Raw genomic sequence first — 72,089 nt, 5'->3', positions numbered from 1 at the left:
CTCTAAGTCAATTACGGACATGAGATCCTCCTGTCTAGTAGGTAACCTTCTCCTAGGATCTCCATGTCTCTCAATGCATGCCTCTGATCAATGCAGAATCAAAGAAAGACTATAGTGTAAGGGCATACATAGTTTCTTAACTACCTTAGCTTGCATGTGACGAAGACTGACTCACATTCCAATGGTCAGAAGTAGTTATTATCCCACTTAAATACAAAGGGTCATGGATTTATAGTCTATCATGGGTGCCCAGGGTAAAAATGTAATGGGTTTGGAGGACTCATTTATTTCTCAGAACGAATAAGTCCTGTTATAGAAAATCTGTGTGGATTAAAGATTGCCATAATTTTTTCCCACTCCTTCAATTGAGAGATGGAGATTACCTCCTATGTCTCTGCATCTACACTGCTCTTGAAGTTTATTTTGACTAATATTAGGTTGATGCAAAAGTAATTGCAGTTTCTAGCATTACTTTTACTGGCAAGACTACAGGTAATGGCAAAAACCACAATTACTTGTGAACCAACCTAATAGAATCTGAGAGAAGTATTCATGTGCTGCATATCCTTTAAGAGGTTGCAAGGATGCCCAGCCTAGTTTTCTAAAGAGGCCACATAAAGAACTCATGGAAAACGATATACTGTAAGAGTCAGAGAACACACAGAACCCCAGGCTATGGTCAACACCAAGGTCCCAAACACGTGAGAAGCAACCTGAATGCAACCTAGTTGGTGGCTTCAACTGACACTAGAGAGAATAGAAGAACTGACCAACCCACAGAATTATGGCAAATAATAATTGTTTTTAAGCCACAATTTGCTCTGCAGCAATAGGAAATGGAAACATCATTAAATATGAATTTCGCTTTTTCTCACACATATAGAATACATTCACCATTTCCCCAAGAGACACAAAGTCTTATCCAATCATTGCCTCCAGTTAAGTCCATGATCTCCAGATGATAGAGCACATTCTTTATTTGGTCTATATGTGGCTTTTTGTGGCCAAGTATTGTTGTCCAAGGCTCTGGATCTGCCATGAGTTTAGTAATTGTGTGTTCTATGTCATTTTCTATTCTACTCCATCATATTCTATTTAATTTTATTTTATTGAATTTGAAGGTCACATGACCCACTAAATTGATAATATGACCTGTTAATATTAAATCATAAACCACAGTTTGAGAAACACTGCGTTACGCTATACTGCCATTTATAAAACTGATTTGTTTTGTGTGCATTTGGGAAGGAGAAGTGGAGAGAAAGGTTACAGAATAATTTTAAGCAGGGAAATTACATAAACAGATTTTCCTTTTGAGCTAACCACTCTAATAGCACTTTGGACAATTGATTGGAAAGAAACAGGGCTATTGGAAGTTTACTCAGTAAAGAGGCAACAGAGATATTTTCGTAGTAATTTTCCTGAGGAAAAACACAGACATGGATGATTCCATAATTTTGAGGTCCTTTCTTAGATGTGTGGCATTCCTGGGCTGGGGTGGGAGAGGGCAGACTGTTCTTTCTATCTACCCTTACTGAGGTGACTGAGGGATTCTTAAAAAATAAAGCATGTTCCATTTAGATACATATTTTTGTAAGCAGACATGGGCTATTTATTTTACTTTCTGAAGCACCTATATAAGAAATGGAGACCTGTGATGAGGATTGATGAATGGTGATAAAAATATAAAATAAAAATAAGCAAAACTGATAAACTGTCAAGTATATTTTGAAGTTGTAAGCAACTTCATCAAATAAGAATATGTGTGTGTAATGTGAGTGTATATGTGTATGTAAAATCTGTGTATACCTATATAGGGATTTCAATAAGAAATTTGAACTAATCAAAAGCTCTGGTGAACTCTTTCCATTTTTCGGGATATTCTTTTAGGAGAAAAACAATCAAATAAAGCAACTTGCACTGATTTTAGGGGATTTGGGGAGACTTGGCACAGGCTATTTAATTCCACCAAAGTCTGCTATTCAGTAATAATTGATTTTCTTAATGGTGCCTTAAGGGCAGAAAACACATAGTCACCAATAAACAATGAAATATGTTCATCATACTATATTTTTTAAAGGCATGACAAGCAATTATATTTGTACAAAAAATGGCAAGGTTTTTTTTTTTCCTCTTTAAACCTCTTTTAATCAAATAATCATGCCTCTGAAATTTCATTTAATGAAGATTTTATAGCAGCATCGTAAGAAGAGTAGGATTTTATAAAGGGAAATGGCCTGGACAATAATAATATTTTGAATATAATGCATCATTTAAGGTGATATAGAATGGTGTGATTAATCCATTCAAACTCTCTGCATACCATGCTGAGTTACACCAGGACTTGCTGCATAAGATACTCTACATCATCACACTGCCTTGTTATTGCTATCATGATGATTTATATACTGGAAACAGCTAAGCTTAGCTTGCTATTTTTGCTTTTCAAAATAGATGTATGTTATGAATCATTTTAAATACTTGGAAGTATATTTTATTTAAAAAATAGTTGCCTTAACTTTTTCTCTATTAAGAGGAATGATGATAAAAATGTAATCTTTGTACAAAATTTTTAAGTAAGGTTGGATGAATGACATCAAGTGAGTTGGTGGGAATGGGTAGTGGAATACACATCTTCTCACAACCTACTTGATATGTATGGAAATTTAGTTTTGTTATGATTCCTCAAAGTGACTTTATCAGTTTTGACCCTTTATCTCACCAATATTCCTATATTTACAAGGGCCCCATAAAACAGGCTTTTATACAAAATCATTCTTAAGTAATTTAACTGAATAATTATTTCTATAACACATCAAATGCAATGCATACTTATTTAATTTTGAATAGTTTGATTTAATTCTTTTACAAATGTTATGACAGATGTAATCTGCAATACTTGGTCCTGAGCTTAATTTGATGATATATGATCAAAGCTTCAGTAACAATTTCCTCTAAATGTACTAAAAATAACCCTTCCTAATTATTTCAAAAGAGAAATTTGTTGTGATTTATAGTAAAATACAGTTAAAAACCTATTTCTAGGCTGGGCATGGTGGCACATGCCTGTAATCCCAGCACTTTTGGGAGGCCGAGGTAGGTGGATCACCTGAGGTCAGCACTTCACGACCAGCCTAACATGGTGAAATCCTGTCTCTTCTAAATACAAAAAAATTAGCCCCGCATGGTGGTGCATGCCTGTAATCTGAGCTACTTGGGAGGCTGAGACAGGAGAATCACTTGTACCTGAAAGGCGGAGGTTGCAGTGAGCCGAGATCGTGTCATTGCACTCCAGCATAGGCAATGACAGTGAAACTCTGTCTCAAACAAAACAAAATAAAAAACCTATTTCTTAATTTGGTTACTTTAGGGAGCACAGAGATTTCAGAAATGTCCTACTTACCATGGTCGTGTATCAGAAAACTGTGTTGAAGAGTTTCAGTAAACTGAAGTCGGAGTGTATAATACAAACCATCCACTTATTACTAGAAGAGCTGGATATGAAAGCATAAAGCCATGAAATTTCAGAGAGTCTACAGGTGTTAGTATTTATCTGGGTTGAAAGTAGGAGAGACTTAAAATAATGAATTGTGTAAAAACTGATTCCAAATCTAATTGGAAATGTTTGTGCTGCTAGAGTTATAGCTGATTTTCTGCAGGTGAGGTATATATGATATTTATTAAGAATAGTTATAAGAACCAACTTTTTTAAGCACTGATTTCTGGCAGTGTTGTAAGAGCTTTGGATATATTAATTTATTTAATCTTCACAAACAGTATCTGAGAAAGCAGCTCTATAACACCTATTTTACAAATGAGTAGATTAAGGAATGATCTGAGAAGGTATCCTGCAATCCCAGGTATAACAAAATGAAAATATCAGGACCAGGATACCAAACCAGGTATTCTGCCTCTACCCCAGTAGTTCTTCATAGTTCGTATTCATTTGGTATTTACTGGGTGTATAAGTCCCATGACTCCACAAATAACACAGAATGCATAGCCAAATATTATCTTCATTGGTTTATAATCTAGTTTTAAAGAAAAAGTTTAACTAATGTAGGAAAAAAAAATCATGGCTCATACTAATGTGTGAGTATGTGTAGGCATGTATGTGTACATATGAAGAGAAAAAGAGAATTAATTAGATTCCTCAAGCACAGGCTATTTAAAATTCCAAGGAAGATTGAATAGAGCAATGGGTAGTTTTCAAGCTAGGCTGAGTGAAAACCAAGATGCATGACTTTTTTTCCTATGTACAAAGGAAATCAATTTCCAGGACCTCAGTTTCCAGATTCTAAAAGGAATCTGCCTAAAATTAGGCCTGGAGTTGAAAACTCATGTTAATTCTTTTTTCCTGCTCTCTCCATTAAAATTCACCATCTCCCAATTGACATATGAACCAAATTTTACTCTTAGTACACTGCCTGAGATTGTAAAACTTCCCAAGCCCAAAACAAAAGGTCAATTTGAAGTACTGGTGTCTGTATAACTAAACGAAGCTATAAGACAAAAGAAAGAAAGTGAATGAGACTAAGAGCTGGTAATACATTCTTTTAAAAAGCAGGTTGCTTCAGATTTTTTTATTCAAGAAATGGGATGACCTAAAAGAGAGATCATATTTTTAAAATATATTTTTTAATATTTTTAAAAATTAAATGATGCCCATGTTGTGATCTTTGGCATTAAACTTAAAAGAAGTCCTACAAATTTATCGATAAAATGAAATTCTTTTCTTTTAAAGTATTTTCTTATGTGAATAAAAACATTTTCAAGTTTTACTCTACCAAAAATGTTTTAAAATAAATTTTAATAATTGTATAAAATTAACTTCTGTATTTTCAAACATGTAATAGTCAGATGTGTACATAAAATTATTGGGGAAAAGCCCCATTTATCTCATCTAAGTAGGCATTTATAATATCTTACTTGCTGCTATATTTTATAATTATTCATAGAGAATTATGTTTATGATACGTGGTTTTGATCAATTGTCCACTAGTACAATTTTAACACCTGCAGTCTTGTAGTCTAAAGAAATAAAAAAATAAACTCAACATATATGCATGATTTTACTGCAGATAAATGTTTGAGCTCATCTGGGGCAAATGTTTTGCAAGAAAACACTGATCATTCTCCAGATCTAATGCATTCTCCCTACACCATCACCCCACCACACACACACACAGATTATATCCTCCAAGGTCATAAGCAGAGACTGGTCTCATAAAAACTTTAGTAGTGAAACACAGTTCCTCCTCTGTAGGAAATAATATACAACTATAGATATTGTAGATTTAGCTATTAATAACTTTCAAGAACCAAGAGAACATTTTTGGGAAGCTAAGTGGTAACCAAACCTGTTGTTTGAAGTTACCACTGAGAGCTGCTGCCATAGAACTGGGCTTCCTACTATCTGTGAGGATAATCGTGTTGAGAGAGGACAGAAGGCAGCATTTCACTAACCAAGGAAAACTGGATGTAATTACTGAAATGGGAAGCAGTGCTGAACCAGCAGACTTGGTTCTCTAGTAATGCAGACTGGAGGTCAGACTCCCTGGTTAGAAAGAACAGGTTGGAAGAACGTAGAAAATGAAATGTGGGTTGCAGGTGGGGAGTAAATGCATAATAACCAGCATCTACTCATATTTTTTTAGATGAAGAAAATCAAACCCCAGACACAGGGCAAACGCAAATTTCTACTCATCACCATTTAGCTGTAGCATCTTGTCAATTCTTTTATGTACCATGTGAACATAAAACTGTTCTATTATCTGTCATTATTACTTTTCATAGAAAAAGTGTCAATTAAGCAAAATTATCAATCACAATTCCTACTTTGTCAACACATCACAAGTCTACATTGGATAATTTTGCTTTGCTTTTCCATCAAACATTCCATATTGTGCTCAAATTCTGCCAGCACCTACATTGGTTTTTAGTTTGATTTTTATAACCTGTAGAGATTATTAATTAATCATCTCCAAAAGAGCTGTTTCTGTCTTTATGGAGTTGTCATTTTTACTATGAGGATCAAATACGGTATATAAGTAGCATCCTTGTGAATCTCTGGAGTTCCGGGCACATTCCTCTTAGATCCTACTGTGAAGCAGCAATCTCTATAAATTTCATAATACTGTTAGGTAGGACAAATCCCCAACAGCTATAAAACCTGTGTCTTATCGATAAATGCATGGGATGAAACAGAAGGAAAGCATCAGTGCTTCTTTACAGCCCTGAGAACTGAAAAATGTTTGATTCAACAGGGATTTTCCTGAAATCTTTGCAAACCAATATGAGCAGCTGTAACTTACAGGCGAAGAGGCAAAACGAAAAAATGATACTCGAGTTAGAAACCCTGGGCTGCATGCATTATTTGCTTTGTTAGCAAAACTTCTTTTCAGAACAAAACTCTATTCTTGAAAGAATCTGCTAAGAGTTACAACAAAAATTAGCATTCTAAATATAGTCCAAGTTTCTCTTACATTTATTCCCAGATACCTTAAAAATTTTATTATAGTCAATATTATTATTTATTTTCATGAGATTTTTACATGCATCATATTACTTAAATGACAAAATACCCTTACGTACCTCTCTTATCTCCAGATTAATGATAATGCAGCTGAGGAATAAAGACCCAAGGTCATTGGCCCAAAATTAACCTATTATCAAGTGAGGGAGGCCAATTTTGAGTCTATATTTTATAACTCCAAAAATATGTTATTGATACTGTGTTTAACTTTTCTAAATCTATTTCCTCAAGTGCAAAGCAGGATTTTGGAGTTTTCGAAAAGACTAAATGACATCATGTACCTATAATAAGCTATTAAGTCAAACTAATAACAGTATGGAAATCATCTATCTTTCTGTTGGGTATGCACCAAGGAGACAGAATATCTAGCACTGGTATTTTCATTTTTAGTAGATACTGCCAAACAATTTCTTACAGTACTGTATAATGTACATCCCTATCCACAATGTAAGAGTATTCAAGTTGCTCTGCATTATCACAAACTCTTGATATATTCAGGTTTTTTTTGGGGGGGGGTTATAGTAGTGTATGTGGATGGTTTTAGTTTACATTTCCCTGATACATAATGACATTAAGCACCTTCCTTTTGTTCATTGTCCATTTGAGTATCTTCATTTTTTGACAGGCCTGTTTGCCCACTTTTTATAAAATTGGGTTTTTTGCCTTTTTTTCTATGATTTGTAGGAATTCTTTATACTCTGGATGAAAGTCTCTTGTCAGATATACAGTATTGTTATAGTCTCACCAATACACCACCATGTAGCAGTCTCTCATTGTGAGGTATCACTGGGAGTTCTTTGTCTCAGGACCAAGAGAATTAAGGAGCATGAACACAAAGGGTGAGGTTAGAGTGAAAGTTTAATAAGTAAAAGAAAAAAGCTCTCCATTGTGAATCTGGAAGAGGGTTGTAGTTTTTACAGTTGAATGCAAAGGCTTTTATAAGAAACCAATGAGAGTTGGGCATCTCATTTGCATAAGGCACAAATTTCTGGCGGCTCCACCCCATTCTTGCAGTGCACACATGGGCCCTTAGCTTGAGTTACTCCATATTGCATTGTTCCCCTTACTGCTCATGTATCAGGGAATGAAATTTTCCACTACATGTCTGGGCAAGTTACCTGTGTAGCCTTTCTGATCTGTGAGGCTGTGGCCATGTCTTAGGCAAGCCCCCTATGCAAATTCCCTTATCTGTGCCTACTGGCTGTTCTTTCTTGAAAAGATTCAGCCCAGGACCCACCCTAACGGCCTGCCTGATCCAGTTTTTTCTTTTCTCCTCTCTCACTGTGTAGGAGCCAAATTTACACATTCCCATTACCCCTGCAAAATTTGAATTGATGTAAGCAAGAAATAAACATTTGTTGTATTTTTATTGTGTTTATTTTGTTTAAAACATCAGTAAGTCTGAAACTGATTAATATTTTTTGGGCAGGTATGTCAGACAGATTGTCTATGTAATTGTTCCTCCAGTGCTCTTAGTATTTCCCAGATCACTGCTCTTGTATCCTTTTTGTTTATTTATTCATCTATATTTCTTAATATATGGATAGCCTCTGTAGGTATTCAATAAAGCCATCTACTTTGTTTTATGTTAGTTATCTCGGAGCTAATAGCTACTGTCTAAAAATTGGTCTGCTTAGTTAATTACATTCCTTGAAATTTGTGGCATATAAGGAGCATGCATCCTTAACTTTCTGTACGTTTTACTGCTTTTTTTTTTTTAATTTTTATGTATTTCACTATTAATTTAAATGGCATTCAGGAAAGGATAACATAGATATTACTGAGGCATCATTTTTGCCTGGCGAGGGGTCAGAGCATTGGCAATGGAAAGTGGTTGGCTCTTGGGGGGTAAAAAAGAATTTACTGACAATAGTACGGGTTTGAAAAAGACAACTGTATTAATAGAACATTGCAGAAGAGTGCAATGAGGCTCTACAGCAAGGAAAGGCTGAGCACGCCTCCATGGAATTTTCTTAGGGTTATTCAGAGAACTTAAAGCAGAAGCTGAAGGGTAATTTGGACCATATTAGTCACATAGGTCATGATAAATCATTACATTTGTAGGTATTTTGGTACCTTGATGTCAGCAAAGATTGCACAATGAGTTTCAGCATGCATTCATTCTGGAGATGTACAGAAATTCTAGTTACTTATGAATTTTTGGGAAGAAAGCCTGGTACCCAATGCAGGCTTTAGATAATAAGGAATTCTGATTACTTCTGAATCCCTCAGATAAGTTTTGCCTCTGGATGATCTGTTTGATGGCCATCAGGTGACCTTTGCTCTCCTCAATTTTGCCTACAAAGGCTTCTGATCCTCACCTTTTAATATCTTTTATTTTTCCATACACATTCGGTATTCAAAAATTTTGAATCATTTCTAGTTCCCATTGCTAAACAAACCTCAATTTACTCACACTGCATAATATGTTCTTACAATCAGATTCTTGCTTATCATGCCTTATAGTAATAAGGAAATATTTTGAAATTTCCTCCCATCCTGTGCTCTTTCCCATTTTCTTACTTTCACATGTCCTGTCTCCCTAGGGTGGAATGCCCTTTCCGTACTTTACTCAGTTGGCACATGACTGACAATTCAGCTTCCTAAGTGTCTCTCTGTTTGATAACATTTTGTGATCTTTCCATAAGGAGTAGCCAAGCCTTCCACTGTGCCTTCAGAGAATTTTGTTTTTAATTTTATTTTACTTTAAGTTCTGGGATACATGTGCAGAATGTGCAGGTTTGTTACATAGGTATACCTGTGCCATGGTGGTTTGCTGCACCTGTCAATCTGTCATCTGGGTTTTAAGCCCCACATGCATTAGGTATTTGTCCTAATGTTCTCCTCCCCTTTGCCCCTTACCCCCAGAGGATTTTATATATGCCTTTATTATGGAACATACTATGCCCAACAAATTTTTAATGAGTATATCAACCACCTAATCAATGGCTTTTAATAATACTACAATGTGCTTACTTTACATTCTTCTAACTACTTCACAAACTGAGCATTTTAACCATTTAAAAATATCAAAAGAAAAATCACTTTTGAAACATTACATTTTATCAGTATGAATATAATTCTTTACTATTTCAGTGGAGGCATAGTGCCGTGAAATATGTGAAATTGTAGAAGTCACTTTTCTAGAACCTCTATTCTTAAAAGGTGGACTAATTTTATATATTTTTAAAATATTTATATAAAGATGGTTAATTATTCTCTGCACTTACTCAAGTGATATATTTAACACTGGGATTTTATATTACCCATGTATGTAGATGCTAGCAAAGATATCTTGTTATAGCTGGTATGTAATGCATTTGTGGGGGTTAACATAGCTTCATTATCTTCCTAATCTTAGAAAAATAATTATTGTGGTTAGGATTATCCAGAGTCAATAAAAAGATTAAAATACATCTATTAATGAAAGGAGTGGGCTTTTCTGACCTACATTTTTTGTATTATGTTTTAGCTCACTGAAAATCTGCCAGAAGAGTTATTTTACTTTTATCTGCCAAATCCTGCTCTCACTTATTCCAAATAACTTTACAACTTTTATCTCTCCACTTTATTTATTGAACAACATGGTTCCACATTACCTGTTAAAAGATTAGAAAACATAGGTGGTTATAAATTAAGAACAACATCTTCTATCCAATTCTATTGGTTTCATAGTTTATATCAAAGGCAATCTCTGCATGAAACCAGAAAAAAAAAAAAAAAACAGTTTTACGAAAAAAACCGACAATTTTATAAATTAGAGTCCTAAAAACTGCACTGTTTACTTCAGATTCAATGGTCTTTTCAGCTATGATGGCTCCCTAAGGAATGCCAGTGTCTGCGAGTCCCTGACAGTGTTTTTGAAGGGGAAATGCCTCTTTTAGTGTGGTAGAAATATTATCAACACCTGAGCCAGCTCTGAACCACCTCTAAATAGTTTCTTCTCTGACTTTCATTCCATCTGGTTGAGGAACAGTTGTCAGTTCTGTGAGATAAGTGTGGTTGCACATATTATATTATTCATGGTGTGTTGTCAGTGACTCTGAGAGGTCCCATCATGTATTCATATTTTCCTCTTCACAGATGCATATTGTAAGTCATTTGATCATATGCTTAGTATGAACAGGTAAATGGTTGATTTAAGTAGTAATAGTTTGTTTAGGTAGCAAACCAAAAACACTTAGGGTTCACTTAGGTTACTTTTTCACCTTTGCCTAACCAAAAATTTAAAGGTTTCTTTTTTTTTTTAATTTCTAATGTACATTATATAATCATATATGAATTGATTACTTATTTGAATATATGTATTGAAATAATTTCTTGGTATATGTTTTTGAATTATGAGAAAATGTATATAATATTACCTTTCTGTTAATTTGTAACCCAACATGCCCTATGCTCTGTTTACCTTAACTATCTGGTAACCAGAAAAAGCCAAAGCACAATATAACACAACCCAACCAACACAATAAATGCCCTACTATTTAATACTGGGTTGCTGTCATTCTAGTGATTGACCTGAAAACTATAATAATAATATTAATAATTAATTTGTGAATTAAATTCAAACTTCAAGTTCTTTAAATCAGCATTGTCCCAGCCCTCACACATCCCTAATACGTTTTGAGTCCTATTTAACTCATATATATATAGCCTGCCTGTCATATTGGCTTACGCTCTTAGGCATTACCTAATTAAGCAATAACCCTGTAATGGAGGTAATATCAGTGATCCCAATTTAACAAACAAAAATGAAAAACTTTCAGAAGTTCAGAAAATTGTTCAAGATCATACATTTTGTAAGTGAAGATTCAGGATTAGAATTTAGAAGTCATATTTCTAACTTCTTCTCAATATTGCCCCAGTTTTGATAATAGAATTTTAGATGCCTGTTTGAATAAATTTTTGCTGGCTTTAAAATACAAACAGGAAAATGTGTTTTGTCACTGGAATTATTGTTTCCACTAAAAGCACAGGAAAAGTGTTTGGAATAAAAACAAAGTGAGAAAAGTTTGATGTTTTAAAATTTCACTTCCCTAGAATATTTTATTCATGAAAACTATGTTTTGTGCTCCAAGACAAGCCAAATAAATGCATTTTTAAATTTAGATTTCCTTATTCAGCATACCCCTTTGACATGCAATAATTTCCTTTATAATGCAATGAATGTTAATAATTACATACATAACAATCTGACCAGATGTTTACATTAGCTGCAAGGTAATAGAAAATAACAAAAATGTGGTAATAACACACTCATATGAAAATAACTTAAACTATGCTAGCTATTTTATGAATGAAAAAGATTTATTTATGAAGTTAAGAAAAGGGAGATTATCTTTCCCTACTAGTTTCTTAGAGGATGTAAATTTTGTAATCTAAATGACTTATAGAAATCCTGAAAAGAGCAAGGAATAAGTACTAAATGAATACTTAGCATGTGTATGTGTACCTATGTGTGTCTATGTATGTATGTGAATCTCCATAACACATTATTTTCCTTCAAAGCTATTGCTGGCATATGATTAAAAAAATTAAAAGAACCAACAACAAATAACAAAAATTAAAAAGCGATCTTAGGAAAGTCAAAAGGGCATAACAAGGGAATATACAAGTTTAAGAGCTCTACTTTTAGAAATACCTACCTGATTAAGCAGAGCACTTACATTAAAACTTCATTTTATAAGGAAATAGTACAATTTCCATTTTTGTACAGTCAGTATTTAATGATGTGAACCATGTGCCAGGTTCTATGCTTGATCTTGAAGAGAAAATGCTGAATAAAATATGACACCCTCCCTCAGAGAGCCCACAATAAAATGAGAGGCAGGTGTGAACAAATTATTGTAAATAAAATATGGTGAGTAGAGGTATAAACCAAGTACTATGAAAACACTGAGTGAGGATATTCACAGAAAGATTCAATGAGGAATAAGCATTTGAGCTGACTTTTGAATGTGAATAGGGGCTTATCATGTGGGTCAGGGAAGAGGGCAATTTCCAGGGAGAGAAAGCAGCATTGACTGAGGGAAACAGGAGGAAAAGAGTAAAAAATGACGAGCGGATTTCGTTAAGAAGAGCACATTGTGCTTAGAGGAGAAGAGGGTGGACACAGACAGATAAAACTAGACCAGGGGCAGAATAGGACTGGGAAGACCTTGAATATGAGCTTTACCTTTAGGCAATAAAAGGCCAATGAAGATTTTAAAACTGGAAGCAATATTACTATATTCGCTTAATTAGGAAGTATCTCTGGAAGCTGAAGTAAAATTTCTGCTTTTCTGCCTTCAAGGAAAAATTGCTTCTTAGCTCATACTTTGTATTTTTCACAGACACAGCTGGCTCAATTTCACCAATTCCAGATGTGCAAGTAGGAGGATACAATAGAGTTTGCAATGGGTAATGGGTGGAGACAATAATGCAGATAGAGAACTCCTCAGCCCCCACCCTCTGAAGACCTCTGTTCACTTCCACATCCTTCACAATCATGGAGGCTTGTAGGCACCTCCATCTCAGTTTTTCTCTCCATCCTTACGTAATTTCAGCATTCTGGCGTAATGTCAATATCCTCATGAATGACTATGTAGAAACATAGCCTAACAACTCTTGATGCATTAATAAAACTGGTTAGCAGTGGCGAAACAGTACAGGTCTGTAGCAGGTTGATTTTTGCCTCCTCCTCAAAGGAGAAAATCCATTTGAGGGCTATAAGAGTGAGAGACTGAGGCAAGTTTTTGAGAAGGAGTGAGAGTTTATTAAAAAGTTTTAGAGCAGGAATGAAAGGAAGTAAAGTACACTTGGGTCAGGCACGGTGGCTCACGCCTGTAATCCCAACATTTTGGGAGGCCAAGGAGGGCGGATCACCTAAGTTCAGGAGTTTGAGACCAACCTGACCAACATAGAGAAATCATATCTCTACTAAAAATGCAAAAAATTAGTCGGGCGTGGTGGTGCATGCCTGTAATCCCAACTACACGGGAGGCTGAGGAAGAAGAATCACTTGAACTCAGGATGCAGAGGTTGCAGTGGGCCGAGATCATGCCATTGCACCATAGCCTGGGCAACAAGAGTGAAACTCCATCTCAAACAAACAAACAAACAAAAAGTACACTTGGAAGAGGGCCAAGCAAGCAGGCAAACAGGCAACTTGAGAGATCCAAGTGGCTCATTCGACCCTTGACTTGGGGTTTTATACATTGGCGTAATTCCAGGGTCTGTGTTTCTTCTTCCCTGATTCTTCTTTGGGGTGGGCTGCAGCATGCACAGTGGACTGCCAGCACTTAGGAGGAACTGCACGCCTAGTGTGTTTACTGAAGTTGTGCATGTGCTCATTTGAGGCATTTTTTCCAGTTAACCTCCACCATTTTGCTTTTTAGTTTGCATTCTTCAGCCAACTTGCCCAACTCCTGAGATCTTATCTGGAAGCTGCTGATCACCAGGTTTAGGTGTTTTCTATCTATTGGGAGACTGTCTTTTCCTGGCCTTGGCTGCAACCAAATATTATTTTAGAAAGACAGTTCAACAACCACCTGACCATCACCTGATGGTTGCCTGACATTCCTGGGGACTGGGGCAGGGGGGACCCTCCCATGCCCTGCTCATGTCTGCCTAGATCCACCTACTCTAACAAAACCTTTGAAGGCCTTCCTCCATGCCCTTCTTCAGGCACCAATTCTATGACCATAATAGCCACCAATAGCTCAAGGATTGGAATTGCAGCAGTCCTCTCACGAATATGGAATTTCTTTTTCATACTTAAGGAATAATCTCGCCATCTCCACTGATAATCATCACTTTAATATTTGCAAGGACATTACCCTCAACAGGATTAGTCTCATTGTAGTATAGTTATTTAAACGATAATTATAATGCAATAAGAAATGCACATAATAGGATAATATGATATTGATGATAGACATACATTTTCCTTTAACATTAGGGAAGTCTTTTTTAAGAAAACAACTGCAGTTTTAGGGATGAACATATATTTGCCAGATTCACAATTAGATAGCGACTATACAACACTGTCTGCAACACGAAAGTAGCCACAAAAATATGTAATGTTTGAGTATAGCTGTTTCTAATAAAACTTCACTTACAGATATTAAAATTTGATTTTCAAATGAGTTTTATGCCATGAAGTATTTTTCTTTTTTTTTCCCCAAAACATTTGATTTCACCCATATAAAAGAGGTGAAAGCCTGGATTCAGGACACACTCTGCCAATGTCTGAAATAAAGGGTAGTTTAGCTACATACCAGATAGAGAAAATATAGAATGGAAATAATTCCATCTTCAAAACTTATTTTGGATTTTCTTTTTTTTTTTTTTTTTGGAGATGGAGTCTCTGGCTTGTTGCTCACGCTGGAGTGCAGGGGCACGATCTCAGCTCACTGCAACCTCCACCTCCTTGGCTTAAGTGATTCTCCTGCCTCAGTCTCCCAAGTAGCTGGAATTACAGGTGCCCGCCACCATGCTCGACTAACTTTTGTATTTTAGTAGAGATGGGGTTTCACCATGTTGGCCAGGCTAGTCTTGAACTTCTGACCTCAAGTTAGCCACCCTTCTCGGCCTCCTAAAGTGCTGAAACTACAGGCATGAGCCACTGCACCCAGCCTATTTTGGATTTTCACTGGTTAAAATTTTTTAAAAGACTAAATTTTTTCTTAGATTTTAGCTATCATCTTTTGTAGGAAAACAATAAATAGAAATGTTTAGGAAACAAAGACTTCTGAAAGATGAATAGAAATTGTTAGAAAACAAAGACTCTTGAAACCCTCGCCTGTTATGCTAACTGCATTTCTTTGTTAACATGATTATCTCCTCCCACTGCCTCTACCCACCTTGAAAATCATAATTCATATGCCATTTACACATCCATGTCTTCTCTTATGGTCATACCTATAAAGAACATTGCAATCTTTAAAAGCTTATTGAAGTTCAAATACTATGGACATATTCAGTATTTTAATATTTTCTAATTCTTTCATTTTATATTAATTTAATTCATGGGTTAAATTATTTCCCCCAATAACTTTCACAATGTATTTGAAGTTATAGTGTGCTTTAAAACAATACCTTTTAAAAATTTAGTCAATATAAGGAACAAAATTTGGAATCTCTGATCTTAGAACTTTTTAGAACTGGTCTAGTCTCCTTAGGTCACATAAAACTTTGCTATCCCAATATTTTTTTCACGACAAAACTGAAACTGAAAATAGTTTTTAAAGCTGTTTATATTATTATTTTTCAATCTAGAATGTAGCATAATTTAAGGTCAAACCAGTAAATGATAGATCTTTGTTTCACTAGCTTTCAGCTCTGACAAGGTGTGAGATTCTAAGTTTTTTTATTCTTAATGACTGTAATTAACATATTAAGATTCCTTGAAAATAAGATCTGAAGCCTTTTTTTTTCTTTTGTAGGAAAGCTTTAGACAGGAAGCCTTTGAAAGAGAACTTTTATCTTTGACTCTTCTCAGCAAATGAGTCCTGCCTTTCTTTCCAATTGTTTCTCCTCATTAGCACGAAACAAAATAAAACAGTTACCGGTGTTTCCGGAATGTGGGAGATTCTTGAGTGAATAAGTAGACATGCTTTTTTATTTTAAAAGAATGCATCTTAAAATCTCATCTATGCCATTCTTAATTGAATTTCAATTTAATTCTTATGTGAATTTTTAGATTTGCTTATATATTACTACTGATTTTATACTTTGCATAGCCGTGGTTTAAAATTGGTACAGGTGTTGGATGTCCAAGGAGTATAAATGGAAGCCTTGTCTATGATTTTCTATGGATATTTAGGGTTGATTTCACTTTTGAAATATTCTTTTATTATATAACAGGCTTTTAATCCTATAAGCTGTTCTACACAGTTCCTGGAAAAGACAAATACAAATTCTTTTGAGTGTAGTTTGTCACAGCAGAGTGAACCCTATCTTTGAGAACCCCAGTTCTTTCGCAGCTTTCTGCAGAAGCTGAGAACTGATCACCTTTCTACTGTGACTTATTTGGAGGCCTGGACTCAGTGAAACCTTTCAGAATGATAGAATTTGGACATCTCACTACGACTAAATGTTTGATGATCTTTCCCACATAATAGCACAGTAAATCAAAAAAGCCACTTAACAATTTTTAAAAAGTCTACAGAAGTATTCTAGGAATCTATTGTAACATATATATTAAAATGTATAATCATTTATCTCAAACTAGATTATAAAATATTATAGTTTGGATATATACAAAAATGCTAAAATGTAGATCAAATATTCAAGTTCTAGGTAGAAATTATCTTTGATTTCTCTTTAGTTTATCTCATCAAAATTTTATCTACTATGCCACAGAAAATATCATTATTCTTCATTTGTCTAACTGCTTTCAAGATTTTCCCTTGTCTTTGGTTTTCTGCAGTATGAATATGATAGGCCTGGGTGCATTTTTGTTTGTCTGTTTGTTTTAGTATTTAATGTTTATATTACTCAGTCCTCTTTGATCTTTCTGGATATGTACTTTGTCATCTGTCACTATTTTTGGAAAATTCTCAGCCATTGTCACTTCAAATATTTATTCTCTTTTGTTGTCTTTGTGTTTTTAGTATGTCAGTTACGGGTATGTTACGCCTTTTGAAATTGTACCACAATTCTTGGATGTTCTTTTCTCTATTTTTTTATTTGTACATCAATTTTGTACATTTCTATCGACATATACATATTTTCAAGTTCACTGATTTTTTTTTTTATCAGCTATGTCTAGCCTACTGATAATCAAAAGGATTATTCATTTTTGTTACTGTTTTTTTATTTCTACCATTTCCTTTTATTTTCAATCTCTACCTTTATTTTTGCATAGTTTTATTTCTATACTCTATAGAGAAAAAATGCATTTGAAATGAATCACTAGCCACATGTTCTGTGTAGCTAGTACATCAAAGTGACTTTCATCAGAAATAAATAAATTTTTATCATTAATTACATTAGCTGTGTTAAAACAGATATAGAGATGCCTAAAACACTCCATTTGAAATTTGGCTGGGCACAAAATATCACCTAGAAATACAAAGGATGTGAGTAGCATCCAGTGTATCTGTGAGTACTGCAGTTATTCAGAGGAAATTAAAAAGAAACTGAAAAAGTTTCATATCGTTTTATTTTCAAAGGCAAAATCTGCCAGTATAATAGCTGAAACATTATCTTTAGTCATCACTATATTCTATGTTTGTTGGCAGCATGTACAAAGAAGTAGTGTCTGCAATCTATGAAATAGAAGCATAATATGAACAATGTTTTTTTGTCAGAGGCATGTGAACCACAGCAACTTCATCTTGAATAGTAGTTGGGTAAAATGAGGCTAAAACCTACTGGGCAACATTTCCAGATGGTTAAGGCAATCTAAGTCACAATATGAGATACAAGGTCAGCACAAGATACAGGTCATAAAACAAGTTGCAGTAAAGACTGATCAAACAGGTTGCAGTAAAGAAGTCAGCTAAATCCCACCAAGACCAAAATGGCGATGAGAATAACCTCTGGCCATCCTCACTGCTACACTCTCACCAGTGCCATGACACTTTAGAAATGCCATGGCAATGTCAGGAAGTTACCCTATATGGTCTAAAATGGGGACGCATGAATAAAATACCCCTTGTTTAGCATATCATCAAGAAATAACCATAACAATAGGCAACCAGCAGCCCTTGGAGCTGCTCTGTCTATGGAGTAGCCATTCTTTTATTCCTTTACTTTCTTAATCAACTTGCTTTCACTTTACTCTATGGACTTGTTCTGAATCCTTTCTTGTGCAAGATCCAAGAACCTCTCCTGGGGTCTGGATCCGTACCCTTTCCTGTAACACTGTGAGAAAAATCTAAAGGGCTAAAACACTACTATTTCTCATTTTTGCAAGTTTGGTCAGATAAACCATAGAGAAGGTTTCTTTGAATATTATTAAGACTTAACTTTGGCTCATTTGGAAGACCAGAGTTTTCAAACAACCTTTGCAAAAATTGTATCAATGAAAAAATTATGACACTGAAAGAGATCTGACCTAACTCACCTCACATCTTGCCTTTCCCTTAATTATTCCTGGGCTTTTGGGCAGAGCTAACTTGAGAGACATTTAGGCTATAGTTTAAATGATGATAGGCCTCTCTCCAAACTCAACAGCTTGTGTAAAACTAATGGGAGACCATCAGGCTGGGGGACGGGGGCTGGGAAGAGGAGACTGAGTCCTGCCAAGGCTTAGACATAAACAATTATCAGGCATTATTCCAGAGGTTATAAGATAGGCAACTTCCCCAGTTATTCCTGCTGATAGTATCACTATTGGTGACTGGCATTTGGAGACATATTTTCAGGGTTTTTTTGCTTTTTTTTTTTTGGATGTCTGACATCCATGGCTCCACCTGGACCCACCTGGACCTGCCAACTCCACTTCTATGGCCCCATCCAGAAGCAATTCAGCATGCAGAACAGTTTCTACCCCCTATGATTTCATCTCTGCCCTAGCCAATCAGCAGCAAATCTAGTCACCCCCACACCTTCCCCAAACTGGCTTTTCAAAACCCCTACATAAACCATGAGCTTTGGACAAGATGATTTGAGTACTAACTCCATCTCCTCGGTGTGACTGGCCTTGTGTCTATTAAATTCTTTCTCTACTACAATGCTGTGGTCTTTTTTTTTTTTTTAATGCAGTAGGCAGAAAGAACTTGATTTGTTATGGTTTTGTTATGGTTTTCTTTGGGAATCAATAGTTTGGCAGACTTTATAATGAGTAGTTTTTGCTAGTAGAACTTTATGGTTCACTGTATTTTTCGTATTTCAACCTATATAATGTACTCCCTGAAAAGTGCATTGTTTTTAACTACAAATTAAACTAGAAAATGGATGAACAAAAATCAAGGACACTGTTCAATATAATATAGAAACTGTAGGCCAATAGTTCAAATGTATGTGGCCATTATGATATACAGGTATTTAAGATTCTTAATGAAATTTTTAAATAAATGTTCCTTAAAGGTTGAATATATTCTGATGTTGTAAATGTTTTCTTTAAATATATATGTTATGCAACCCAAATGCATAAAGAATATTTTTAAAGAGGTCTTTTACTGTAAAGGCTCACAGTGTAATGTCCAGGTTGATAAATAACAAAGGGTGGCTTAACTAGGTAGAATTTAAATAGCAAAAAAGGAAAAGAAAAAGGGTTAAATATGGCCGGGCGCGGTGGCTCAAGCCTGTAATCCCAGCACTTTGGGAGGCCGAGACGGGCGGATCACGAGGTCAGGAGATCGAGACCATCCTGGCTAACACGGTGAAACCCCGTCTCTACTAAAAAAATACGAAAAACTAGCCGGGCGAGGTGGCGGGCGCCTGTAGTCCCAGCTACTCGGGAGGCTGAGGCAGGAGAATGGCGTGAACCTGGGAGGCGGAGCTTGCAGTGAGCTGAGATCCGGCCACAGCACTCCAGCCTGGGCGACAGATCAAGACTCCGTCTCAAAAAAAAAAAAAAAAGGGTTAAATATTAGAGAAATAGTCTAGATGAAAACTGGAAAATGTAAAAAACCTATGTGGTTTATGCTCTATAAAATACATAATACATGAACAGGAAACAATTTATAACTTCATAATTAAGTTTATAGTCTTACCAGTGGCGAATCTGTATGGATCTGCAACAACCTCAGTTCTTGCCTCCTCAGAAGAAAGAGTTTAACGAGGGGCATACGGCAGAAGCAGAGACTGAGGCCAGTATTAAAGCAGGAGTGAAAGTTTATTAAAAAGTTTTTGAGCAGGAATGAAGGAAGTACAGTACGCTTGGAAGAGGGCCAAGTGGGTGACTTGAGAGATCAAGTGCGCAATTGACCCTTTGAATTGGGGTTTTTACTTGTTTGCATGCTTCTGGGGTCTTGCAGTCCTTCTCCCTCTAATTCTTCCCTTGGGACAGGCTGTCGGCACATTCAGTGCCCTGCCAGCACTTGGAAGGGGCCACATGTGCAGTGTGTTTACTGGAGCTGTATGCATGCTCATTTGAGGTTTTCTTCCCTTACCAGTCAAATGTCCCTACAAGGTCATATACCAGTTAAAGTCCACCATTTGCCTCTTAATGCACATGCTTGAGCCCACTCGCCCAATTCCTGAGATCCTGTCAGGAAGCTGCTGATCATCAGTTTCAGGTGTTTCTGGTTATTGGGAGACTGTCTTTCCCCGGTGCTGACTGTAACCCATCATTATTTTAGAAAGACAGTTAACAACCATCTGACCACCATCCGATGGTCGCCTAACATTCCTGGTGTGTTTGTGGGTGGAGGCAGGCTGCCTTGCCCTGCTCATGTCTGACTAGCTTACCTACTGCAACAATATGTGTGATTATCTAACAGAGTCTTTCTAAGAGAAATGCATCTTAAGTCAGATTTTGAAAGGAGCTGATCATAATACCAAAAACACAGTCCTAACCACCATAATCCGGAATGTTGAAATCCTAAAAGACTGAAATCCCTGCAGAAAAAGAGTATTTAAAAATATATACTTTTTTAAAAGGAGATTTGAGAAACATGTAAAACCATGACAAAACACTTTATAGGCCACTTTACACAATAAAATAGACAATGATAACATAGTTGCACAGGTATAACAATTACAAGCAGATGAACCATATTCATAAAAAGGTCAAAAATAGACACTCATAAACACATATAACTACAGTCAATGTTGATAATTGTGTGTACTCAGCTTTAGACCTGCAGTCATCAACACCGTGATGAACAATCTAAGTCTTTTGATGAGATTGATCAAAAACCATGATGGATTACCACCACATATATTGTAGCCCAAATAGCCAAGATCTTGAAAAATTTTATCTTTCACAAATGCAGATGTACAAAAAGGCCATCTCTTTATTTACTGAGAAAGTTTCAGTGCTTAAGCACACAGCCAGTGATTACACAGAGTCAACCTTGTAATAATGCACTTTTGTGGAGTTTAATTTGCAAAACGAATTGCATAAAATGAACTCGAACGCTCTCAAATTCTCTATAAAAAATTATTCCAGTATTGGAAATAATGTGAAGATGAAATATGTAACATAGCAAATTATAACAATAATGCCAACAATTTAAAATAGTAAAAAAAAGCAAATACAAAACTAAAAAAAAAAAAACCTAAGAAAACTAAAAAGAAAATTTGACATATAAAAAGTATATTACAGGGATAGAATATAGGCAATCCATAAAAGTTTACTGATTATCATGACTATTAACTATACTTTGAAATCTTGTAGCACAAGAAATAACTTTTATTTTTTTCTTTTTCTTTTAGGACATGGCTGACCTTGGAGAATACAGTCACATTTATTTTCTACATGGCACTGATCTTTTTGGAATTATTCTATAGGTTGATAGAGACCAACATGAGCATTCCCTGTTAAATGTTCCCATTGTCTATGCCATGCTCATATGTTGTTTTGGGTATGTGGAAATCCGTTCTGCATGCATTTATATACAAACTACAAACTTGGCAGAAACAGTATTGGTGATCAAACAGCAACACCATTTCATAAGCGTCTTCTTATCCTACTATGCCTCTAATCCTATAATTATTTTTGAATCAGTCAGTGACTTCCCTGGTTTCTTCATGTAAAGGTAGCTTTAGTTCTTTAAAAACTTTTGAAATTTTATTGGCTAGAAGGAATATCAATGCAGGTAAATAACACATTTTTAAAATAAAGTTTTGTCATTGCAATATCACATGTCCAATCCACTTACTTGAATGTTCTGCCAAATGTATTGGGCTGAATGGAAAAGCAAACTATGAGCAATACCTTAAAATTCACTTTTAGAAGCCTTGATTTCCTCTAATTCCAAATATGTCATTATGGTTTGGGGATTCATTTAGAGGTAAAGGATTTCAGACTTTAGAGATTTTGATCTTTTGGGATTCCAACATTTGGGATGATGGCATTTGGAATTGTGTCTTTTGAAATTATGATCTAAGCTCATTTGGAAGATACAATAATGACACTGAATTGGTAGATCTAGATACAGAAAGACTGGAAACAAAGTTGAGTAAAGGAGGAATTACTTGAGAATAGCCACAGAAAATTAGGATTGAGCAATTACATGTTGAAAAAGACTACTGAGCAACTCAAGTAGGATACAATATTATTAATAAAGAGAATTAATTTAGTGAGATTGGATTTACATGATAGAAAGGATGAATATTTAGATATTAGATGAGGTACTAAAAACAAAATTTTAACTATTAGAGAATAAAATACCATTACAAAGTGAGTTAAGAAAAAATTGGTGCCATCTTTAATTTTTATGTATAATCAAAATAAATAGTTTACAAAAGGAGTATTGAATATTTAATTCTAGTTAATTGTCTAATACCTTAGAATAAATATAATATGATTTTCAAATTCTAATTAATCTGTAACTCTTCAATACTATTGGAAAAAAAATATAGAGCTCAAAACATTCTCAAAGGAACACAGAAATTCAATATTGCAGTGCAATGGGAAAAGAATGAAAGAATGTATTATCAATCAGTAAGACTCTGTGGATGGACTACATTTTTTAAGTATGAATTTTGTTTTCTCATTCCTTTGACAAAAACAATTTCAGATGATTTATAAATTTACATATGGAAAGTAAAATAATCAAGTTTATAAGGTAACATGTAAGAATATCTTCATAATTTGGCAGAAGGCAGAGATTTCTTAAAAGATATTCAAAATAAGTACTGAAAGGAGAGATAATAAGTTTTACTAATGGTAAGAACATCTTTTTATCAAAAGTTATCAGTAAGAATGTGAAAAGGCAACCCATGTTGTGGGAGAAGACACTGGCAGCACATACAGCTGACAAAGATTTCTGATTATATAAAGAGCTCTTCTAAATAAATAATAAATAGCTCAACCAGGAAAATAGAAAAAAAAAAAAGAAGGAAAAGACTTTAAAAAGCACTTTACAACAGAAGTTATCCAAGTGACCAATAAATATTAGAAGGTGTGTACAACTTCATTAATCATCAGGGAAAAGCAAATTAAAAACCTAAAATTAACATCCTGACATACTCAGTAGAATACATAAGCTAAGAAAGACAAAAATGTCAAGTATTGGTAGGTATGTGGAGCAAATCAAATTCTCTTATTCTGTTTGTGAGAGATTAAATTGGTGTAGGCATTTTGGCACACTGTTTGACAGAATCTATTAACACCAAGTTACTACTTCCTTGACCCAGTAATTCTGTTCATGAGCTGATAACATATGGAAATGCATCTCTATGTTCACCAAATACAAGTATAAGATATTTACAAAACTATAAACATTAGCCAAATATTGTGAACAACACAAGTATTTCTCAATATCGGAGTGGGTAATTATGCTGTAGCTTATCCATTCAATGAATGAATAAACTATGAAGCAGAAACAATGAACATGCTACAATTACAAGCCACAATAGAGAGGAGTTTCTAAAATAAAATGCTGAGTGAACTAAGGTAGTCACAAAAGAGCGTTATTGTAATAGTTCTATTATCTAAAGTAAAAGAAAATCACACGTATTAATACCTATGGTGGTGGAAGTTAAACTGGTGGTTATCTTTGGTTGAGGATATAGTCTTGGGAGGGGCAGGGCATTTTGGTTGCTGCCAATGTTACATTTCTTTATCTAGGCCGTGCATTCATGATTGTATTCACAAGCCCAAATTCATCAAACTCTGTAGTTTCATTTTGTTCACTTTTCATTACTGATACTAACTTAAATACAAATTTTTATTAAAACAAAATTTTTTATTGGGCGATGCCACAAACATAAGTCCCCAGGATTGCCAATATAAACTCTTGTTAAAAAAGTTATAGAATCTATAATTTCTTTTCCAAAATTGAAATCAAAGACAAATTATAACTGGTACTTTATTTATAATAAAAGAGTTTGATGACATTTCTGTCCAAGAGAATAGTATAAAAAAGAGGTACAGGGGATGTAAAGTTTAGGGAATATTTTCAGGGTAGTGAGTTGACTGGTGTGATTAACTCATTAATTTCAGAAAGAATTGATGCAAGTGATGATGTGGTAAAAATGGAAAGAGTATTTGCATTCAAATGTTGAAAAGGGAGAGGTAATTTAGATTCCAGTAATTGAGGTATTTGCATGTTATTCTAAAGAATTTGAACAGTATTTTGTAGATAGTGAGACTCCTCAGATGGTTTTTGTAAAGAAAAATGATGGAATTTTCTGTTGTTATGAAGATAACTTGGATGGCAGTGTGAAGAACGGATTAAAAAGATTAGAGTCCAAACACCTGGAGTTGGATAGTTGGATAGATATTGCAACAAATAAAGCAGACTATGAAAACCCGAACCAGGATATTAACAAGAGGAAACTTTAGAAGGGAATGGCAGATAATTTTCAAGATGTAGTGGGAAGAGAATTGATAGAATTTAGCAGGTGATTAGATATGGAAAATGAGAAATAAATGCGTGGAGTAAAATGAACTTTAATATGTCTAACTTCTGAGATAAGCAAGTAAAGAGTTTCATTAACAGAAAAATAAAAAGAAAAGAAGCACCTTATAGAGAAATGAAGGAATTCATTTTAGAATATTGGAGTTTTGTATAATGGAGTTGGTATAAAGCCAGCATGAACTGGCAATCAAAAGCTGGAGTTTAGAAGGCAGGTTAAAATGGTAATGTATATTTCGTACTTTGCACACAAAGGTCCCCTTAGAAATCTTTGGAATGATTTCCTGGAATCTTCCTGTCAGATTTAATATTTATTATCATAACACCTCATTGTGTTGATGTGTAACCTTATGTGTATATTTCTAAATTCTCTCTGCTGAAGTAACATTTCATATTTTTTGTATATTGCCTCATAGGACCCAGCATAAGGCTTGCCATAAATCATTTACTACTGATTTTGTTGTAATTTGAGCTCTTGGGTATCTTGATAAATAGCCTCATATGCTTTAATATGCATTGTGAATTGTATAATTTGTTAATACTAAGACTATAAAATACATCACTCAACTTTGTGAAATATAGGTTAACAGAACAACTCACACTATTTATTTCATTATTATATCAAATGTGTTTCAACATTGGTTTTGAAAAAACATTCATTAGATCCTGTTGCAAAATAAAATTTGGCTACTATCAATACTAGCAATACTTAGAAAATATATGCCTTCAGGCCGGGCGCGGTGGCTCAAGCCTGTAATCCCAGCACTTTGGGAGGCCGAGACGGGCGGATCACAAGGTCAGGAGATCGAGACCATCCTGGCTAATATGGTGAAACCCCGTCTCTACTAAAAAATACAAAAAAAATTAGCCGGGCGTGGGAGCGGGCGCCTGTAGTCCCAGCTACTCGGGAGGCTGAGGCAGGAGAATGGCGGGAACCCGGGAGGCGGAGCTTGCAGTGAGCTGAGATCCGGCCACCGCACTCCAGCCTGGGCGACAGAGCGAGACTCCGTCTCAAAAAAAAAAAAAAAAAAAAAGAAAATATATGCCTTCATTAGTCCTCAGGTAGATTATTGTATTGCTTTCCAACTAGATATCCCTTTCTTTAATCTAATTCTTTTTTTTTTCTTTTTTTTTTTTTTTTTTTCTGCTTTTTGTTTTCTTTGTTTTTTTTTTGTTCTGAGACAGGGTCTCACTCTGTCGCCCAGGCTGGAGTGCAGTGGTGAGCTCTTGGCTCACTGCAGCCTTCACCTCCCAAGCTCAAGAGGTTCTCCCACCTCAGCCTCCAGAGTAGGTGGGACTACAGGTGCACACCACCACACCCAGCTCATTCTTTGTAGTTTTAGTGGAGACAGGGTTTTGCCATGCTGGCCAGGCTGGTCTCAAACTCCTGGGCTCAAGTGATTTGCCCACCTTGGCCTCCCAAAGTGCTAGGATTACGGACATGAGGCAACATGCCCGGCCTCTTCAGTCCAAATTTTCTTTTTCACCCTATAGTCAATAATCAATCATCCTTTAGTCTACGATTTGTACTCCTGCTTCAGGATAGTTTTTAAAATTTTTTTCTAGACATTTCCCTTACGGTTATTCCATATCAGTGCAGCTTCTGTGAAGTCCTACTATCAGAATTTACTGAACCAAATGTACAATAAAAAATAAGACTTGAATGCAGGGAAAGTGGCTGTGTTTCAGGAGCTTATTGTTAGGGATATTAGTTTTTTGTGGGAGGGGTGAATTCTCTTCCTATGATTGTCATACTATGTGCTAATTCATGTAAGTGATTTCTCCCAGAATAGAAACCTACCCTTTAAAATTTAAAACATAATGTGACTTGTTTTTATCATTTTCATGGCAATATTTCCAAAATGGATAGCACATTCTCTTTCCTATCAAATTTCCTATCAAAGTACTGAACACAATTTAACCTTCAATAATGACTCAGGACCATTATCACCAGCATCACTTGGCTCTAACTTCAAAATTGTTGTATCCAGCTTTTTATATCACCCTTACTGCTACCCCTCAGGTCCACACAAACATCATATATCATCTGGCTTACTGTAATGCCTGCTAACTTGTCTCTCAGCCTCTCATGCTCACTGCAGCCTGTTCGCAGACAAGCCAGAATGTTTATTTTAAAGTTTAAGTCAGATCATGTCATTTCTCAGCTCAAAACACTCCAATAGCTCCCTGTTGACTCTTACAATAGCCTACAAAGTCTTATGTGACTTGGTTCCCCATTACTGCTCTCATCTCATTTCCTACTACTCTCTTTGAAGACATGAGTCATGTTCCCTTTGCACTAGCTGTATTATCTACTTCTTCAGTTTCTTCTGCCCTTGACAAGGCTTCAATACATCTTGGCTTTGAAACACTCACAATCATATACATACAAATACACATGCACAGAGAGACTTCTAATTTGTGAATTTTAATAGCAACTAAAAACATCTTGTCCAAATGATGTCTAAAATTAGCAGGCACAAGCTCTGAAAGGCAGCCTGAAGGACTTTTCTTTAAGGAAATTGTATACTTTTAGAAAATGATTAAATGGCTCAATTCTATTGCGTTCATGTATTTAAATATTCTAAATATTTGACATTATGGAAATAGTCATCTCAACAAAAGTGGGGTATTATTTTCTATGTCATATAAGTGGCACTGATGAAACTGTCAATATAATGGGTAGGAAAGAAAAAACCTTTATCTGTTGGTGATTTAATTTTCAATTATATTGTTTCTATTTTTATTTTAAAAAGAAATAAATGTGTTGAACTCCTGAAGAATGAATTTAAATTGCAATCCAGAGCATTTAGCACATACTCAATGATTTAAAAAAATAAAACTGAGAAAACAATCAGTTACAAAGAAAACACAATGGGAAATGTTTATCTTTTGTCGATTTATCTGCATCAATCCTATTTAGAAAGATGAAAACTGAATTTTTAAGACACACAAAGCACATAAAAAAGAATTATGAAAAAAATTGTTCTTCTCATGATAAAAACTTTCACTTCATTCTCATATTACAGTGTTAAATGCCAAAATTAAATTAGTTATCTCCTCTTCATTAAAACTCAAATGAAGTGTTAACAATGCCAAGAGTACCATGTAAATTTGTTGCATGGTTCAGTGTAAGCAACATATTATTATTACTACTTAAAATATAACAATAACAGTGATCCATTATATTTACATGCTCCAACATTCAGGAAAAAAATCTTAAACATAAGTGATATATGTATTTAGAAATTCCTTCAATAGCTACAGAAATAAAGACATAATAACTGAACATATTATTGACTGAACAGAGTCTGACAACACTATGTGTTCCCTGCTTGAGTGGTTGACTTAATTGGCTTCATTTACTGCAATCCCTTTAGATTGTTTTATAATAGGAAAACCCAGATGATAGCTGGTGAATTGAGCCAAACAAGCATTGTATCACATTGGATGCTAAGATGAAGATAAGCCTTAGAGTGAAAGATTATTTGGATAGTGAATGACCCAGTGACAAAGTACACCATGACTAAAAATCAGGTCTCTGCAGTAGCCACATGATATGAGTCCATTGAGCTATTATACAGGAACCTTATTAATATATTACTCACTCTTGATAGCAATTTATAGTGAGATAAAATGAAATTCATCTTCAGCTCATCTGAAGAAATTCAGGAATAAAAGGACAAGAAAATCTCATCTTGTCAGAGTGTATCTATCTATACTAGGGCAGAATTCATCCCCGGAGATGGGCTCCACTATTTAGAGATCATGACCTGAGACAGTTCCAAACAGTATACAAATAAAATACTGTGGTTTGCTATTGTTTTCATACTAAAATATTAGTATAAATAAACAAACAGAAGCAAATGTTTCAGAGAAGATGATGGGGTTTCCAGAACAGAAATGACTACGTAACTTCCAATTGTTCCACTTCTCTCTTCCTATCAGTGTAACACTGAATCTAGAAACCCTATGGAATCCTCATGAATTAAGAACATGGTCAAAATCCCTTGTCTCTCCTGGATAGACCTTACAGGATGAAGGGAAATGTTTTGGTAGCCTGATAAGGCCAGGTGACAGAAAGATAAGTATCTATGCTCAGTGCTAGTTAGGTGGGGATTTCTTCCATTATGAATATTAAAAACAAGCAAACCAAAAAAGCCAAATTGTGATTCATTTCTATATCATCATCATCATCATCATCCTTCTCCTCTTCATAGTTAATATTTACTTTATGTGTGTGTCAGGTTCTGTTTTACATGCTTGATAATTTAACGTGTGTTAATGAATCTTAATAATAGCATTATGAAATAAACACTATTGTTATCCTCATTTATAATAAAGAATCTGAGGCACTGATTTCTCTTTGTGAACAATTACGAATGACTCCAGAACAATTATTTAATCAATCTACAAACATGTAGCTAACTCATTTTATGGTATATACAAATACTATGCCAACATTTTATAATAAGAATTTTTATTTTTCGTTTTCATAGATTCAGGGGGCATATGTGCTGTTTGTTACATGGATATGTTGTGTAGTGGTGAAATCTGGGCTTTTAGTGCACCTGAATAGTGAATATTGTAACCAAAGTAATTTTTTAGCTCTCACTACCCTCGCACACTCCCTGCTTTTGTAGTCTCTATTGTCTATTATAATTTCCCTCTGTATGTCCATGTGTACCCAATGTTAGGTTGCCACTTACAAGTGAGAACATGAAGTATTTGAATTTCTGTTTGAGTTATTTCACTTAGGATAATGGCATCCACCTCCATCCATGTTGCTGCAAAAGGCATGGTTTCATTCTTCTTATGGCTGTATAGTATTCCATGGTGTATATAAGCCACATTTTCTTTATCCAATCATCTGTTGATGGATATTTAGGCTGAATTTCATGACTTTGCTATTGTGAATAATTCTGCAATAAACACATGTGCGTAGGTGTCTCTCTCTGGTTAAAGAGACACAATGTTGCCCTGTCTCTCAGGATAGATATATAGTGGTGTAATCATAGCTTACTATGGCCTCAAAACTCTGCGGCTCAAGTGATCTTCCCACCCTGGCCTCCCTGAGGGCTGGGCTTACAGGTCGGAGCAACTGTGCCCGGCCCTGCAGGTGTCTTTTTGCTAAAACAATTTCCTTTTTTGGGTAGATACCAGTAGTGAGATTGCTGGGTTGACTGATAGTTTTCATTGCAGTTTTTTGAGACATCTCCATACTGTTTTCCATAGAGGTTTTACTAATGTACAGTCCCACCAACAAAATACATTTTCCCTTTTCTCCTCATTCTTGGCAATATCTATTGTTCTTTGACTTTTTAATCATAGTCATTTTGACTGCTCTGATGTATCTTATTGTGATTTTAATTTGCATTTCTCTAATGATCGAGGATGTTGGACATTTTTTCATGTTTTTTGACAACTTCTGTATCTTCTTTTGAGAAGTGTCTGTTCATGTCCTTTGCCCACTTTTTAATGATGTTATTAGTTTCTTCCTTCTTGAATTGTTTGAGTTTATAAAAGGAGTTTTTAATCTAGTGATTTATTACAAGACTTTCAAGGGCTTGAGCAAATAAAGACATTTGAAATTTGACTATTTTAGAAGAGGATAAAACAGTTATATTTTTTTAAATGCACCTTTTAATCATAAACTAATTCAGTTTTAGAGATGATATTAGTCATTTATTGGATCAAGAAATATTTGTTGTGTAAAACTTTATTCCACTTCGGTACTTGACCCTGGGAGGTAAGGGGTTAGTGAAGTCATTAATAAGAATAAAAAGATCCCGTCTCTCAGAGAGTTTACCTTTCAGATGTGCTTTTGGCATCTAATTCTACCTCTGGGCTGATTCCAAATGACAGTAATGGAATAAATATATTTGAGGGCAAAAAACATCATTGTTCTAAAGTGAGGCCATTATGATGGTGGCACACAAACACCAGGATTTTTCTCAAAATGTGACAGAAAAGGCAAATTTTTACAATAAATGGGTATGCATTCCACCAGCATCAGCATATTTTCCCCATAAGAAAAAATCTATTTTTGTGCAATAATTCAATGGTTTACTTGAGTTGGATTTGTCTTTAGGTATTAGTCTATGAACCATATAGGATTACCATGGGCAGATCGAAATGACAGATTTCTAACTATGATTGTCATACCACCCATTTTGATTTCTGCAATATTTTATGTGTGTAATATAATGGAATACTTAATATAGTATTTTATTTCAAAGAAATATCCTTAAGAGATGTGAGTCCAAGGTGGTATCAATTAAATTAACCATATATTAAAGAGTATACTCTGCAGTATAAGAGTAAGCATTTTATACATAGATCATCTTGGGTTTAAATGTGGTGTTCATCAACGACAACTGTGTAAATTAACTAGTTTCTGAGGTAGTTACCTAACAGATATAAACAAATGCTAATAAGAATGCCAAGTATCCACTAATCTCCAAAAATTTTTACTTACATACGCACATACATAAACTTAGGGCCCATTAAACACTTAAACACTTGGACAACAGTAAAATGTTTATGTGAAAAGAATTATGAATTAAATTACTTGCCTTTGAGGCAAGGGAGGTCTAATTTTTCAACATTATACTATTTTCCCACAACAGAAAGGTACTGAAAAATCAAGAGGCAGAAGCAATTACAAAGGGGATAACGATTGATGATAATAATAATATCCTGCCACATTTTTATAATAATAGCAAAGTAATTTAGTAGAGATTTAAGGAAAATTTGGAGAATCTTTCTTTTTTCTTTCTATTTTTCTTTTCTTTTTTCTTTTTTTTTTTTTTTTTGTGAGACAGGCTCTCACTCTGTTGCCCAGGCTAGGGTGCAGTCTCAACCTCTCAGACTCAAGCAATTCTCCCACCTCATCCTCCTGAGTAGCTGGGCCTACAGGTGTAGGCCACCAGGCCCCACTAATTTTTTTGTATTTTTTATATAGAGGAGGTTTCATCATATTGCCCAGGCTGGCCTGAAACTGGTCTGAGCTTCAGCAATCTACCCTGCTTAGCTTACCCAGGTGCTAGGATTACAGGTGTGAGCCACTCTTCTCGGCCTGGAGAAGCTATTCTTATATGAGCATTACTAAAGATCTTTATGGAGTTGTATTTTTCCATCATCTAGAGTTAAAGTATCAATTTACTAAAACAGGCTAACAAAGACTTTGGTAAAGTGCTTATTTTGGCTTTTCAAACCTAATAGAAATTTACTGTAGTAAGGAATAGCACATAGTTCTTTTCAAATAGTAAGCAATTTTTGGTTACTATTTGCATAGACAGACGCATGTCTGTCTATGAGCTTTGCTATTCGGTGATAAATATGGAAACATCTTTCTCTTAATAGTTCCAAAAAGATACTCTGTAGGTTTAATTATTGAACAACTGATGACAAAATAGGGTTTCAAGACCATAATTCTCTGAGATTTTTGTTGATAATAGTACATACAAGAGATAGAATATCCCATGTGCAACAAAAGTAGCATTGTGAAAGGAAAACAGGATCACGGAACTCTGTGTGTAAGTGTGTGTGTTTGTGTGTGTCTGGAGAGAGGAGTGGGAGATAGAACTGAGAAACCAAAAAACCTTGTAATCCAATGAGGTTTTGCATAATGTTTAAAATAGGAAGATTTTTGGTCATTTCAAAATTAAAAGGAAAAACTCTCAAACATACACACACAGATATATATTTATATATATACACACACACACACACATATATATGTACACATATTATAAGATATTCCTTATTCTTTATTATACATACTAATCTTCTATTTAGTGATTAAACTTTATAACTTTATATAACCACAAACTTATATATTAAAAAGAGGGGTCATCACAATTGTACTTACCAACATTAAAAATACATATAGCATTATTTGAGTGTCACTAACTCATTGTTAAGTATACAGTTACTGCCTAGGCTGTGCTAGGCGTTTCATGTAGGTACTGAGAATATTGCTTGCAATGAAAATGTGTGATCCATACCCTCATAAAACTGTAAAACATTATAGAAGAAATAAGTATTTACAATAGTCACAAAAATGACTATGCTATAGTTACAAAATATGAAAGTGCTTTGAAAGAAAACTAAGGCAAAATAAAAAAATTATAATGACCAGACATAATTAATATCTGGGGGAAAGAGAGGTGGTTAGAGAAGTTCTCCTGGAGTAAGTAATACTTCAGTTAGAGATTTTTTTTCCCTGCCAAAAGGAACAGCATATGTAAATCTCTAAATCTAAGTGGACGTTAGTTACCTAAAGTAACTGAGATCAATGTGGCTGCTTCAGAATGATGACAAGACTGATTAGATTACAGAGGTAAATGGAGTGAGACTATCAGGCATTTTGAGTAGGAAATCATGAGAAGGTTTTGTTTTAACCAGGATGCAATGGGAATCTGTCAAAGTGGTTATGAGTAGGGGATTAATGTGTTTTCACAGAGATTAAAAAGATCACTGCAAATCCTGGGTAAAAATTTCTGATCATTCAAAAAGTCCAAGAAGTGAAAAAAGCAAATACTCTTCAATGCCCACTGCAGCTTATCAATACATGCTGCATATCTATCTTCCTTCCCTCCAAAAATTTCCTTAAATTAGTGAAATTAAAATATCTCCAAAACCTCCATCCTTTTATAGCACGTGAAATGCCTTTACACAATGTCAGTGTCCCCAGGGTTGAGAAGCACTGCCTTAGAAAAAGATATTGATCCAACATGGCACAAGTATACATATGTAACAAACCTGCACGTTATGCACATGTACCCTAGAACTTAAAGTATAATAATAATAAAAAAAAAGAAAAAAGATATTGATGAAGAGAACTTTAAAATAACTGTAATTGAATTAAATATTGCATTCACAATACAAGAAAGAATATTAAAAAAAAAACAAGAAATAAGCTCTTAAAATTAAAGATATTTCCAAAATTAAACTTTAAAAATTGACAGCTTAGAAAAGTTAAGAAAATAAATTTAAAAAGGACAAAATGAGGAAAACAACATGAGATCCAATACACAATAAATAAAATCTTAATAAAGAGAGCAAAGAAAATAAAAGCTAATAAAAGAAAACATCTCAGAAAGATGTGTCTAAGCTGCTTAGCCTTGGCCAATGCCCAAAAGAATAAGTGACAAAAATTCTGAAAGATAAAGAGAGGATCCTAAATTTTTCCCTAGAGAAAGAATTCACAAACTAATTAGTTGGATTTGAGTCACAATTATCATGAGCAAGGATGTAGACTGAGATCACATGTGTAAGGAAAATGATCTCAGAAGGAAGGACAGAGGTAAAAAAATGTAAGCAGAAAATTACATACATATAGGTAAATCAAAGAAACAAGACGACGTCAAATAGAAAGCTTACTACGCTTATTAAAATCTTGTTAATTTTATCTTATTAAACTGAACTATAAAAGCATGTAAGATATGGAGAATGATTGAAACTTAAGTGTTCTAAAGTTTTGCACTGTGAAAGATAAATATAAATATATACTTTAAATTTAGATTTTAACCTTATTGACTTAGGTATGTATAATAAAGTTTCAAGCACCACCACTAAAAGCATATAATTAGAGTGTGACTACCTAATTATTAAAATTGTAACAGAAATTTGGAATGAAAAACTTGTACTGCGTGAAAAAGAGGCAAATCAAAATAAGAAAAGATTAAAAAGTATATAAAAAGTTGGACAAATTGAATATGCAAAATATTTAGGTAGACGTAAATTTAAATGTCAGGAATTATAATAAATGAAAACAAATTTTCTAGTTAATTAGAAAAATTGGCTACTTACTCTATTTCCAAGCCATACCTAATATGTAAGAACCCAGAGGAACCCAAGTCTTTGGGTTCCTCATCTGTAGATTCAACCAACCACAAATAAAAAATACCAGGGAAAAAATAAATAAATATATAAATAACAATAAAAAATAATGCAAACAAAATATGGCATAACAGCTATTTATATAACATTTACATTGTATTACCTATTATAAATAATCTAGAGATAACTTAATGTACATGGGAGAAAGTCCATAGATTTATATAAGGGACTTCAGTATCCTCAGATTTCGGTATACGCAGAGATCCTATAATCAATCCCCCACAGATACACAGGGGCAACTGTAAAGTTAATATGTGTTACGAGGGATTATGTATTAGATAATAAGTTTAACACTTAAAGTATGATTGTGAAACTGGTCATATGCTTGAATCACAATGCAATTTAAGTTAGATGTCAGTATCAGATACAAAGTTACTCTCCTACCTGTGACATTTTTAAATCCACTTCCATGTATCTCCAAATGAACTTATCCCATAACATAAAAACGGAAGTCAATGAAAATACCACATATTGAAACAAAGCAAAAGGATATGTAACTGCCTGAAGGGTTTTTTCCTGCCTGCCCTACAGACAAAATTACTTCACTGAGAAAACAAAGAGTTTAATTCACATGAAGACACCAAGGGGGCAGATGGACTTACTACTCAAAGTTGTTCAAGGACAGTTTGGTGGGCTGGGTACTAGGGAATGGGGAAAGTTGATTGGTTGGGGATGAAATCAGAGGGTATGGAAAGCAGTAAAGCTGTGCTGAGTCAGCCTCTGGGTGGGGGCCCCAGGACCAGTTAAGGTATGAGTTTCAGGGCTGGGTGGAGTCAACTGGTCATGAGAAATGCAAAAGTCTGAAGAGACTCTCAAAGGGCCAATCTTTGGTTCTACAATAGTGATGTTATCTATAGGAGTGATTAAGGAAGTTACAAATCTTGTGACCATAACAATGGCAGGTTATTAGTGTACTCTGCCTGCATCTTAGCAGAATTCAGGCCCCTCTCATAAACATAACCTTGTAGACTTTCATTAATTTTACAAAGGCAGTTTAGTTTTGGGAGGAGCTATTATCATCTTTGCTTTAAACTTAAACTATAAGTTCTTCTCCAAGTTAGCCTGGCGTATGCCCAGGAGTGACCAAGGACATCTTGGAGGTTAGAAGCAAGATGAAATCAACTGTGTCAAACTTCTCTTACTGTCAATAATTTTGCAAAGGTGGTGTCAGGTATATTTTTAAAATTATGGATACAATATTTACATTAGTAAAGGATAAAAGGATAAAAATCGTGAGCAAAATGTTCAGCTTGTCTGAAAAAGGAACACAAAATAAATGCAAGAAGAAATAACTAACATGAGAATATAAATTACTAAATTAGAGAATCAAGATTCAATAGAGAAGATGAACAAAACCAAAGTTGTCAGTGGAAAAAAAAAAAAAGAATTAATAAAAGAGGCAGATTTTTCTCGAGTATTATAAAAAAGTACAGATGTAGATACACAATAAAATGGAGAATAAAATGAACACGAATATACCATTGAAACCGTCATTGCAAAATTACGACCGAGACAGTGAAAGAGATCTCACCTAACCAACTACATCTTGCTTCTAACCTCCAAACTGTTCTTGTTCATTCCTGGGCATACGCTGAACTTTCAGAGGAACTTAGCCTTTCCCAAAACAAAAGGAAACAGCCCCTTCCCAAAACAAACCTCCTTCTTGCCTAAGAAGCAGATTCTCTTTGTAGGACTAAGAAATTAGCCACAAGATTAGAAACTACGGTTTAGGAGTCATGCAGCTGGAGGCTACAAGATTCTGACTCACCCTAAACTGCTTCTAAGATTAGTGCTTGAGAGGAGAGAGGAACCACCCCGGCTGCAGTAAGGGGCTGGGGTGGGGACCCAGGACAGAGAGGCTGCATGACCCTGTTCTGTGAAGGGCTGAGTAAGGAGCCAAACTCCTGGCGGCCCCGTGTCCGCACAACTTTCAGCACAGAGCAGGTTCGCGCCTTGGAGGGCGACTTCTGGCACCACCAGTACCTGGGCCCTCTGGAGCAGAAGGGGCTGGCCAGGGAGATGCAGCTCTCAGAGGTCCAGATAAAAACCTGGTTTCAAAACCGCCGGATGAAACACGAACGGCAAATGCAAGACTCACAGCTGAACAGCCCCTTCTCGGGGTCGCTCCGCGCGCCCCGGCTTTTCACTCACCGTCTTCCGGTCTTGCCAAGGGCCTGCAGCTGCTGTGCCCTTGGGCTACCCTGCCAGGGCCCCAGGCTCTGATGACGCCCCCTGGCTCCTGGGAGTCTCTGCCAAGTGGAACAAGAGCCCCTGGCCTCTGCGTGGGCTTCCTGCTGCGGGCAGCCTCTGGTGTAACACCCTCCAAGCCCAGGAAGTGGCGTGGATACTCTGGGACCAGCCCTGTCCGCAGGGCCCTGGGGCCTGTGTGCTCTGCCAGAGACATCGGCTGCATTTTCAGCAAGCGCATCTGACTCCATGTCTCCCACACACGCGGCCTGTGCAGATGGCACCTGGCACCTACCCGGACGACTCAGCTGTTCTGCTTACATCCTGGAGGCACCTTTCACCCTGACCCACGCAAAGGTTCTGGAGATTTCTGGAGAATATATTTGTTAAAGCCACCTCTTCAGTGAAAGTTACCAAAAGGGTTGGTTTAGGAAGTAAATGAAAGGTCGGTGAACAGAGTCAAAGGCAGAAGTGGGCTTGTTATGGGTAGGGCTTTCAGCATATGATAAAAGGATAATTTGTTTTTAAAAATGTGTTGGAAAAACTGGTTTTCCAGTTGGAAAAAGTAAAGGTTGTAAGCTTTGTGTGTAAAAAAGAAAACCATGAAGGATTGGAAAGGAATGCAGGTGTCGCGTTTATAAGCTTGTGGTTCGAGTTCCTCCTAACAAGGACTCCAAAGCTGGAAAGCAGGAGGGAACAAAGGTGAAAATTAAGGCGGGGCGCTGGGGCCCTGCAGAGCGGTCTAGGCCTTGCATGAGCCGGGAATGTGCCCGCAGCCTGCTGGGGGCTGCTCTTCTCGGGCCAGGGAAAGCAGGGCAGCCGGGACCTGTGACTGTGCCTGGACTGAAGCCGTCCCGCACGTCCCCACCCTCCAGCATGTGCTCACCTGTCCCCCTCCTCGCAGCAGCCTCCGGACAAAACAGAATGACTCAAAGACAGCACTTCCTGCAAACACTCCGGAAGTGCCCAGAATGGGAGGCACGGAAGCCCCTCCCGGGGAGGACTCTCCCTCTTCGATGGACGGAACATTATTGGTGCAGAGTCCTGACTGCACGCACCGAAACTTAGACAAGGGCGCATCCGTCCACGTCGCCCCAGAGTGCCCAGGAGGTAGGCAGCGCAGGGCGCCCAGATAGACGGGTTCAGCCTGCAGGACTGCGAGGCGACCTGTGAAACCGACCTAGGCATCCCAACAGGAACAAAAGCGTGGTCGTGTGGCCGTGTCCACAGCAAGTTCCACTTTCCCCTTGCTCATTTCTGCATTGTTGGAAGTGTTTTCAACCAGCACGTGCTTTTATAATACAACCTCAGGTAAGAGTGGAAGAGCTGCTGTGTGTCCTAGCGAGTGACGGTGTGAAGGAAGGCTGGGCGAGGCCCTGGGAGGACAGTGGTTGGACAGGGGCTCCTGGGTGTGGCCTGGACAGCACTAATTTGTGGATGTGGATGGGGGCACATTGTCCGTGATAAAAGTACAAGTGCGCCGCAAAAAAACTAACTAACTAACCAAATAAATAAATAAATCAGTGCTTGAGATACTTTGCAGACCCTGCACTTGATGGTTTAGCTAGCATCACCCAAATCCATAAACTGGCTCATCTAATCTTGTGGCCCCCATCGAAAGTCATGTGCATTCATACAGGTACTTTGAGTACCCATACAAACATTCTGTTTTTTACATTCAGTGGAGTATTTAGCATGAGATATTCAACATTTTATTATGAAATAGGCTTTTTTTAGATGATTTTGCTCAAATGTAGGCTAATGTAAGTGTTCTGAGAATATTTAAAGTTGGTTAGGCTAAGCTATGATGTTTGGTAGGTTAGGTGTATTAAATGCATTTGACTTAAGGATATTTTCAACTTAAGATACACTTATTGGGACTTGACCCCATTGTAAGTCAAGAAGAATCTGTATTTCCCATTACATTTTTAAAAGATTGCACAGGGGTGAAGTAACCTATAGATTCCTGTGACTATTTTAATTATTCTCTCTAGCTTTGATGATAAACCTACTTTCATAGCCAAATTAATATTTTTCCCACCAACAAATGAGTATTTTTCCACCTAACAAGAGGATTTTTTTTTCCTGTATTTTTCCCTGTATATGTTTTATTTTATATAAACTACCAATGTATTTTTATCATGTTGCTGCTGAAATACATGTAAGTCCTATATTCTATAATTAAATTTTGCATGATATGTTACTGTATTAGGCTGCACAAAATAGGGTTTTTTTAAAATCCCTATAATCAGAAAAATACTATAAAACATAGATTTCCTTTCTGAGCATGCTTTATTACTAGTAATTTCTGCTAATTTTTCACTTGGCTTTGTTTGACATCGCTGGTGCTTTAGTTTTAAAGTTAAAAACCAGATGTAGTGGTCACACACCTGTAATCCCAGCTACTTGGGAGGCTGAGGTGCAAGGATTGCTTTGAGTCCAGGAGAAAAAGACCAGACTGGGCAACATACTGATATACCCCTCTCAAAAAAGGAAGAAAATTTAAAAAGTTAGATACATGAATTATTGAGTGAGTATTAGATGTGTAACAAGTCTTCTAGTATAAATTTATATTCACATGTATTAAAGGATATACATATTTCTAGATAAATATTCAAATTTTTTCACAATGAAATTGAGAGTTGCATATGCTGTGGTGCCCTGGTGAGGGCAGCAAAATATTCAGCCTGATTTCATTTGAATTAAAAAAAAAAATTTAATTGACAGTAATTGTATATATAGAATACAATGTGGTGTCTTGATATGTGTATACATTATGGAATAATTAAATCAAGCTACATATCCATCACTTCATATACTTACCATTTTTTATGGTGAGAATATTTCAAATGTACTAAAGCAGTTTTGAAATATGCAATACATTATTTTTAACAATAGTCACCATACTGTTATAGATCTCAAACACTTATTTCCGCTATCTATGTGAATCTATGTACCATTTACCATCAACTCTGTATTTCATCCCCGCTACCCTACCCTAGCTTTCGGTAAGCATCATTCTAATTTCTGCGTCTATGAGATCAACATTTTTAAGATTCTATATACAAGTGAAATAATGGAATATTTGTCTTTCTGTACCTGGCTTCTTTCACCTGGAATAATGTCCTACAGACTCATCCATGTTGTCACAAATGACAGAATTCTCTTTTTATAAGGCTGAGTAGTATTCCATTGTGTATGTATCTCAGATATTCTTTGTTCATTCATCCCTTGATAGACGCTCTAGTCAATTCAAAATTTTGCCATTGTAAATAATGCTTCAGTGAATAAGAGAGTACAGATGTCTCTTCAACATACTGATTTCAATTTATTTGGATATACACCTAGAACTGTGATTGCTGGATCATATGGCAGTTTTAGTTTTTGAGGAACCTAATTACATTTTGATTTTAAAAGGCAGGTACTCTTCTGTACGAACTACAGGCTATTGGAAAATCTGAACTGTAGCTCTTTAGTCCAAATGAAAGCATTCCCAGAAAAACAACTGTATTTCATATCAGAACAATTACTGTATCATTTTTGTTTTCTAAATCAGAGTAGCTGTATTCTTGAATTCAGTCATTCATTCTTCACCAGCATTAATATATCACAGTTACAGACCTACCAGAAACCTTAGGAATCACCTAATATAAACTCAAAAGATGTGAATATATCTGTAGTTGATATCTAGAAAAAATGTACACTGTTAGTAGTTCTGGAAAAAAATGCAGTAGTTCATATGTTGCGTGCATGCTTTCTAATCTTTTTCCTTTTTATTTTTTTTTTTGTGAGACAGAGTCTTGCTCTGTCACCAAGGCTGCATGAAGAAACTTAAGTTCAAACTCGCATTATTGGAGTTTCCACTGTGACAAAATTGAAGTGGCTTTAGAAATCTGAAATGAAAACTTAACATTTCAGTCTTTTTAGTGATGTGCTCTATGTTTCTAGTTACATCAATAGCATAATAATTTGTGGAAAGCACCCCCCACCCAGCGAAAATATTTCAAGGAGCTCAGAGCATGTCTCTTGCTATCTTCCTATTTGCTGTTTTAAGAAGTGATTTTCATATATGTTTAACTGATACCATAATTTTGAACATCAATAAGTCAGCTGTCCATAGTTGTGGCTCCCATATCAGTTAAACCAACTTTGAATGGAGAAATATTTTGAAAAGTAAAAATAAACAATAATACAACAATAAGTACTAACAAAAATTTAAAAATACTTTTAGTATAGCAACTATTTCCACTGCATTAGTTATTATAAGAAATTTAGAAGTGATTTAAAGAACATGGGAGGATGTGCATAGGTTATATGCAAAAACTATGGCATTTTATATGAGGTACTTGAGCATAGGTGGATTTTGGTATCTTCAGGGGACCACTCTTCCACAGATTAGGAGGGACAGCTGCATATACTTCTAGTTGATAAAGCTCAGAAATTACAAATTCGTCCTATTCTCTGAGCCACTAAAGGAAAAAGGAATTAGTGATGTCGTATCTTATTTGACACATAGCATTACAAATTTGATATTGGCGATATATTTTATTTTGGAGACTCAAAGAATAAATATATACTGTGAACCTACTAAAAGTGAGTGCAAAACATAATTCAATTTTAAAGTACATACAGCCTAAGCAAGAAAATCAGTTAGTGGTATGTTATAAATTAAGAAAAGTATATGTTGAAATGTTTGGTATTTGGGAATTTATAATTTGCAGACAAATGAGAAGCAAAGACATACAGCAAAAAAGAAGTTCAAATAAGTTAATTTCATGTTGTAATTATCATCCATTTATTCATTTGAAAATTTATTTTATTTTTTACTTTTATTTTTTTTTCGAGATGGAGTCTCGCTCTGTCACCCAGGCTGGAGTGCAGTGGCACAATATCTGCTCACTACAACCTCTGCAGTGATTCAAGTGATTCTCCCAGTTTCAAACGATTCTCCTGCCTCAGTCTTCAAAGTAACTCAGACTACAGGCACCTGCCACGACGCCCAGCTAATTTTTGTATTTGTAGTAGAGACGGGGTTTCGCCAAATTTGCCAGGGTGGTCTCGATCTCCTGGCCTCAGGTGATCTGCCCGCCTCTGCCTCCCGAAGTGCTGGGATTACAGGCGTCCGGCCTTATTTGAAAATTTATTTTGGTTATCTACTTTGTTTAAGTTATGTATTCTCATTCCCTGTAGGCAATGTCTGGGGAAGATATGTAGTGGTTAGAAGGTAAATTGATGTGAGTAAAATCAGAATTAAAGAACTTACGTAGATGTACTTTCCAGGGCTTTACTCTTCTCCTTAAAGTTATTAGACAGCCTTTGTCTCTGACTTTCCTCATGTTTTGCTCCATTTCTAATGCTTTTCTCTAGTTTTTAAGTTTTCAGCTGTGATACTACTCAAATGGTATCAGTTTTATTTACCCAAAGAGCTAGTATTTAGTGTGAGTAGCACGTATATAAGGTGATGTATCACATACTAATTTGAAAGTATAACTTCCAATCTATAGTCAGTAAATGAATCTTGTTATTGTGCTTCATACAATGTACCAACTACATTATTATTTTTAACACTGGTGTGTGTGTGTGTGTGTGTATATATATATTCATACATACACATACATTCAAAGTTTACAATGTGTAATGTGAGATGGTACCTACATATAATAGAAGCTTGACTATGATGAGACTGGTAGGGAAATGTGCCATATGAATTCTATTAAGTTCACACTTAGGTTTATTAGAGAATAAGCATTAAAAAGGGGCCATCCTTTTGCTGAATTTCCTATGGGTCTAATGTTTGGTTTTTACCCTCCTCTAACATGTTTCCATCATAATCTTAACAACTATCAGACCTTTTGATAAAAAATACTGTTTGGAGAATCAGATGAAGATTCTAGGTATGCATTTGGATTTTGCTCAGCCGACTTCCTGTAGTTTTTCCTTTTAAATTATTTTACAAACAGCCAAAAGCAAGTAAAATAATGGTGCACTTAGATAGCTAAGATACAGTGATTTATAGTTGATAAAGCTTCATTATGTACATCAATTCTCTAATCCTCATAACATACACGGGAGTTAGGTAGGGCATGATTAAAGTGAGTTGTGTATCTTTTATTTTTCGAGCTACAAAGAGTGATTATATTTATTTTTAAGCATTAATTAGTATCCTTTGGAATCTAAGTTCCTCCACTTATTTCAATTATGTTTGGCATATTTTCTACCTCAAGTTTTTACTAAGTTTTGAGAATTGTTAACCTTAATTTTTATAATTTTTAAATCTTGTAGCTCAATAGTTGGCTAACATTGAAAACCTCTCTTTCCTTCTTTTCTTCATATTTTTCTCTCTGTTTTTCTTTTTGTTTTAAAATTTAATTGAGACATAAAATTGTATATATTTATTGTGTCTAATATGTTATTTTGAAATATGTAGACATTGTAAAATGATTAAATGTAGCTAATTGACAAATGCATTACTTCACATACTCATTATTTTTGGACAGTGGATGAGAAAACTTAAAATTTACTCCCTTAATATTTAAGAATGCAATACATTGTTATGAACTATAGTCACCATTCTGTGCAATATATCTTTTGTACTTATCTTTCCTATCTATCTGAAGTTTTGTATCCTTTGACTAACATCTCAAACTTCCTTCCACCAATTAATAATAAATAAATAAGGAAGCCTGGCCAACATGGTGAAATCGCGTCTCAACTGAAAAATACAAAAATTAGCCTGGAGTGGTGATGCACGCCCGTAATCCCAGCTACTCAGGAGGCTGAGGCAGGAGAATCGCTTGATCCCTGGAGGCAGAGGTTGCGGTGAGCTGAGACTGCGCCACTGCACTCCAATCTGGGTGACAGAGTGAGACTCTGTCTCTAAATAAATAAATAAATATTTTAAAAGAATTAACAAGAGCCCAATCTAAGCACTGTTTTGCATAGAATATAAATATTTCCTCTAGAATATTATCTTTGAAGACATGAACATGTGTATTTCACCTCGTTCTACATGTGAAATAGTTCAAATTTACCATCATTCATTGTACAATTATGAGCATTTTTAAGCTTCTTAACCTTTTATTTAAAAGATAGAGTAATAGATATATAATACTATTTGAAGAAAGTTTCTAAAGCATATGGGGTCCATTTATATTTCACAACGATGAACATTGTGAACATGGATTACATCAGATAATTAAAGAGTTCTATGCAAATTATTGGATCTTGGCAACCTATACATTCTTTGAGCACAGTGGTGCTAATTGACTGAAAAAATACTACAAAAACAGTCTTACAAACTCATGTGGGCCGGGCGCGATGGCTCATGCCTGTAATCCCTGCACTTTGGGAGGCCGAGGCAGACAGATCATGAGGTCAGGAGTTCGAGACCAGCCTGGCCAATATAGTGAAACCCCATCTCTACTAAAAGTACAAAAAAATTAGCCAGGCATGGTTTTGGGCACCCATAATCCCAGCTCCTTGGGAGGCTGAGGCAAGGAGAATCACTTGAACCTGGGAGGCAGAGGTTGCAATGATCCAAAATCACACCACTGCACTTCAGCCTGGACGCGACAGTCTAAGACTCTGTCTCAAACAAAACAAAACAAAAAAAACTCATGTGTTTGCTCTATGGAGATAATATAGCTTCCATAATATTGACATATCTCAGTGTCTTTTATATGAAAGCCTACATTGAAGACATCTTTCTAAATTCAGTGCCTTTAAAAACATTTTGTTTTCCTAAGAAAACTACAAGTTTCCTCCTAATATTATGAAGTAACTCCTAATGTAGTATTTTATTTTCAGAATTTGGCCACTTTCCAAAGGATATTTAAAAATGTCCTGCACCCCATGTACATTTTATAAATGGAGATACACTATTTTGAAAGGTAAAATGTGTTTGGTTAAAAGGAGGGGGCATGAGCTGGGGTGATTAATAACTTACAAGCACTTTTTAAAAATTATGCCATCCTTACTGGCAGAGTGTGAAAAAAGAAAATACCATAATTCTATGAATTTGGCATCTTGTGAGTAGAAATATGGAATACAACTTACATATAAGCATGCCCTTTTAAACTACCAAAAGTGCAAAAGTGATATTTCCCATTTTTACTTCAGACACCATAATACTCAGGTGTAAACCTGTAACCACATTAAAATGGCTCTAAGGACCTTATGGTCTGCAGGTTGGGTGCTGATAGCCTTTTCCAATTTGTAGTTTCCCTAAGAATGTGGTTAGACTATACTTATATTTTGTTACCTTATTGTATGCACTTCCTATAAACTACCTCAAATCCTTTGTGGAACTAGACATGCTCTTAATTAATTGCCTAATTCTGTGCAGCTGCACTGTGCCATGCCCTCTGCCAGATGCTGGAAATACAAAGATAAACATGACATAATCCCTTTTTTCAAGTTGAAAATCCAGCCAATGTAACTCCCATTTTTGTGACACTTTGGAATAGCAAACTCTTCCACATTATCATATTTGGTATACACACATGGGAAATTTACAAAGTGCATTAGGAGTATGTTTACTCTTTCTGGGCACTGAACTGAAACAATTATTTTTTTCAAAAATAGATCCACTGGGAAGATCTAGCTAATGTGTGAATACTCAAATCTGAATAGATTCTGTGACAATAACTATAATTTTGGTGATGTTGCTGTTTTTTTGCTTCTAAAGTGTCATTGGCTTTTCATTTTCATGAAGCAAAATGAATCCATCGTGATGAAAATCTGAGACACTGATATGTGTGTGTGTATATATATATTTTATATATATATTATATATATGTGTATATATATTATATATATATAAAGTATATATATATTTATATATATATATAATGCCGATTAGGCACTAGTTCTTCATAGCTTTGAGAAGGCAGTGGCATGACCTCATGTGGAATAAAATGCCAAGAACCTAGAGGCAATGATCAGAGTATAACTTGATAGCATATTAAGAAAAATCTCAATGAATTTCTATTGTTGAATCTTTAAGAACTTAAATATTGTAAATACCAAAAGCAAAATAATTTAATGTCCACTTACAAAATAATAGTGAGATATGTGTGCATATATATAATTAAATAATTATTTTTTTATACAAAATAGAAGTTATGACTATTTATGTATCTGAGTGCTCTCTGTGGTTTGTGGTTTATTTGGTTTTAATTTGAAATTTTGTTTTAAAACAAAGTTATTTACTCTACCACTGTTTTGGCTTCACTCCCTTTTACCTCATTGGTGAAGGAGGGATTCATTCCTGTTCTTGGCTTCCAGGGATGGCCAAACACATGAGATCTAACTGGAAAAATAACATTGACAGCAGTTTATTAGCCACATACACACACATCCTGGAGGAGGAGGACACCACTTGCTATGCAGAAACACAGGGGTGTTGCACTCAAGAATAGAATGAACAAGTGAGCAGAAACTGGGGGAGGTGCATTTGTAGTAGTAATAGAGGATGTGGTGACCCCAGGTTTCCTCATAAGAATGTGAGTTGCTTGTTTGAATAATTTCACAGACTGGCAGGGAAAGGAAACATACTAGGTTGAGGATGACATGGAGTGCAACTGGTCTGGCTGATAGGGGATCTAGTGGTGAGCCTTTCCCACTGGGTGGTGAGCCTTTCCCACTGGGTAAGGGGCATACCTAGAAACAGCCAGAGATCTCACAGTTAGACCTTTGAGACTCTGTGAAGTCAAGAATGTCAAGGCAGCAAAAAAACTTTGAAGCCTTATATTACATTCATAACAGCAAGTCTATTTTTGAAATCCTTCTATTATGAAGAATTGCTCAAAAGATATCCCAAATAGTTATAAAGCAGATTCTGAAAAGGAGCAGTCCCTTTCTTTCCACAGAAACCATGGACATTAATATAGGTGTAGAAATTAAAAAAAAAATAGTGTAGAAATAATGGAAAGGTGATTAGGGTCCCAGTCTAAATGTGTTTCTGTCATACCCATAATCATAATACATCAGTTATGGGTATTCATTATGGGTTGCTGCTAATCTTAAAAAACATGTCAAAAATAAATATAGACAAACAACCGTGATTTATTAAAATTCCTAGTGTTAATTTTAAAATATAAATGAGTTGAAAATGCATTGCCAACAGAAAAAAGGTAGCATGATAATTTGCCATTCTTTAAGTATGCTAACATATCTAATATTCTCTGATTTTTAAATTAGAAAATAAAAAATACTTTGGCCTTCTAAACATTCTTTTGCAGTGAAGCTTAATGGATATCTAGGTAATCTAAATCAAATATATAATATAAGAAATGCAACATGTTAGTTAAGGCTTATGAGGGTAGTTATGAATAAAATCTAGGTGTTATTTCACAGTCATATAATATGTATGAAAGTTAACTGAAATTACTTTAATATTTTACAGTTTCCTTCTCATTTAAGTATGATTTTTATAAATTTATAAAATATTTCTATATTACATAAATCAAGTCTTCTGATTTAAATAACAGATGTGATACTGGATTTTTTTACATCTGAAATGTTTTTTTTTTCCCCTATAGATTCAGATTTCAAAGTGGTAAAATCAGGTACCACTTTTTGTACTCACTCTTTTTTATTTGACATTGAATCCCCACTTTGTTTTTCTTGATTAAATGATGTTATACAATAAACCTAGAGTGTATATAATAGCACTATTTGTGAACAGGCCTAAAATGATCTATGTATGTTTTTATTATTCATAACAGTGCTATTCTACAGAGTTATTTTATCTTCCTTAAATTATCAAGTGAAACTCATTATTTGGTATACTATATTTATCCTAGGGAAACATTTTAAAGTATTTCTCAAAAAGTAATACCATTGAAAATTAATATTTGCCACCACCAACTCACATTTTAACAGTCAATTTTTGTCAGATATTGGATAGATATCCACATAAAATTATCTCCAATAAATGAGCAAATGATAACAATTATAGATACTTTAAATTCATTTGTTTCTTCAAAATGTTATTAACACACTGTTACTTAAAAGCCTGTTGCTGGACAAGTCTTCCATTTTGGGCTGTCAGGCTCATTTACAAGCTTCTGCTGTTGTTTTGCCAATAATGCAATAATGCTGTCTTGCCCTAAGAAGACTTTCACCTAGCAGCATATTAACACAGGATTTAAGAAGAAGGGACCAGAGGAGATGGCAGTGCAGCAAACTCTTTGCCAGAGGTATGTGTGCTGATGTTAGTTGTAATAGGCCAAAGTGGAATTAAAGAAAAAACAAAATTAAAGAAAAAGTCTCCTTTTAACAAGGATTAGGGGAGCTGTTTCAACATCTTTTGACTGACATTTTTGCAGATGTTTAAGTCCTATGAGCTGAACTACAATTTATGGAAACAAAAGTTTGCACCTGGTGATTTTTCTTTGAGACATCTCATTGAGATAAGAGATCTCAATGGATCTCAATGGAAAAACCTTTCCATTATTTCTACACTTTTTTTTTTTTAATTTCTATACCTATATTAATGTCCATGGTTTCTGTGGAAAGAAAGGGACTGCTCCTTTTCAGAATCTGCTTTATAACTATTTGGGATATCTCTTGAGCAATTCTTCATAATAGAAGGATTTCAACATTTGATTTTGAGTTTTCAAGACCACCTCAGAGACAAAGTGCCATTCAGTATCTCCTAATGCTATTAACATATTTTGTGGCTGGTAATATTTCAGCAAGTCTTCCTTCAACAATATCATGAATAGTAAATAAGTGACTAAACTGTGGTAAAATCTGTAGGAATAAACCATACATTCTCTATGGGGATTATATCACCCACAAGGGGAACAGTTTGAGTGGTGGCATCTTAGCTATTACAATGGTTTGTGGTCCTCCAAAGCACCATATGGTACATAAACAGTTATCTCTGGTGTGAAAGTTTCCCTTGGGAAGTTAGGGAAAAAATTGCTAAAAGGGCTGCTGCGGTGAAGGAATGAAGATAGAATAAAGTTTTTGAGAGATAATGGTATGAAACCCATTCATTTAAGATTTGAAGCCATATACTTTGTTTACTTAGAATTAACACATCCAGTAAAAGGCAAAACTTGGCTGAATTGGTAAATTTGCAAATGAAATAGTAATCCTAATGTGGCAGTAAATAATATTCTTCTGAATAGTTTCCTAATGATGTTGTAACATTAAAAAAACTGAAAACAATTATACTTTTAAAAAGTTAAAATATGTTATTATCACTGATTATTTTTATATTACTTTGGTCAAAGTAAATAAACGATAAAACTTACAAGCAAAGTTACAGGTTTTTTATGTTTTATGTTTTAATTAATGTATTCATTTTCAATTTCAGAAGGAGTAAAACGTGGGGGAATTATTATCAAAATATTTTAAAATTCAACTTGATAAAAAAAAGTGTAGAAGAGTATATTAAAACATCCCTTCAAATGAACATGAGAATTAAAATAAACAGATTTATTTTGTATTCAATTTAATTATTGTTTTATACTTAATTTTTTTATTATACTTTAAGTTCTAGGGTACATGTGCACAATGTGCAGGTTTGTTACATATGTATACACGTGCCATGTTGGTTTGCTGCACAAAATACTCGTCATTTACATTAGGTATGTAAATACTCGTCATTTACATTAGGTATCTCTCCTAATGCTGTCCCTCCCCACTCCTACCCCATGGCCAGCCCCGGTGTGTGATGCTCCCTGCCCTGTGTCCAAATGTTCTCATTGTTCAGTTCCCACCTATGAGTGAGAACATGTGGTGTTTGGTTTTCTGTCCTTGTGATAGCTCTCTCATAATGATGGTTTCCAGCTTCATCCATGTCCCTACAAAGGACATGAACTCATCCTTTTTTTATAGCTGCATAGTATTCGATGGTGGTTTTATACTTAATTTTTAAATCATAGAGACAATATTTGCAATTTCTGGTAGTAATGTTCTTCAATAACAATTATTTTTATGCAGGTCATATGCTAATAAACAAGCAATTTAAGGTAGCAAAAGTCACAAACGTTACAAATAACCAATTTAACTAAATGCAGCTAGATTAAAATAATATGCGGTCAATCTAATGATATGTAAAAATCAATGTCTATGTACAATAAGCCCAAAGTCCTTTTAGTAACCTACTGAAAAATAACACTTTGCTAAATTTGTTCTCTTCAAGTAAAACTATTATACCAAAAACTTTATGTAAGAAAACATTAAGTTACTCTATGAGTTTTAGAATGCAAATCTAGTATCTGTTTTACACAATTACTTTTAACATAGCTATTCAACTAGTAAACTTACTTTAAAGATGTTATTCACATTTTCACTATATTTGAAATTTATATGCTGATATATTTTCCATGTTAGTGAATGGATTTTTTTTAAAGTGATAATTTCAAGCTATGCCATATTGGAAAACGGATTGAAGGAGTTAAAAAAAAAAAAAAAAATAGGGAGACAGAGAATGTTACATAGACAATGACAAAGAATAGAAGTCATCCATTATTATATACAGAAGCTTATTTCTCAAAAATGAGTTACTATGTCAATTTTATTGAAAAAACAAATGAATCTAAATATTTAGTTACCTTAAAAAAATCATTCTAATAAGAAACAAGTTGAAACAGAAAACCACATTTCAGAAAACACACACACGTGCATTTACATATATGTATGTGTGCATACTTATATTGTGCAAATCAGCTACTAGATAAAAGCTGACATCCTAGGTTTCATTGTAGCTATGTTAAAGGGAAAGGCTTTGGGCAATGCAAAATATTCTAGGAAAAGTATACCTTACTGTGATTTAGTTATGAACTTCAGCTCGAAATAGCTGGAAACTGAGTTTGTGTTGTACTTTTAAGATAAAACCCATGTACCAAGCTATATTTAAAAATAGAAATAAATGACTACGATAGAGATGATTGTCCAAGAAGAAACAGGAACCTAGCTAGCTAGTCTAGCTGCAGGGACACAGATACAGGCTGAATGGCGTTCAACTTAAAACTGAACTTGACTTCTGGTCATGAATCTCAATGCCACCCTCAAGGTGATGCTCTGAGTTTTCAAATATGATTACAAAATTTAAATTTGTTTTCTCCTGTGTATTCACAATAATATTATAAAACTCTGAAACGTCATGGTCTCAGATTTAGCCCTAGTTACCTACTTTTTGGTATGTCTTTAATAAGCTAGCATTTGAAAAAGGATTGACGGAATTTGCTGGGGACAGCGGCAATTTTTACATGAGAAGAGGTTCTAGTGGGTACATTAGTTATCAATACTTTCCTTCAGAGTGTCCCATGCAGAGTTTCCTCTTGAAATATGATTTCAGTCTCCAAGATACACCCTGTGTTGAGAGAGATGTTGAATTACGAATTATTCTGAGCACAATAATTCCCAACTCTAAAATTCAGCCTAAGATAAAACTTAATTTATGAAGTTTCCATTTATAAAACGTTAGTTTGGGTCATCTTACATTCTAATGGAGAGGATAGAAAATAAATTCTCAGACTATGTAGAGATTTTAACAATAGGAGTTATACATTTTTAAATTAAAAGTCATTGAATAATATGCTATTTGCACTACTTTGAGTTTTCATACATTCTTAAATCTCTTACAACTTTCTGTAAAATGACTCCTTACCTTAATATATACATAAATCTATCTGGATTTCCCCATTCTCTTTTCATTTCTTGGCTTCCAGCAGCTCTCCTTAAAATATGAATAAGTTAATTACTTTTCTAATATTCATTGAAGGTTATGAACACTTATTTCAACAACAACCACAAATAGAGGTAAAATATGCTGTGTTCTTTAATTCTTATCATAGACATAAATGCTGCCCAACTTATACTTACTTTGAGGCAAGAAATCTGTTAATTATACAGCTTTAAACATGAATGATTCATGTCCAAATATGTTATACAAACAGGCATGATCAGAATCTGTGAATTTACAATTTAGGTTTTTTAATCCTATTTTTAAATTACCTAGAATATACTAGCTATACACTATTTATATCATCTTCATTTACATGTTACAAAAGGGAGAGATGTCCTCATTGTTAGGTATACAATATAATTAATTTATTGTACGAATGTGGAAACTTTATAAAGAAAAATTTTGTGTTATCAATATTTACTACTACAACAACCAGCATAAACCAAAACTTTTCTGGGAAAACAGACATGCAGGGTCACCCTAGTCACATTTCAAGTCAGCCAGATTTTCTGATTTATTCAATCAGAAAAGACATTTTGTAAAAGGAAACTGGATGGCTCAAAGAATCTCTGGAAAGACTGGAGAAAACTAAGTTGGGTAGATGGACAGCAAAAAAAAATGGTACTCTAATCAGAATGGCTGAAATTATGCCATAGCACCCATTTGCTGAGGATAGTGCTGCTAATGCTCAAACCTGTGGGAAACCAGAATGCAACATCGCCCCCCTCAGTCCTGGACCCTGAGAACAAGTATGCTGGAAACCATTGCCACTACTATGCTGGGAACTCCACCTTCCTGCCATTGCTACTTCTAGTAGAGGTATCCTTCTATTCCTCTTCCCTGGTGTCACTAGTTCTCATTTCAAAATCCAGATATGTGAGTCCAATTGGCCAAGCCAAGTCATGATTTTGCTCTGGCCACCATGAGACCTGGAAAAATGACTAATATTTTCATCTTTTATAATAGTTTATATAGTTTAGCTTTAAATAAGACTTAAAAGGTGAGAAATGGATCAATATTAGGAATAAGATAATATTTCCCCATATGAAAAGTGTACATATGAAAAGTGTACATCAGAGTATGATTTCTTAAGTTTCACACCAACGCCTATTGTATTTTCACTGTTCCAGGAAACTGCTCATGTGTAATAATGCTTCTTCACAACCTAATGATTGCCGTAAGTGTAAGAACAGCTAATTTTTAACTAATTAGAAAATATGTAGTTTATACTTTAATAATATTTATTAGGTATACAATACAATTAATTCATTGCACAAATGTGGAAACTTTATAAACTAAAATTGTGTGTTATCAATATTTACTACTATAACAGTAAACATAAACTAAAATTTTCTGAGAAAACAGGCATGCGTGGTCACCCTACTCATGTTATCCTTTGTCCTTGGACAATTCAGAATGTCCACAGGATTCCCCTTTTTTATATTGTTATCAAAATTAATTACTAGTATACAGTGCTTTATAGAAATCTTTAAAAGGATGGTGTTGACCCTTTTTATTAGCCAATTAGACACATGTGACTTACATGATGTGATTTAACGGCCATTACTAAAAGGTATCCACCTCTGTTAAGTGTATCTCTCTACCTAATCTGCAATAGTGCATGTGATTATATCTTTAGAGATTTATTCTGGTTTTGCATTTTACATATTTTGCACACAGTAGGCATTATATGATATATTTGTATCTTGTCTGTATGTGTGTGACTTTGTCTGTGTAATAGATAAATAAATAAATGATTTTTAACATTATTCCTTTCCTGGAAACTGACAAAACAGTGTATGGGTATAATACTTGCTTTTTTGTTGTTTTTTTTTTTTTTTTTTGACAGAGCAAAGGGTCTTGCTCTGTCACCCAGGCTGGAGTGCAGTAGCTCAATCTCAGCTCACTGCAACCTTTGCCTCCCGAGTTTGAGCGATTCTTCTGCCTCAGCCTCCTGAGCAGCTAGGACTACAGGTGTGTGCCTTCACACCCTGCTAAATTTTTAGTAGAGCCAGGGTTTCACCATATTGACCAGGCTGGTCTTGAACTCCTGACATCATGATCCACCTGCCTCAGACTCCCAAAGTGTTGGGATTACAGGCATAAGTTACCACTCCCGGCCCAGAACATGGGTATAATACGTTTTTCCATCATATGAAACCTCTCAAAGAAACACATCAAATTTTGGTTTGAAATAAGTCCCAAGAAAAATACAATAATAAATACAACAAATATAATAGTGTAACCAATGGGATAGAAAGAGAAATAAAGAGAGTAAAGTCTTTAATGGGAGAAAAATAAGATAATTTAGCCCCTTTGAGATTGTGTCATGGCTCTGAAAGGATTAACAGAATAGCAAATAATATTTATATTTTTATACATTTTCTAAATCCAATCAATAACCTAGACTTAACCTCACTGGGTCTTTAGATTAATGGTTTTTAATAATTTATATTCACAAGAGTTAATTTTATTTTTACTTCCTTTTTCAAAAACAGGAATACATTCCTATCATTAGCATCATCATAAATTATTGGTTGTTGACCAGGTGCATTGTACTGTAATAACTCTTTGGGATATACAAAATGTATATCTCATTTTCTAGATAAAAAATTATAAATATATGCATAATAATACATAATAAAATATATCAAGTGCTACCGAAATAATTCATACATTGCATCACTTTCCCAAATCCCTGGTTTGCGAATATACCTTGCCTCTGAGCCTTTTTACCCTTGTGATCTGTTCCACAAAGTTTATCACTATCTCACATACTGCCTTATTTCTGCTGGAGTGTACATCATACCATCTTTTGTGCCTGGTACACTGCTGGGTGTTAGATATTAAAAGATAAAAAATCTTATTCCTCTCTTCAAGAATGTTATACTTTATTGAAAACTCAGTCTTTCAAATAACTTATTTTTTTGAAGAAAAAAAGGAATGCAAAATTTAATAGTTGTTCTGCTGAATACCTTAAGGTGAAATGCAGTGAAATGTATAGGTGGCTTTGTCTGGAAATGATCCACAGAAGTGATATTAAACAAAAACATGTCTTAAAAGTTGAAGAAAAATAACAAAGACAATGTACTCAATCAATAATCAGAAATTGAACTGCGTTTGCTCAAGTAAGTGGATAAGCATTAGCTTCACTTTAATGGTACTGAATGATTTGAAAATATATTAGTGGGGTGTGGTGGCAAACTTGTAGTCCCAATACTTTGGGAGGCTGAGGCGGACGGATCAGCTGAGGTCAGGAATTCGAGACCAGCCTGGCCAACATGGTGAAAACCCGTCTCTACAACAATACAAAAATTACCCAGGCATGATGGTGGGTGTCTGTAATCCCAGCTACTTGGGAGGCTGAGGCAGGAAAATCGCTTGAACCCAGGAGGTGGAGGTTGCAGTGAGCTGAAATCATGCCTTTGCATGAATGAATAAATCCATTCCTGGATTAATGGATTCAGGGATTATCTCAGGAGTAAGACTAGTAGCTTAATAATAAGATGACTTGACTTGAGATAGCACATCAGTTCCCTGGACATATGATACCTACATTGTCTCAGAAGTCTTCAGAGTTCCTGCCAGCAAGAAGGCCCTCACTAGATGCATCCCCTTGGACCATGAACTCCTCAGCCTTCATAACAGTAGAAAATAAATTTATTTTATTTATATATTACTCTGTTTTAGCTATTCTATTATACACAACACAAAACAGATTAAGAATTCTAATTCCAGGAACCTATAATAAGAAAATAAATAATGATGTAAACATTGATTTATGTTTAAGGTGGTTCTTTGCTGCATTATTTGTGAGAGTAAAAAATTCTAGAAAGAACTAAATATCCTATGGTAAAATTAGTCCTATGAATTATTTTGTGTCATACAAGGAATTAAGTCTCTAATAGTAGAAGATGTTTAATAACATTAAAAATTTTCACAAATAAATGTTAAGTACAAAAAGCATGTTAAAAAGTATGTGTATATTTTTACAGCAGTAATCTCTGTGGATTTCAACTTTTTTTGTTGTTTTCTGTGTTTCCTGAAACCTATATAAGTAACATGTATTTCATTATCTTACAATATAATACATACTTTATAGGAAACACAGACTTTTTCTACTCTGTGTGATTATCTGCAAGGTCTTGTGAACATATAGAAAAGAGTAAAACAAGTGCTCAACAAATATATACTTAATCAATTAATATAATAAACAATTGTGGAAATATAGATCTTTCTCATACTTGTAGTGTATGTAGTACAGTGTGATATATAGCTAAGAGTATTTACCCTTACTGGGCAAAACTTTGGTTGCCTTATTCATGTTAAATAACAAAAATAATAAATTAGAATTTCTGAATATATAAAATTATATTTTGATCAATATTCTTTCCGATAAGCCCAATATGAGATTTATTACAAAAATGAGACTATATGAGAAACTCAGTTTTACTCCAAATAGCCAAACCTATGGCCCAAAGTAATAAAAAACATAAAGTGATGTGAACATAGGACAGTGATACTTTAAGCCACAAAAGAAAACTGTACATGCATTTTGACGTGTTTTACTGAGATTGCTATTTCTTTCATGAGAAACAAAAGTTGCTAAGTTATAAAAAGCGATATACTATTAAAGAAATATTGTAAAAATATTGTATTAACTTCACCTTCAGTAATTGTGTAATATTTTCATTATCTTAGCACCCAATTCCTAGAATGTTACAATCTACAAAAATAAAATATGAAAATATGTGTGAGAATCTTACATTCTAAGCATATTTGTTTATAGGTACAATTGATTTGTAACCCTCTTGTAGTTTACAATTATTATCTCAAGATGAAAAAATTCACAATGACCCCTTTATCTTATGACAGTAGTAGATTAAACTCAGGACCAATGAATTCTCTCCCCCAGTGGTTATACTGTTTATTACTGGTTTCAAATCATAGCAAATATTAAATATGGTAACAATTATCCTGAGTTCAAATGTGAAAAGTCTAAGGAAAGCAAGAGACACTAGGTCTGTTGTAAAATCATTTTTAAAATGTTTTGGATTCAGAAAAAAAGAATGTGAAGGGATCAAAAAAATCAGAAACTATAATATATACTAGTATATGTTAAATATACTAGTAAGGAAACTGATCCACAGAAAGCTTAACCAGAGTCATAAATGGCATTGTATTATATATTAAGGACAAAGAGAGACTTAGTAGAGTGAAAGCTTAGCTCAGGAGTCTGTAGCTTTGTTACCATAACAAAATCAACTGATGTTTTTTAATCTTGGTAAATTACTCAGTGTTACTCAGCGTCAGTTTCCACATCCATAAAATAGGATCAATTTGACTATTAACCAACCAGTTATCTATAGTTCTCTGCAATAAAAAGTGTTGTGGATGAGGGAAGAGTAAAGATAGACTTCCTATATGTAATTTTGTATTTGTTAAAAAAGTATCACTTTTACAGTTAAAAATTAGAACAGTAATTTTTAAAGTTATTGTGAAGATTAAATAAACTGAACAAAAAATGTTTGTTATAAATTCTACTTTTTCATTTTAAAAATGTAGTACATATGTGGAAATATCTATAAATTTGATGCCATTTGGGAAAAAATGGATAATTAACTGAAAATTTTTTCTTAATCTGAGAAAATTATTTATTGAACAATCAACATGCAACTTTTCTTGTTTGCGAGGAGAACTTGTTTGATGAAGAATAGAAATGTGTGAACATTTAATGACACAATTGAAATCTTTCTGGCCACAGTCAGGAAATTAAACTATAGCCCTGAGCAAATATTATCAATCATCATCATCATCTGGAATATCCTTTATCTCCAGCTACTGAGATTATCTGTTGAGAGGCAAGACAACTGAAGGAGTTCACTTGAGCTCAAATAGATAGTGTGGAACCCTTTTAAGAAGAATTCATGCCTAAGAAATATTCCCCTAAGGTATTAGAAATGTTTAGATCACATATAAATCCCTTATATTTTTATTCTCCACCAATACATTTATTGTTTAACTTGAATAGTTAGGCTTTGAAGTTGTAGACGTGGTTTTCTAGACTGTTTTATGTCTCTAAAATGTATTTATTATGAAAATACTTTAAAATTATGATAGCTACTATAGAGGGTGCATTTCAATACACTTGTATGTGTACCTCTATATTTTGCTTGCAAGTTTGTATTGGAGATCTTCATATAGGAGGTATAATCTCAGTCTTTTCTTCTCAGGTTTAGTTGCTCATCTGGGAACTACCACACTTTTTTCTTAGAGTGCAGAGATAAGAAATTATTTGAAGAGGATATAATATTTAAAATGTTGTAAGGTACGAAGAGAATATAATTTAAAAGATGTTGTAAGGTACCTGAATAGGAGAATCCTAATTGTAAATTTTCTATTGTGATTGGTGTGGTAAGAGGAAAGAAGAAATAAGGGATTAGAGAAAGATAGAGTTTAAAGGGTGAAGAGGAGAATGAAATATGAATACAAACTGTAGGTTATCTAAATTCATTTAAACCAACTTAAATATGTTTTTGGAGTCTCTTCACATAAAGATAATATTCTGCAAGTTGAAAAAAGCAGGTAACCTTTTAAGCTTAAAAATGTGGATTTTAGATGATTGTTCTTTCTAAACAGCCAGCATTTTTCTCTTTTCCTTGAATCTTGCCTATCCCTATCAATCACCAACACCATAAGGCTGACTTCCTTTATCAGAGTGGTTTCTTGGGCCAAGATATTTTAGACCTGAGTCCTATTTAAGAAGAGACAGAAAAATTATTTCCTTCAGTTGAACTCCTTCACATCTGCAGTTCTCAACTGCATAGCATTTCTTTAGCATAATGGTTTCAGATTGATTAAGGTCTTTTTTTTCACTCTCTATATGTGGTAATGGGTCAAATTAAATGAGAACAGAGTTATTTCAGAAGTGTATCATGATGTCTAAAAAAGATGTCTCTAGTGTACACACATGCACACACACACAAACACACTCATGCATGCACATACACACACACACTGAGATGTCTTCATCCCCACCTCCCTTCACTGAATTTCACCAGAGGAATATAACAAAAATATTTTGTCATATGAAAACGTTATGTATAGATATTTTCCCCACCCACCTAGAAATTAGCTTCTGACCCAGAAAAAAAAAAAAAAAAATCTTGTAAGTAAACATCTTTAAGACCTTCCTTAGCGTTGGGAATTTTCCCAACCCCGGTCCTTTCCCCCAAATTTTTACTCCCCATCTTTCTCAAAATACACACTTCGTAGAACATTTGCTCTTTTGCACAAATTATTAACAGGCTTGTAGCAGCTGTCCAACTTGCAAAAGACCTAATTAAAAAGGCAAGTGATGTAAACATATCCTCTCTGCATAGAGTGAAGAAAGGACCAAACAGTAACTATTTAAAAGACATAAAAATTTCAAATCTTAGAATTATCTATAAATATTTTGGGATGTATTGATGGAAAAGGTGTCGACTCTGAAAGGAAAAGTCAGCAAAACAGGCTTCACGGAAGCAGCACGTTCACGTTTCCTTGCCTCCTGGAAGGTGATATTACTGGATTTTTATAAGCTCTGAGTTTGGAATCTGGTGTTTCCTTCACTGTAAAAAGCCTGAGCTTCGTGTTTCCCCAGCATCAGTGACCCAACAAGCATCTGCGCGAGGAGGAGCTGCCGGCTACCTGCAGATAGCGTTCGCGCTGAGCTTTAGAGTCCAGAGATTTCTATCTCCTCCTCTCAAAATGCAACTGGTTATTTACTTGTAAATATTTAAATTAGTTCAAACTGATGTGGAAACTTTGTCAATGGGGTGTGCGTGTGTGCGTGCGTGTAGTGTGCGCGCCCCTGCCTGCCAGTGGGTTTTTAACAGCACTCACAAATCATCTTGGGATTTTGCCCTGCCCCCTCCCTTCTTTTCCGGTTCTCAATTAAAGCTTTCGGGACTGGAATCAAGGACTTAAGCGTGCATTGTGTTTCACCCTCCAGAGTTAAATAACATTCAAGAAATATCATCAAAGAACCTAACTCTCAATGATCAACTTGACTAAATTTCTGCAAGTTTTAAAAAGTATATGCCTAATTTATATACCTTGCAACAAAAAATTCATACTCAATTAAATATTATGTAACATATATGTTCCGAAAGCCACTTTCAACATACCAAAAAAAAATGTTTCAAAGACATCAAATAGCATAAAACACTGTGCCGCAGAGAAGGAAGAAATGCATTTAAAGCACCGATGAAAATGGCGTGCAGTGTAATTACCTCAAATTGCTGTTCGCTTGACACCCTGACACTAATTTTATTCAAGCCATTGGGAAATAAATGTTTTAAAAGCACTCCTTTCCGAATGGTGGAGCTGGTGGGGGCTGTGAGCTCGTTAAGGAAAGGAAAGGGTAAAGTTTCCAGCACGCAAAAAGAATCAAATAATCCATTTAAAATAAGCGTCTATGTAGATCGTCAGCCTTTTATGCCCACATTTTTAACGCTTGCCCTGTACGTGGATTGATTTTTTTTTTCTTTCAGCATTCCTTAGCCAGATGGATTTTTGCTACTGCAGATCAGCAGAGGGTGTCAGATCTTTCAGAGTGCACCAGGCTGGAACGAGCAGAGCTTCTTAGCAACTCTCTTCTCCGCCCCCCTCCCCTCATTCTCGCGCTCTCTTCCTCCCTCAGACAACTCGCCCTCCGCCCTCCGCCCCCCTCCACGTAATTCCGAAAGAGCAGAAGAAAGAGAAGGAGAACAGGAAAAGAAGAGCTAGTAAGCTAGAGCGAGAGCACAGAAAAAAAAAAGAAAAAAAAAAAAAAAACCTTAAGAGGACCGAAGGGGAGAAAAGGAAAAGGATGGACAACCACAAAACGCAGCGATTGCGGAAATTTTCCAGCGCCATTGGCTGGGCAGCGTGAGTCCTTCGGTCGGGCGTGATTTCAGCACCGGGGGGACTGGACAGCACCTCGGGGGGACTTCTGGGCAACCCGCAACCACAGCAAGAACTCCACCAGCAGCCTCAACAACAGAAGCCGCGGAAAAGCCTGCTTTGTATCAGAGAGGCAAGGTCAGTCCGACGCACAGCCATGCACAGGCAGTGCGCCTGTACTACGCTGCAAACCCTCTGCTTGTTTCTCTAACATGCACTTGCTTCTAATTACTAGCATTGTTTCATTTCTGATCAGTGAGGATCAGTAGATGAGATTCTGTAAGGGTGTACTTTTAATTTATATGTATATATTTAACTTCTTTTGCTGTTATTTTTAAAGGGTTGTGGGGGAGTGGGGTTTTTTTCCTACTTTTTTTTTTTTTTTTTTTTTTTTTTTTTTTTTTTTTTTTTTTTTTTGCTTGCCTTGCACTACGTGCCTGGATAGTTTGTGGATATAATTATTGACTGGCGTCTGGGCTATTGCAGTGCGGGGGGGTTAGGGAGGAAGGAATCCACCCCCACCCCCCCAAACCCTTTTCTTCTCCTTTCCTGGGTTCGGACATTGGAGCACTAAATGAACTTGAATTGTGTCTGTGGCGAGCAGGATGGTCGCTGTTACTTTGTGATGAGATCGGGGATGAATTGCTCGCTTTAAAAATGCTGCTTTGGATTCTGTTGCTGGAGACGTCTCTTTGTTTTGCCGCTGGAAACGTTACAGGGGACGTTTGCAAAGAGAAGATCTGTTCCTGCAATGAGATAGAAGGGGACCTACACGTAGACTGTGAAAAAAAAGGCTTCACAAGTCTGCAGCGTTTCACTGCCCCGACTTCCCAGTTTTACCATTTATTTCTGCATGGCAATTCCCTCACTCGACTTTTCCCTAATGAGTTCGCTAACTTTTATAATGCGGTTAGTTTGCACATGGAAAACAATGGCTTGCATGAAATCGTTCCGGGGGCTTTTCTGGGGCTGCAGCTGGTGAAAAGGCTGCACATCAACAACAACAAGATCAAGTCTTTTCGAAAGCAGACTTTTCTGGGGCTGGATGATCTGGAATATCTCCAGGCTGATTTTAATTTATTACGAGATATAGACCCGGGGGCCTTCCAGGACTTGAACAAGCTGGAGGTGCTCATTTTAAATGACAATCTCATCAGCACCCTACCTGCCAATGTGTTCCAGTATGTGCCCATCACCCACCTCGACCTCCGGGGTAACAGGCTGAAAACGCTGCCCTATGAGGAGGTCTTGGAGCAAATCCCTGGTATTGCGGAGATTCTCCTAGAGGATAACCCTTGGGACTGCACCTGTGATCTGCTCTCCCTGAAAGAATGGCTGGAAAACATTCCCAAGAATGCCCTGATCGGCCGAGTGGTCTGCGAAGCCCCCACCAGACTGCAGGGTAAAGACCTCAATGAAACCACCGAACAGGACTTGTGTCCTTTGAAAAACCGAGTGGATTCTAGTCTCCCGGCACCCCCTGCCCAAGAAGAGACCTTTGCTCCTGGCCCCCTGCCAACCCCTTTCAAGACGAATGGGCAAGAAGATCATGCCACCCCAGGGTCTGCTCCAAACGGAGGTACAAAGATCCCAGGCAACTGGCAGATCAAAATCAGACCGACAGCAGCGATAGCGACGGGTAGCGCCAGAAACAAACCCTTAGCTAACAGTTTGCCCTGCCCTGGGGGCTGCAGCTGCGACCACATCCCAGGGTCGGGTTTAAAGATGAACTGCAACAACCGGAACGTGAGCAGCTTGGCTGATTTGAAGCCCAAGCTCTCTAACGTGCAGGAGCTTTTCCTACGAGATAACAAGATCCACAGCATCCGAAAATCGCACTTTGTGGATTACAAGAACCTCATTCTGTTGGATCTGGGCAACAATAACATCGCTACTGTAGAGAACAACACTTTCAAGAACCTTTTGGACCTCAGGTGGCTATATATGGATAGCAATTACCTGGACACGCTGTCCCGGGAGAAATTCGCGGGGCTGCAAAACCTAGAGTACCTGAACGTGGAGTACAACGCGATCCAGCTCATCTTCCCGGGCACTTTCAATGCCATGCCCAAACTGAGGATCCTCATTCTCAACAACAACCTGCTGAGGTCCCTGCCTGTGGACGTGTTCGCTGGGGTCTCGCTTTCTAAACTCAGCCTGCACAACAATTACTTCATGTACCTCCCGGTGGCAGGGGTGCTGGACCAGTTAACCTCCATCATCCAGATAGACCTCCACGGAAACCCCTGGGAGTGCTCCTGCACCATTGTGCCTTTCAAGCAATGGGCAGAACGCTTGGGTTCCGAAGTGCTGATGAGCGACCTCAAGTGTGAGACGCCGGTGAACTTCTTTAGAAAGGATTTCATGCTCCTCTCCAATGACGAGATCTGCCCCCAGCTGTACGCTAGGATCTCGCCCACGTTAACTTCGCACAGTAAAAACAGCACTGGGTTGGCGGAGACCGGGACGCACTCCAACTCCTACCTAGACACCAGCAGGGTGTCCATCTCGGTGTTGGTCCCGGGACTGCTGCTGGTGTTTGTCACCTCCGCCTTCACCGTGGTGGGCATGCTCGTGTTTATCCTGAGGAACCGAAAGCGGTCCAAGAGACGAGATGCCAACTCCTCCGCGTCCGAGATTAATTCCCTACAGACAGTCTGTGACTCTTCCTACTGGCACAATGGGCCTTACAACGCAGATGGGGCCCACAGAGTGTATGACTGTGGCTCTCACTCGCTCTCAGACTAAGACCCCAACCCCGATAGGGGAGGGCAGAGGGAAGGCGATACGTCCTCCCCCGCCGCAGGCACCCCCCAGGGGGCTGGAGGGGCGTATACCCAAATCCATCAGCCTGAATGGGCATAAGTAGATAAATAACTGTGAGTTCGCACAACCGAAAGGGGCTGACCCCTTACTTAGCTCCCTCCTGGAAACAAAGAGCAGACTGTGGCGAGCTGGGAGAGCGCAGCCAGCTCGCTCTTTGCTGAGAGCCCCTTTTGACAGAAAGCCCAGCACGACCCTGCTGGAAGAACTGACAGTGCCCTCGCCCTCGGCCCCAGGGCCTGTGGGGTTGGATGCCGCGGTTCTATACATATATACATATATCTACATCTATATAGAGAGATAGATATCTATTTTTCCCCTGTGGATTAGCCCCGTGATGGCTCCCTGTTGGCTACGCAGGGATGGGCAGTTGCACGAAGGCATGAATGTATTGTAAATAAGTAACTCTGACTTCTGACAAAAATCAAAAAGTGCTGCATGGCTCGCATGGAATCCACGCGCTCCAGGGACTCTGCCCGCCCCCGCGACTGGAGACGGCATCTCCTTCACAGCACCCACCCTCTTACCTGATAAGTTCCATCGTATCAAACTTTCTATAAACAAAATACAGTATAATCAGAAAGTGCCATTTCGCCATTATTTGTGATCGGTAGGCAGTTCAGAGCATACTTTAACTGTGAAAAAAAATGTAAAGGTTTTATTTAAGACATTTGCATGGCTAGTCATCAGTCCATTTTATGAGTTAACAATGTATTTTGTTGAGGGAAGTTTTTAGGGGTTGTTTTGGGTTCTTTTATTTTGATGGTGATGTTTTATTTTATTTTATTTTTTTCAGGGGGACTTTTTTAATACATATCCAATAATGCCTTCCATCTGAATGTAAAATAAGTACCCATGATTTCTATTATAGTATCAGTGTAATTATTTAAAAAATGATTTTGAGGCAGTTAAGCATGACCAATTAATGTCACTCTAGTGCTTAGGCTGCGATCCTATGGTAGCAATTCTGTGCTGGTATAAATCTTACTTATAAAGTAGGAAAAAAGAACCGAGGAAGCACGTGAAACTTACTAATTCTATTCGAGGATTTTATAATGGCATATTTTTTCAGTATTAAAGTGAAAATGTTTTCAACTCTGGGTCCTTACCTTTTTCCAGCTTCATATTTGCAAGTGGTAAATTGGATTTGCGGTGGAAGAGACAGGGGAGGGAAACGGTTGGGGGTAGATCCCTTCCTGAGCTCCATTAAGGCTCTTTCTCTAATCGCCTTACTTAGCTTTTTACCCTTTAAGTAGCTCCTCTTCCCTCGTCCCCACCCTCCACCCCACCCCCACCTTCGCTCAGACTTTACCGGCTTTCCCCAGTCCATAAAGGTCTTGCCCCAACATACACCCCTTCGTTTTGTCCCCTCTCCAAATGCAGCAGTGAATCCCTTTATTAATACTGGAAATCCCTCACTGCTGCTTTTGTTGGTGCTGCCCACACTGCAGATATATTAAGGATGTTAGGAGAGATTTGATGTAATTGACTCTGCCTAGATCGGTCTCATTAAACAGAGTGGAGATTTCATTGGTCAGCACTCCTCAATGAAAGACAGACCTAATGACTGGCATTTGAGATGCTGCTGGCATTTTGAATTCAACATCTGCTGAAAACGGTAAAACTAATTAGTGCCCACCCACCCTGCCCGCCCCAGCAACTGCATATTGAAATTTGTTAAAGCACTCATCTTTATGGAAATTAATCATTATCCTAAAGAAGTGTTTCTCTCCCATCATCCGGATTTCTGGTTGTGGCCCAGCAATTAACAAAAACAGCATTCAACTGTTCGAATTTTTTGAACCATTGTAACTCTGGCCTCAATCATATTCCTCTGGGATTTCTAAACAACAGTTAAGCTACAAAAAGCAAACAAAATCACACATATTGATGGAGTCTGCATTCCACCACATATCCACCCTTGAGAAGTATGTCAAAAGACTGCAGACTATAGATATTTTTTAAAATATAGGATTATAGATCAGCTACTGAAAGACCCCAGAGCAGTTGTAAGTAGATCTGCCATCTAGAACTCATTCTAAAGGGAAGTGATTTCCCAGAACAGTAATGTTCTGGAATATGTATTATTTATTTTAACACTTTTTTAATAAAATCTTTATTATAAACCATGACTATTCCTAAGGACATTCATCATTTTCTCTCTTGATTCTTTTGTTTGTGGACTGCATTTCATGACAGTAAACCTGCAACCTACTCCCCTCTGACAGATATTATGGGTTGTTTTCTATTTATTAATTTCTCACAGGATGGCTTTATTCTTTTTACAGAAAGTACAACGGGGTTCTCGGTAAGCAATCAACAGATTTACCTGTGATGGAAAAATTAGGGGAGAAGAGGCATACATTCGACAATGTTATGACCTTTAGAAAGAAAAGAAAAAATGACAGGTGTAGAAACAGTATCTCTGGTGGAAGGTGACATTTAATGACAGATATCTAGTGAGGCATATTAGTAATTTTGAAACTGATACATGACTAATCTAGGTCAGGAAACTAGAATTTCTCATAGAAGGTGTGCACAGAGGCAAGAACTTTTCTTCATTTTCATTGAAAATAAATTACAATATAGAAACCAAGGTTAAAGGGGTAAAAGTATTTTTAAATAGTAGCTTCCATGATTTTGGAGTATTCATTGTGCGCCACGCGTGTGCTAAGCGATTTATGTAATTATTTAATTTAATCTCCATAACCACAGGGCAGTTTAGTAAGATACTATTTCCATTATACAGATGAGAAAATTGAGGCTTAAGAAAAGTCAGCAGTAACTCTGGTCATACATGGTAAATAGCGGAGTGGAATTTAAATTCAATTTTCCTTGTACTCAAAGACCTTATATTTTGAGTGAGTAATCATATACATTTACCTGATCAAGTTCTTAAGGCAATCTTAAAAAAGTAAGCATTTATGAAAATACTGTATAACTAATTATGGACTCAGTTTGTATGTTCATACCCAAATATGTATTGGTGGCCCTTTATACTTCCAGTATTTCTTGCAGCAACAGAAATTTGCCCTTCATTCAGTGGTGATAACTTCAGTGTGTTCTCCAAGAGTAGTATATAAGAAGACATAGCACATAAGAGAAAAGATGAGTCTGCTAAATGAGTTCAAAATTACAGATATTCAGATGATTGAAACTAAATCATCTATATATTGACTCTAAGAATATTTTAATAAATAATATTAATGTTAAAAATCTATGTACAAAAGATACCCAATAATTTCATGTGTGAGAACATTTTTTATTTAATCTGGAAGGGTTTTATTCATTTTGATAAAATATCTCTGTAACAATTATGTAATTAATATACATTAGTTTTATACACGTATATGTTAGTTTATAGGATACATAATGCATTTGGTCACACCATGTAACTTTCATTTTAAAATACTTAGTATCTTCTCTTTGTTTTGTCTTTGCATCAAATGCTCATGTAACTATAGTTATCATGTGCATTAGTTGAGATATCTTGTTTCTAGTTAAATCATTCTTTAGTTCATTAAAGTAAAAGAGATTTTAGTTGTGCCCAATGTAAAAGGAGAAAAGAAAGTTCTTGTTTAGTTACATTACCTTAGAGAAATTAGTAGCTTCTGTGGCTGCTGCTATAACTAAGAATATGCTAGAATTTATGTTGTTGCCATAGAAATTTATTGTTTAACCATTTTTACATGCTTACCCAAGAGGAGACTGAAATAGCTAATATAATATTAACATAACAAGATTCTTTGTCTTAACAGTATTTATATCATATGTACTTAGAATTGTCGGAAATTTTGATAAGTGTTAAAGTTATATTGGTGATTATAAAGACAGTTTGTTAATTTAGCTTTTTCATATTTCTAATGTTATTTAGTATATAGAAAGAGGTAGATGAATTTGCAAGGGTGAACAAGGAAGTTCTGTTTATAATGTGTTAGTGTAATATTGAAAATAGTGGTTTCTAATTCAGCAGTCCTGCTAACTAATTTATAAATCTTATTTTTATTTGTATGCTTATTTAAAGAAAAATGGAAATATAAAATGTGCTAAATATTTAATTTTAGCATGTATTAACTTTTGATTCATTTTCTCTATTATTGAAATCTATTCATTTAATCTAAGAGATGAACTCTGCACGATATCAACAGATATAGCACATGCATACTCAAGATTTTTAAGTTATATGATTTGCTTTGACATGGCCCTGAACTATAAAGAGGGCTAAATTAAATACCTTTCTTATAATCCCCTGTCATTTTCTTTTATCTGTAGTGTTACTAAGATGTTATTATAACATAAAGACATACAAGATTTTCTTCTTGGCATTGAAAAGAAATGTTACTAAGTGGTTTCATGAAGTCATCTATTAACAACAAATTTTGAAACATGAGCTAAATTTGTTGTGACCTATTACAATTTGTTATAACCTACCAAATTTCGATCAGATTTCAGAAAAAAATTGAATAGTTAAGGTAATAACAATTTAAGTGTTTAAAAACTACAGTTTTAAAATGAAATAAACCACTGAAGATATCGTCTTTGATGATCAAGCCCAGTATAACCCTTTCCCTCAACTGACTAGCAATTTAACTTTATTGGCTTAGACCTCAATAGCCAATTAATTACTCTTTTTCCACTTACCTGCTAAATATATATTATGTTACACTTGAAATATAATTATATTTTATACCTGAACTTCACACAAAGGTGACTGGAGAATTACCTAATAGTTTGAAGACTTTTGAATGTGTTAGACATAAATATTCAATTGGCAACATTAATTGGGCACTTGCCACATAAAAAATATTATAGAAGCTCTCTTGGGAAAATAAAATAAGGCAATTCAAACCTCAAGTAGTTTATGCCCTACAAAGGTGATATATATACATCATTGGAATTATAGAACAGCGCATAACTGGCAGTGTTTAAAGAATGCCGCTAGAACATTTTGTGTTTCTTTCAAGTAAATTAGGTTTTAAATCATTTGAAATATGTAATCATTACATCAGCTTTATTAGTTAGTATAAATAGATGAAAACCTTAAAACAATGTTTTAAATGATGGAAGTAATTTAATTACTTTACTAGTCTTATTTTCATTTCTTTTTCTGTGAAATGGGAATAATTCCTGTTATTTTATGACTTCATGAAGAGTTTTCTAATAAGCATTCTAAAAAGAAATAATCAAACCAGTTTTTATCAGGACAAGTGAATGACTGACAATTTTTCAATTTACTTATCTGGGAAATCAAACATGACATTAGAAAATTCAATAAAATTTTTTCTTTTTTTTTTTTTTTTTTTTTGAGACGGAGTCTTGCTCTCTCGCCCAGGCTGGAGTGCAGTGGCCGGATCTCAGCTCACTGCAAGCTCCGCCTCCCGGGTTTACGCCATTCTTCCGCCTCAGCCTCCCTAGTAGCTGGGACTACAGGCGCCCGCCACCTCGCCCGGCTAGTTTTTTGTATTTTTTTTTAATAGAGACGGGGTTTCACCGTGTTAGCCAGAATGGTCTCGATCTCCTGACCTCGTGATCCGCCCGTCTCGGCCTCCCAAAGTGCTGGGATTACAGGCTTGAGCCACCGCGCCCGGCCCAATTTTTTCTATTATAAGAAGATTAGAAATAGTCTCTGGGCACTTAGGTTTGATTTTTGTTGTTTATATATGTATAATAGATTTTGATTATAGAAGCTTTAATATAATATTGTATATAATTTTACAATTTTACTGTAAAGCTAATAATCCTCTTGCTATTTTTTTGTTTAGTAAAACTTAATATTCAATTACTTAGTAGTAATGTCCAGATGCACAAGTCCAAAGGTTTAACAAACAGGAAGGAGTAAGCTAAGCCATGCATTTACTGACTTATATGTCTTTTTCTCTTTGCTTCCAACTCCATTTCTTGGCAGAAGCATACAGGAAGGAAACATGCTCAGCTGTAGCATATCGATAGAAAAAGTCAATGTATAGTGAAAAATGAAAGTGCCTCAAATATAGATGATAAATGGCCACTCCACAGCATTATCAAAGAAGCAGTCTTTGCTTCCCAGGAAAGGAGGATAAGTGGAAAAGGGTCACTAGCACCATAAACAATAATGGCTGTTACCAGATTCTGTGACATTGATTGTGCACTTTTCCATTTTAAATCAATATCTTATTTAACATTTCCAAGCTGCATATGAAAGAAAAAAAGAAATGCACATCATTATGATAGTAATAGGATTTGGATAATATTCTCTGCTTATATAGAATTTACTGCCTCTTCCATAAAATAATAAGATTACAAAGTAGCTAAGGAATTTAATACTATGCATTGCCTCTATACTGTAGTAGAATCCATACGTTTTAGTCCAGGTCTTATTATTTATTAAAAAACCTGTCATACCTGTGATATAATTAAAGTAATTCTACATGACTAAATCATTATATCTGAAATATTTTGTTCTGTTAAATATGAAATAGTATCATACAATAATTATGTTCTAATTGATGTCCAATTAGATGAATTTTGTAGTGAATCTGATTCAGTTGTGAATCCAGTTAACTTCATTGGTCATATTTACCATCAGTGTGTTTTTTGGTAGCTTATACAGTAAATTGTTGGATATGGCTTTGTCATAACTAAGTTGATATTAACGTTAGTGAACTTCTCAATGTTTTTAAATCATGGATGTCAACTGGCTTAACTAATTATCAGACGAATCTAAAGAGATTGAAATGACTAAATTACTTAAGTAGATAATTTAATGCTGTTAATCCCTCTGTTTCCTGAATGACTAAATGTTTTCCTATATCTTAGCACATACTTTAATGAGAGAGAGAACCCTCAATTTTTTTTCTTGATCAGAAAATGTTACTTTTAAAATTTTCAGCAAAACTTTGATTGGATGACATTTGTATTTTTCACAATACCAGTCAGCTCTCCAACAATCAGATTTCATGATACAGATGGTATTTGGAATAATTAGACATTAATACATAAAAAGTAGAGTATTCCAGGAGGGTATTTTATTTTGCGCTGTAATATTATGAGGACCACAACTTGAAGCCAAGAAACTAACAGCTGGAAATAGCAGTAATCTCCAAGAATTGAATTACATGGAATGTCATGTTACTATTTTAACTCAAAATTTATAACATCAAATTAATAAGAAAGTAAGATGACAGCACATTTGAACATTATTTGCATGAGCATGACATTACTAATAGCCAGTCGAAAGATATTTATGCCATAATTTTTTACAAAATAGAGCCTTTTCTTTTCAGTATTCTTTTCATGGATAGCTAATATTTTGCCTATTAAATTTCCATCCCTGCAAGCCCAATTTACCTACTTGATGAGTAGTTAAATACATGTGTCGGCGAAAAGAGTCAAATTCTGTAAAATATTTTAAGAGATTTATTCCAAGCCAAATATGAGTGACCATGGCCTATGACACAACCCTCAGGAGGTCCTGAGAACATGTACCCAAGGTGGTTGGGTACAGCTTGGTTTTATATGTTTTATGGAGGCATGAGACATCAATCAGATACATTTAAGAAATACATTTTTTTTGGTTCAGAGAGGTGGGACAATTCAAAGCGGGGGCTTCCAGGTTACTGGTAAATTTAAATATTTTCTGGTTGACGGTTGAGTTTATCTGAAGTCCTGGGATCAATGGAAAGGAATGTTCAAGTTAAGATAAAAGATTATGGAGACCAAGTTTTATTGTGCAGAGGATTCTCTCAGATAGCAGACTTCTGAGAGAGAGCAGGTTGTAAAATGTTTCTCATCAGACCTAAAAGGGTGTCTGGCTGTTAGTTGATTATTCCTTGGATCCGGAAAGAAAGGAAGGAAAACAAAATGTAAAAGGGATTCTCCATAGGATGTGGATTTTTCCCACAGGAGATTTTTACAGGGCGATTTCAAGGTATGGCAATGAAATATATTTTGGGGTTAAAATTTTTTTCCTTGTCATGTAATGTTATGCCAGAGTCAGACTGAAAAGTAAGTCATGATATATAGGGTCAGATAAAACCCATCTGATGAGAATTTATGGTTTAGGGCATCACTCCCTAGACCCCTTAGGTAGGAATTTGGGCAAGATAAAAAATTCAGCGCTTAGTCCTCACATAGACTGGAAACAGGGTTATTCTGTTTTATAAATTCGGGATTTTTAGTTCATAATATATGAAACTAGTACAACATACTACCAGAAGATAAATTTCAACCTGTATTTATGTTGTCTTTTAAACGATGAATGAGAAATATTTTCACTACAGCCTTTAAAATAAAGTGAGTTCTTTAGAATACAAGCGTCAGTAGTAAATGTATCATATAGCCCAAAGTGGTTTGAGGAGCCAACATAGCATTATGTCAGGCAGCTACATCTTAATTATACCAAATTCAAAATATGAAAAGGAACAGGAAAACAAGTGGGATGATAACAATTTTACTTTGATTGATAGAACAACCATATATGATGCAAAAACCCACTGCTAAGTATATACCCAGAAAAAAAATCAGTTTATTGAAAAGATATCTGCTGTTCCATCTGCAGTATTTACAA

The 72,089-nt window shown here is 35.5% G+C and overlaps 1 protein-coding gene, 1 long non-coding RNA gene and 1 pseudogene across 2 annotated transcripts; 2 read left to right on the top strand and 1 right to left on the bottom strand.

Moving 5' to 3' along the window:
* Window positions 1-36,663: 36,663 nt before the first annotated feature.
* LOC103214633 (homeobox protein VENTX pseudogene) lies at window positions 36,664-37,479 on the top strand (annotated as a pseudogene).
* A 12,126-nt stretch (window positions 37,480-49,605) lies between these two features.
* On the bottom strand, window positions 49,606-63,302 carry LOC140711419 (uncharacterized). Its single transcript, XR_012092598.1, has 3 exons — window positions 63,206-63,302; window positions 51,719-51,787; window positions 49,606-51,421 (listed from the first exon to the last, which is right to left on the bottom strand). It is a non-coding gene; the product is annotated as an uncharacterized lncRNA (long non-coding RNA).
* On the top strand, window positions 59,962-65,676 carry SLITRK1 (SLIT and NTRK like family member 1). Its single transcript, XM_007960672.3, has 2 exons — window positions 59,962-60,859; window positions 61,326-65,676. Exon 2 carries the CDS (start codon window positions 61,379-61,381, stop codon window positions 63,467-63,469), a length of 2,091 nt encoding a protein of 696 aa, XP_007958863.1. The 5' UTR covers window positions 59,962-60,859; window positions 61,326-61,378; the 3' UTR covers window positions 63,470-65,676.
* The last annotated feature ends 6,413 nt before the right edge of the window (window positions 65,677-72,089 follow it).

The sequence above is a fragment of the Chlorocebus sabaeus genome, chromosome 3 (assembly GCF_047675955.1).
Source record: "Chlorocebus sabaeus isolate Y175 chromosome 3, mChlSab1.0.hap1, whole genome shotgun sequence".
NCBI classification, from domain to species: domain Eukaryota; kingdom Metazoa; phylum Chordata; class Mammalia; order Primates; family Cercopithecidae; genus Chlorocebus; species Chlorocebus sabaeus.
Note: the sequence above shows the minus strand (reverse complement) of the source record. Positions and strands in the feature narration are given on the sequence as shown.

Excerpts from the sequence above, each read along its gene's own strand:
- SLITRK1 (XM_007960672.3), top strand. The coding sequence starts at position 61,379 with ATGCTGCTTTGGATTCTGTTGCTGGAGACGTCTCTTTGTTTTGCCGCT.